This window comes from Dasypus novemcinctus, chromosome 9, assembly GCF_030445035.2.
Source record: "Dasypus novemcinctus isolate mDasNov1 chromosome 9, mDasNov1.1.hap2, whole genome shotgun sequence".
NCBI lineage: Eukaryota > Metazoa > Chordata > Mammalia > Cingulata > Dasypodidae > Dasypus > Dasypus novemcinctus.
The window spans coordinates 110,118,341-110,188,638 of NC_080681.1; the positions used below are offsets into that span (position 1 = coordinate 110,118,341).

General features: G+C 52.1%; 1 protein-coding gene and 2 pseudogenes across 1 annotated transcript; all 3 read left to right on the forward strand.

Moving 5' to 3' along the window:
• Positions 1-10,540: 10,540 nt before the first annotated feature.
• Positions 10,541-38,434, forward strand: RUNX3 (RUNX family transcription factor 3). The gene is made up of 6 exons (XM_071217630.1): positions 10,541-10,949; positions 12,820-12,976; positions 20,747-20,851; positions 31,080-31,238; positions 35,374-37,271; positions 37,306-38,434. The coding sequence occupies exons 1-5, from the start codon at positions 10,665-10,667 to the stop codon at positions 35,916-35,918; spliced, it is 1,251 nt and encodes a 416-aa protein (XP_071073731.1). The 5' UTR covers positions 10,541-10,664; the 3' UTR covers positions 35,919-37,271; positions 37,306-38,434.
• Positions 38,435-44,573: 6,139 nt separating this feature from the next.
• On the forward strand, positions 44,574-50,492 carry LOC101426752 (glycoprotein-N-acetylgalactosamine 3-beta-galactosyltransferase 1 pseudogene; annotated as a pseudogene).
• Positions 50,493-57,425: 6,933 nt separating this feature from the next.
• Positions 57,426-58,540, forward strand: LOC101427181 (DDB1- and CUL4-associated factor 13 pseudogene; annotated as a pseudogene).
• The last annotated feature ends 11,758 nt before the right edge of the window (positions 58,541-70,298 follow it).

The window sequence follows — 70,298 nt, forward strand, 5'->3', positions numbered from 1 at the left end:
GCATAACAGACCATTCTTCCCCCTCTAGGAGTGGGGTTCTACTTTTTATCTTCTGCTTTTCTTTAAAACTATTTTACTGTAAAACATACATGCAAAAGAGCATATAAAGTATAAGTATTATTTAAAGAGGAAGAATAAAATAGAAATCCATATCCCTGCCAGCTGGTTTTAAAAGTAAGGTACTCGTAATTCCATTAAAACAAGATAATAACTACAATTGTAACAAACGTACCACACTAATGTAAGACATTAATAATAAGGAAAATTATGTGTGGGGGGGGAGTTAATATGGGAACCCCTAATATTCTCAGCATAATTTTTCTGTAAATCTAAAACTTTTCTTTAAAACGTTTACTATCATTAAAAACAAATGCAGGCAGTGGACGTGGCTCAGGCAATTGAGCGCCCACCTCCGACATGGGAGGTCCTAGGTTCAGTGCCTCCTGGAAAAAGCAAAATCAAGCAATAGGCAGAAAAAGTGAAAAATCCAACTCAGGGGAGCCAATGTGGCTCAGTGGTTGAGCACCAGCTTCCCACATATGAGGTCCCAGGTTTAACCCCTGGCCCCTGGTATCCCCCCCCCAAAAAAAGTAAAGTACTAATAGGATCTCTGGGCTCCCAGTGTCCTCTCCCCATTCACATCCCTCTCTCTCTTCCACATACCACGTGAGGAGGCATGTGCCCGAATGTGCCTGGGAGGAGGTGACCCCGAGCTATGGCTTCCAGGCTTGGGCGCCAAGAGCACCTGACAGGCAGGAGTGGGGTGTAGGCCAGGCAAGCTAAGGCTGGGTGTCCCCAAAGACTAGAGCAGAAATGGGTGTGTAGGGAAGCAGGTGCTTCGGAAGCAGGTCCAGCTGCCTGCGGACAGCCTGTGTGACCTTGAGCAAGTCCCTGCCATGGACTTCTGTCTCCCCAGCTGTCGGATGGGGAAATGAGCAGAGCTGTCAGAGATCAACCTGGACAGGACGCTGAAGATAGCCAGGACTCCTGGATCAGGTGGTCCAATGCACTGGCTTCCCTACTGGGGAGTCTAAGGCCCAAAGAGGGAAGGGATTTGCCCAGGGTCCCCCAGAGAGGGATGAGGGAATGGCTCCGTGGGAGCTAACGACCATGTCCATGAATTTCAGGCCCAGCCCAGTCTTCGAGGCTCTGTTCAGACCCAACTTTCTAGATTTGAGGATTTGGACTCCTTTGAGTTTACCAAGGTCCATCACTGCAAAGGGCAACTGCTTCCCCAACTACTGAGTATGGCAGAGGAAAACAGAAGCATGAGAGTAGAGGAAGCCATAAGGGAGGACTTGCAGGTGTTGAGAATGGGCAGCTAAAGAGGCCAGTGCGCCCCTTACATCCCAGGCCAGGCTCAGGGCAGGGACCCACAGGGAGAGAGCTAAGAAATTAACGAGCGGCACAAACAACCCTAACATTGAGAACTTCTCCCCCCTGCTTCCACATGGAAACAAACCCAGGTGCACTGCTGTAGCCTGGTACAACGTGCTCCATTAGCTGTTGACTGTGTGTGGCCCTGAGCACCTTCACCTTGCAGGCCTGTTATCCCATCTGCTGTTTGGGAATAACAAAGCCCGACCTGAGGATCACCATCCCCACAGGACATGGTGAAGATGACATGTCACAGAACGGAGAGTGGTCAAGAGCCCTGACTTTGCAGTCAGAGGAAGCCAAGTTCAAATCTCAGCTCCCTCGCCAACTGGAAGCCTCTGAGCCTCAGTTCCCGCTTCTGCCCAATTCTCGAGGTTGTTTTGAAGTTCATCTCAGATAATGTAAGCAAAGTCAAGAAACACTAGTTCCCCTGTTTAGGGACCCAGGTGGGATGTGGCAACTGGCTGACGGTGTGACCTGTGGGCAGGGTCAGTTACAAAATTTGCGGGACCCAGTGGAAAATGAATATGCAGACCCTCGATTCAAAAATTATTAAGAATTCAAGGCAGTGACAGCAGAGCCCTAAACCAAGCGCAGGGAGCCTGGAGCCAAGCCAGGGTCACATGCCCAGGAAGACGGTCCTGCCTGGGGTATCTGCAGGGGCTCAGACCCAGTGCAGGCGGAAGAGGCTGAGGCCTGTCCACGGTGGCTCCCACCACTCTGCCACGGACTGCCACCCCTCCCCGGGCCGCAGCTGGGATCCTGACCGCCCCGGCCCTGCCACTCTCGGTGGCCATCGAAGGCGGCATAAAAGCCCAACTGTTCTCTACCTCGTTATGCCCCGTTTTTATCTCATGCCATGCATACAGCGCATAGCTGATTTCTTTCCGCAAAGGGCTGCACTTTTTTTCTCTTCCAAGGGAGACGCTGGAAAGCCATGTGGCTTTTATTGCTGGCAGGAATGTCTGAGGCGTTCCTTCGCCACCACATGAAATGAAGCTGTAATCTTCATCTGCGTAAGGCCAAAAGCCCCCGGTCTCCTCCGAGCCATCGGCCTCTGAGATTAATTAAGGCTTCACAAGCACTGACAGTCATTAGGACCTTTTTGGGGAGGTGGAAAAATCTCTAATGGGGCCGGCTGGGCCCGGGAGCTGCTGGGCGGGTGGCTGGGCGAGGGGGGCCTGCCGCGGTGGAGGGGACGGCGGCCTGGACGGGGATCAGCGAGAGGTGGCGGCGGGGAGGTCAAGTCCAGGCTCCGCCCTGAGTGACAACTCTCTGGGTCTCGAAAAGTGGGGGACTTGGCGCTGATCTCTCCCAGAGCCCTGCTGAGTCTGACGTTGTAAATGTGGAGCTCCTGCCCGCGCCTCTTCTGCCAACGTTCTGATTGGGTTCTGATTGTGACGGCAAGCATCTGATTCTGGCCCAAGAGAACGGAGTGTGGGGTCGGGGGTCAGGGCTCCTGTTCAGAGCCCCAGCTCCAAGGCTTCCTGGTCATTTGACCTTTGGCAAGTTACTTGACCTCCCTGCGCGTCAGTAGCCTCCCCTGTAAAAGGGGGGCGATGACTGTACTGCCCCATAAGAATACCGCTGTGAGGCATCCATGCGCAGGAAGCGTGGAACGGGGCCTGGCACGCCGTAAGAGCTCGGCCACCTTCAGGAAGGATGGCTGGAGCCCAGGATTCTGTTGTTCCAATCCTATTTCAAGAATTGGATTCTGACTGGATGCTATGATTGACACCTGATGATGGCTTTGAGACATTCATCTCGAGGCCTGTTGGAACCAGATATCCTGTCCTTCCTCCACTGTGGGGGATGGGACAGGCAAAAGCCACACCTTTCCCTCCTTATGCTGGGGCTTGGGAAAGGGCACAACCTTCCCAGGAGCCCCTTTGGGCCTCAAGCTACCCCAGTTCCTCTGCCTCCCTGCCCCCCAGAATGAGTCCTTGGATTGGATGGCCCTGCCCACAGGTAGCTCTGTACCCACCCACTGCTACGGATGGCAAGTAGGACAGGGGAGGTCGGGCAGGGGAAGCCCGGTTCTTGTCTGACCTCTGAGGTTCAGAGGTCCAAAGAGAGGAAGGTCTTTACTTAAGGTCGCATAGCTCCAAGGGACACAAAAAAACAGAGGGAGGAACCAGCATGTGTTAAGGAACCTACTGTGTGCTGTGTACTTCATGCTCCCTGCAACCCTCTAAAGCAGAGATTATTCATTTTCTCCAACGAAAGTGAGGAAACTACAGAGACGTAAATGATCTGCCCACAACCACACAGCTAGAAGACCGTGGCATGAGGATTTGAGCCCAGTTCTCCAGATCCCCAGGCAGGACTTCCAGACAGGAGGCCAGAGGTCAGGGCATGGCTTCCGGGGCCCACTGAGGCCCATTAAAGTCCTGGGGAGTGGGGCGGGCAGAAGGCACAGGCAGCTGGACCAGCATCCTCTTTGGCCAGCCCACAGCCAGGGGAGTTAAGGATCTGGCACTTTCTGAGAGGCTCCTGCCCCACAAGACAATCCAGACAAGGATAAGAAGGGATGCTGGAGAGAGCAAGGATGGAAGGGGCAAAGGATGCTGACTATTGACTCAATATCTGCTGTGCCCCAGGCATGTGCCAAGCGGTCCTGTTAGTCTCACAATCTAAAGAGTTAAGATGACTCTTCGCCATTTTACTGAGGCTAGAAGAGGTGAAGCCACTTACTTAGCAATAGTAAATGGCAGAGCCAGTTTCAAAATTCAGACCTGATTCTCACGGCCACTCCCCCTTCCCCCAGTCCCACCACCTCTTTTCTCTCCAGTCACGGCTATTTTGATAGAAAGTGGAGCAGGCAAGGCTCTCCTGCTCAGGAGGTTCAAACCAGTCTTCAAATGCCCCCAGTTGCTCCTGCTATCTGAGCACCTGTGGCTGGCGCCAGTGGAGAGCAGAAAGAAAGCAGATACAGGGCTTTCCAATTAGAAGGATCAAGATGAGGGGCTTGGGGAAGGGCAATGGACTTTAGGTGACCCAAGACCGCATTCCACCCTGGGTTTTCAAAACCTGGCTGCAAGAGTCAGATCACCCAGGCTGGTGGCCAGGGGAGGACTGAGACCAGGTCAGGACAGGCTGGGAGAAGGGCAGCTCCCAGCCACTCTGAGGCAGGTCTGTGGGTCAGAAAGGGTAGGGTCTAAGGCCTCACACAGTCCAGCCACCTCTGCCAGTCTCCCAGGTGAGGAAGCAGGCCCAGGGAGAAGAGGTCACCAGCAAATGGAACTGGTGACTGAGATGGAACTGGTGAGCGATATGGCACTGGAAACCAGGTCTGCTGACCCCCTCCCCAGCTACAAGCAAGAGCCTTTGGCCCCCAAATCCCATTACCTGCTGCAGAAGGAACATCCCCAGTGTTACCCTAGACGTGGGTACATTTATTTGGCGCTTTCTACATGCTATGGGTTTTTAGACCTGCCCCCAACATCTCCTGGGGCAGCTAATAGTATTGGTTTCATTGTACAGATGAGATAACTGAAGACACAGAGACACTGGGTGACTCGAGCAAAGGCTCAAAGAAGTCAGCAAGAGCACTGGGACCTGAACCCAGGCAATCTGCTGCCTTGAATCAGATACTCCTGCCCCCATCAAGGTGGCATCTTCTTTGATGCCAACCTTCACTGCAACCTCAGCAGCAAGGCAATAATAACGATAGCAGTAACAGTGAGGCCCAAGTGTTCAGGAGATGCCCGGCTTTGTGCCAACAGCTCTCCGTAGCTATCTCAATTCAGTCTATTCTTGGCTTTGGCACATCCCCTCTCTGAGCCTCAGTTTCCCCATCAGTAAAATGGAGAGAATGCAGTCTCCTGCAGAGGCAGCATAGGGGTAGTAATTGGGGTAAACCTCCTAGCACGCAGCAGGCATCCAAAAACTCAGGGCAGTTATTAGTCATAAACTGGAGCCTCCCTGGGCTCTGCGGGAATGATTTCCCTGGGGTGGTGGGAGCAGAAACCAGAACCCACTTCCCTGGCTCCTGATGGGCCTGGGTCCTCTCCTCTGGGCCAGCCCTGCTGGGACCACCTCCTCCCCGCCCCCCACCCCGAAGCTGAGCACCCTCTCTCGCCAACTTGAGGGAGCTAGGGGCACCACCCCAGGCAGCGAGGGGCTGCGTGGGGAGCAGGGGACCTAGAGCTCCCGCTCCCAGGCCACAGCGAAACCCTCCTGGGGCCCCGCCAGGAGCCCGCCCACCGTGGCAGAGCATCCCCATTGCAGAGAACAGACGCGGAAGCCCAGAGAGAGCCGAGGCCGACTAGCATTTCCCCTCCGGCGGTGGGCCCTGGGGGGCGCCATCTGACCAGGAGGCGGCGCCCGCAGGCCCGGATGCACTGGCCTGCCCTGGGCTGGGACTGCGGGTCCTGCTCCGTCCAGGACTGGCTTCTGCTCAGTGCCCTTGGGCCCCCACTCTGCCTCTGGGCCTGAAAGTTCCCATCTGTATTTTGGGGACTATAGCTGCCTCCTCCTAGGGAGGAGAGAGCACTGTGGGCCTCACAGAAGACCCCTCCTGAGGGACCCTGGCAGCCCCTTCATGTCTTCAGGGCCCAGTTTTGAAGGGCTCACAGTTGCTAATAACCTAATGACAGGCATTTGCAGCCTCTAGCTTGGCCACCACCCTAATACCTAAGGTTTATTGAGCGTTCTCTCTTCCCTTACTCAGTGCGAGGAGAGGGATGATGCCAATACCAAGTGGTGCCTCAGCAACCCCAAATTCTGAGTTAGCTCAGGCTTTTGGTCCTCACTAGGCAGGCAAACGCTGGGCAACTTTCTCTTTGGCTAAATGAACTTAAGATTGTTGAGACTCAAAAACGGTGCATGCGTTTCTAACGCCCGGGCACAGTGCAAACATGGCTCTCGCCTTTCTCCCCATCTTATCAGCCCAAGATTGAGGGGTCAGAGGGCTGCAGACCCTCAGGAAAGTCACAAAGCCAGTTGTCCCCAGCTGCCTCCCCCAAAGGAAAAGAATCTCTGTAATTTCGTGGGTGTGCATTGTCCTGCATATTCACGGGCCTTCCAGAGGCTGCCCAGGGAGGGATGGCCCTAAAGCTGGATTCTCTGGGGTGAGAGTCCCCAACCCTGCTGGTGGCAGCCACTTGACCTAGATATTCTGGTTTCTCATGGCATCTAAGATGAACTTTACACATACACATATAATCTCTGATGTCAGGGCATGGGCGAGCCCTAGTTTAGGAGCATTTTCTTTCTTTCTCTTTCACATCAAACAATTAATGGCATTTTAGATACAGTGAAACACAATGTCCCTCCCCTCCTAGAGGTGATTCTTAAGCCTCCTGATTGTCAAATGGAAGGATTAGAAATACCTCCATTCACAGAAAACTGAGGTTCTGTGAAGGGCAGGGACCCACCCAGCATCTCATCTTGATTTTAAGGACACTGGGCAGGAGGCAAGTTTCACCAAAGCATCCCCCTGGGGGTTGTTAGGGGTGGGGGTGGGTCTGGAGGCCAGACTGGGAAAAATGATCAGCTTCTAGAGGTAAGTCCTCCACGCTATTTGCTGGACTGGGGTCTCCAGTGGGACTTGGGATAAAGAGGACAGATGCTTCTTCTGGGGGGGAGGGGCTGACAGTGGCTGGTGAGACCCCCTTGCTACTTAGGAAAGTGGCTGCATGTTGGAGGGCCCAGTGGGTTTCCCCAGTGAGGATCTGAGAGCCTAATGGAGGGTGAGCCAGCGAGACTCACGCTCAGGCGGGCTGCGATGGTTGCCCGGAAACCTCTTGTGAAGTCACTTCGCCTGCAGGTCACAGTCCCTCCCTTCCCCGGGCAGCCCCCAAGGCTAGCAGGACAGCCAAGGACTAGGACTGGGTCCAGGCAAGATTTGAATTTGGAAATTGGACATTTCACAGATGGTAAGTGTGAGGCCCAGAGAGGGGAAGGGACTTGCCAAAGGCCCCCAGGAATGGGTGACAGGGCTTATTTTTTCATAACAGCAACAACTCACATGGCTGGAGCACGCTCTCTGTGTCAGGTCAACTGGTCAACCTCTCCAAAGGTTCTCCAAAGCAAACCCATCAATCTTTCCACATACTCAGGGCATCCCCGCCCCTCCCCAGGCGCAGGGGTCTATCCAGGAATCAGACCAGTCCTCGGAAGTTCTCTAGTCGGTGGGGGAAACGGCGCAGGGGAAGGAGTGGCCCCCAGAGCCCAGGCTCTGCAGGCCCCAGTCTGGGCCAAGGAGGGGGTGGGGAGCCCTGACCTCGGTTCTTCTCCCTGCGGGGGATAATTTGGGATGCTATTAGGTGGAGGCTATACAAGAGTTAGCTGGTTCTTTGCCCATCAGTCCTGTGGAAGATGGAGAGGAGACTTCTGATCATCCACGATGGGGAGGGGAGACAGTGGCCGCGTGTCCCAGGCAGGAACTGGACAGCTGCTGTCTGTTGAAATGGCAAAAAGACATAGCCTTATAGCTGTTCATCCGGAATGGGGAGGAAGCAGGTTGATCGCCGGGGGAAGTTGGGAAAGAGCCGGCCTGGTCCGTGCGCATCCAGAACGGGACAGGAAAGGATTGCGCCTTTCTGGCGGGGAGCATGTTCTGTTGGGACCTTGGGTCTGCCAGGGAAGGGGGCCTTTAGCCTGACGGCCGTCGTTTTATATACGACGTGGCCCTACAGAGGGTGAGGCATCGGAAGGACAGTCTGTCCGGAAAGGGCAGCTCACCGTAGGCGGCCGGCCGACTCCGGGAACGCAGCTGGCGCGCATTTGCGCGCAGGGCTCGGCCCGTGAACTCCCCGGCCGGCGGGACGCAGGCGCCAACTAGCGACAGCGCGCGGGACCGCTCCTGCCCCCGCGGCCCTGACGACCTCAGACTGGGGCCCCAAGCGCCAATATCTCGTGCCCCCTGGCTCCCCTCCCACGGGTAGTGAGCGCCCTCCCGAGGGCCGGAGCCGGGCCAGGTCTTGTGCCATGTGCCGGGGCCCACAGGAGTCCCGTCCTCAGGAAACCCGTTTGCAACCCCGCGATAGGCTGGGAGGGAGAAATCAGGAGGCTGGGGCAACCAAGGGCGCGGGTGCAAATCGAAACCACCCTTCGAAGAGAATTTACAAGCCCCTGAAGCAGCGGGTTGTGGCCCCACAGCTGCTCCAGAGCAGCACGCATCGCCCTTCCTCCTTGGTCCTGGGTCCTACCTGGCCACGACGCGATGGACCTTTACTCGGGGAACTCCCGGAGGTGGGGTGCGCCGAGGCTCGCGTTCCCTGCTTTTTCCTCGGGTCTCACTGCCAGGGCTCCCGAGAGCGCGGACCTGGGTCCTGGCGATCCGCAACACCGAGGCGGAGGCCCTTAAAAAGATCCAGCAAGGGACCCTTGCCGTCCTCATTTTCGAAATAGCCTGAAGAGCTGAAGTGAGGTCCGGTGAGGGGAAGGGACCAGCTCTCCCGGTGGTCAGCGTTGGGTCAGAGCCGGTCCGCCCGGGAGCGCACGCGGGGTTTGATTTCGTTTGGCAACGACGAAACACCGCACGCTGGACTTGGATCCGATGCCGCGCGGGATGTCGCGGCCGCCGTCGGGCCCCTTGCCTCTTCGTCCCTGAGGCTTGGAATTCGTCGTTTCGCACCTGTCAAGCGCCGGGGGCAACGAAATTCCAGGCCAGCGTCCACAGCGGCCGGGAGACCCGGCGCGCGTCGGTTCCCGCGAGTCGGAGGAGCGCATCGGGCGGACAGACCGGAGTGAATGACGTTGGTCTTCCCGGTTCTCCTCCCCTCCGTGGCGGATCCCTAGGCCGGCTCGCTTAGTCTAGGACGCGGGACAGAAGGGAGGTGTTTGCCGCGAAGCCCCGCATGGGTCAGGGCCGCGCGGACACCCCGGGTCGGAGAGCAGTTAGTGCTTCCGCGGAGCCGGCCGCGTCCCAGCGGCATGGCCCGAGCGCAACGGCCCGGGAGGACAACTCCCTGCTCTGGAGGCCGGGGCCCTGGGCTGTGCGGTCAGTCCCGCGGACTCCGCACAGTTGTCATCCTGCCGCGGACCCACGCTCTCTTCCATGATCCAGAACCCCGCCTCCACGCGCGAGGGGGACATATCAGGGGGGAACTCTTAAGTTTTGCAGGCCCCATCACGTTCATGTTTTTCAAAGTATCACAGGCCGCCACAACGAAGAAAGACGCAGCCAGGCCTGCGCGATCCTGAAACGTGTTTTGCAGGGAGAGAAAAAAGAATGGGGTTAGCCGCCCCCGAGTCGGATGCGCCCCCGCGGCGGCCTCCTTTCCCTCGGTCTCCCGTTGGCACCCGGGGCGCCGAGGCCCAGGCCCAAGCCGCGCAGGGCCGAGTGCTGCAGAGGCCGCGGGCGTGCGGCTCCGGGCCAGGCCTGGACGGGACGCGCGGCGTCTCGTGCGCGGCGGAGGCTCTTGGTTCAAAACAGTTCACGGGGCGGGGTGCGAGGAGCCTGTTTGGGGTGACTCCCCGCTCGGAGTCACCGGCCTTGGGGCCCCCGCGGCCCTCGACTGCGGATGGAGGCATGACAGGCCGCCGGCAGCGGGAACTCGGGAAGCTGGGGCCGCCGCCAGCAGGGAGGGGAGTGGAAGGGCGACCCCGGAGACGGCGGCAAGGAACCTTTTGTAGGGCCCGGACGTTCTAAGCAAATTTTTAACACCAGCCCGCGGCTCCCCAGAGCTCTCGAGGGGCCCTCGGCGGGTGCGCGGGGGCCTCCGACGCGGGCGCGCTCCGCGGGGGTGGGGCGGCCAGGGGCCCCGCCCCTCCCCGTTGGGTGGCTTTTGGCGGTCCCCGTTCCTCCCCCCGCAGACGCCGCCAAGGTGCCCGCGATGGGGGATCCGATTGGCTGCGCGACCCGTCGCTCGCGGCCGGCCCCGCCCCCGCGGGCCCCGGGGTAGTAACCCCGCGCGGGCTGCGGCGGCGCCGCCACTTGATTCTCGAGGATTTGCTCCGGGGCGGCGGAGTCTGTCTGCGGGGCGGCCGCGGGCGGGCAGCGGGGGCGGGAGGCGGCGGCGCAGCCCGTGCGGGCCCCGCCGCGGCTCAGGGCGGCCGCGAGAGCCGCGAGGGGCCACCGCACGCGGGGCGGCGCGCCCGCGATGCGGGACTAGCGGGCCAGGCCGCGCGCGGCCGTCGGGGCAGCGAGGCCGCGCGGTGGGAGGGCCCCCGCGAGGCGCCCCCGGGCGCCGCCCCCTGCGCCCTGAGGCCCGGACCCCGCCGCCGCCGCTTCTGCTTTCCCGCTTCTCGCGGGGAGGCGGCCGAGGAGGCGCCCGCGCCGGCCGCCCCCGGGCAAGCCGAGCCGCCGCCGCCCGCCCGGCGCCCTGACGGCCGCTGGTATGCGTATTCCTGTAGACCCGAGCACCAGCCGCCGCTTCACACCTCCCTCCACGGCCTTCCCCTGCGGCGGCGGCGGCGGCGGCAAGATGGGCGAGAACAGCGGCGCGCTCAGCGCGCAGGCGGCCGTGGGGCCCGGCGGGCGCGCCCGGCCCGAGGTGCGTTCGGTGGTGGACGTGCTGGCGGACCACGCGGGCGAGCTCGTGCGCACCGACAGCCCCAACTTCCTCTGCTCCGTGCTGCCCTCGCACTGGCGCTGCAACAAGACGCTGCCCGTCGCCTTCAAGGTGAGTGCGGGGCCCCGGGCGGGAGGACACCAGCCCTGGAGCGCCTGGCGTCCCAGCCGCAGGGCCAGGGCCCCGGGAGGGCAAGGGAGGAGACGTGCCCGCGATTCCGCGGCGAGACCCGAGCGTCCCGCACCCTGGGCAAAGGGCGCTTTCGGCCTCGATGCGGGCTCGGCGCGGGACACCAGCGTTCCCTCTGGGATGCGCCCGACACGGATGACTTTTGGGGGCTGGTCCCCTGCACCTGGGTTCGGGGAGCCCTGCGGAGAGACGTTGAGGAGGAAATGGGCAGGTGGGGCTTTGCTCCCTGCCCAGCCCCGACCCTTCGGACAACCCTGCGAACAGCGGGGAAGAGGATCCCCGGGACCGGGGCCACGAGACCAGAGATGGGGTGCAGAGAGCGCGTACGGCCGGCCCTCGGCTGCCGGCACCCTCTTCCTGGACCGCTTCAGAAACACTTCCTGCTCACGCTTCTCAACCTCTGGCTTCTGAAATTTTAACTCAGGGCGACCCTAGGCCGGGAATCGGGGGCAGTGCACCCTAAACGCCTGTGGCTGCCCCGTTCTACGTCCCGAATGGCAAACTGAGATTGGGGGCACCGGCACCCGCTCTCAGCCCCCAGCCCTACAGAGGATCTTTTCTCTCAATGCCAGGGAGTAGGCGGCTGTTTCATTTTCATTTTTTTAAGGGGGCAGCGAGATGAAACGAAAACGCCTTGGTTTTCCCCTAAACCTCTCACAGCTGCCGTGAGAATGGGGACAGGAAGGGACAGCGGCTGGGGGTGGCTGTGCCCGAGGTGGCTGGAAACAACGGCCCGCTGGCAGCAAAGCCATCCTCGCTCCTGCTAAGAAGGCTCCAAATTGGAAAAAGGGATGAGCGACTCTTTGAGGTCTTTCGGGTGACATCTTAAAATACCAGCGGGGAAAATCTCCCAGGGTGGAGAGAAGGCGGGGGAGGCCCGTGTGACTTTCATCGGCAGATCGGAGGTTTTACTGTCACTTGCAGCTTAAAAGGAATCTTTGAAATTAAAAGAAGACAGGATGTTGACAGGAAATCTGGCCTTTTTAATCAGACCCCAAACATTTTCTCCTTGAAATTTTTACCATCTGGATTCCTGGTCCCTGCACGCGGCAGCCACTTTTAAATGACTGTGACTCCTGCTTCAGAGTTTGATTCCTTTTTAAAAAGCAGCTGTCTCTCAAGCTTCTGGGCGGGGGTCGGGGGGTGGGCATCTCCACCCACACCTTCCAGTTCCCAGCAGGTGCAATCAAAAACCACTCCCCTCCCTTCACTTTAATTTTCTGGACACCCTTCTCAAACACCAACTTGTTTTGCCTTTTGCGTTTTGCCTGCATAACGAATTCAGGCCCAGCAGAGGCCTATAAACAGGGCCTGGGCCACATTTCAGGGCAAATTTCACACCCCAGACAGCTCTTGCGTTAATGGGGTGCAGGGAGCAGCCCTGTGATTGTTGTTGTTGATATTATTTTTACTTAGAGACTCAGTTGCTAGGAGCAAGCTGATTCCTCTTTTTTGCTCCAGCCAAAGGGAAGAGGGGAACTGCATCCCACGCTGCAGTGACTGAGCTAATTTGCAGCTCTAGCTTAGATTTAATTGCATTGAAAGGATGATTTCTTAGGACACGGCTAAGCCACTTGATCCAGGGGTTTGGTATGGAAGGTGGAGATTTGGTCGCCTTGTTTTTGTTAAACTTGGGGGCAGGTCTTTGTTGTTTTTAAGCCTCTTCTCCACCCGGCATTGGAGAAATCCGCATTGCGCCTGGGGCCTGAGGGCGCTGCCTGGGGCGCGCCCCTCCCCGCCTGCCCTTGCCTCCTGCTGCCTGTCTAAGCTGCCCCCTGCCCCGTGCCTTCAGGTGGTGGCGCTGGGGGATGTGCCAGACGGGACGGTGGTGACCGTGATGGCAGGCAACGACGAGAACTATTCGGCTGAGCTGCGCAACGCCTCGGCTGTCATGAAGAATCAGGTGGCCAGGTTCAACGACCTCCGTTTCGTGGGCCGCAGCGGGCGAGGTGAGTGGAAGGGAGATGGCCCGGGCCCCACACGGCCGTGGCAAAAGTGGGGGGAGGGAAACTGAGAGAGAGGTCTTGGGGTCCCAGCTGGAGCCTGAGAAACTGGTCTCCAGGACCAACTCTGTCTAAAACAAGAGTTTGTAACCCCTTAGGGTACTGCAGAACCCTGGGAGGGTGTGAGGAAAGTTACGGTCTTTTGCCAGAAAAAAACGGTTTTCACCCCATTCCTGGGGTTCCCTAACTCCCGCACTGCTGCTCTTTCCCAGTTCATCACCCCTGGTCTCATCAGAGATGCTGGGAGAAGACCATGGCCGGACGGGCCCGAACGGGGGCTCGTGGGTTTTCAGGCAGACGGGCTTAGAGGACCAGCCTTGGTGTCCGGGGCCAGGCACCCCGGCCGCTCTCCCCACTGGGTCAGGATCTCCCCCACACTTGGAGGCCACCTCAGCTCAGCTGTGGTCTCCCGAAGCCACAGTTTCCCCAGCCCTTTGAACCTACGGTAGTTGAGAACAGAAACGAAGGCCGCGCAGGATGCCGAGCGTTGGAAAGCACAGCTTATGGCTTCGGCCCCTGGCCCACCGAGACCGGTGGACACCCTGCCTCTCTGATCTCATTCCGAAGGCAAGACGGGACCCCCTGTGGCTGCCGCCAGGGAGGCCGCTGAGGCCTGAAACCCTTCGTTACTTAATTTCTGGCTAGAGAAGCTCTGGAAACCCCGTCCTGGCATAGTGGAAAACGGAGGGTCCGCTGGCCCTTTAAGACCGGCTCGCCGGCTCTGGGGCTGTGCGGCCCCAGTCCCCAGGGCCCTTCCCGAGCACCCAGCACCCGGCCTGCGCTTCCAGCTTCGTTAAGAAAATAAGCTGGTTCCCTTTGCTGCTGCCTCCTCGCCGCAGGCCGGAGCGGCTGAAGCAGAATTGTGCTTTTCATCACCAATAAGCCAGGCCTTCTCCGGGTTTTAGTTCCCTCGGAGCCGCCAGCCCCACTCGGAAACGGGCATCTGGGCACCATTTTTCCACTCTAACCAGTCAATGTATACATACAAATGTCAAACATATTTTGACTTTTCAGCATTAATTAAAACCAGGGCATTATTTGCATGTAATAACTGTTTACTTGTTAACTTTTTATGAAACTGAAATAGTTTACATTCTTTCAAACATTTCCTCTTCCTGTTGGCTCCCTTCCCCACGCGCAGATTTCTTTCAAACGTTGCCCTTAACTGGTTGCAGGTTGATGGATGGAAAATGTTTGCTTTTATGAATTAGGCTTTCATTGCTGCTCCTAATTAGTCTCCAAGCCCCTTTTGTCATCCCCAATCTCTCAAGCCCTTTGCAACTTAATCCCAGCCCCAGTCCTGAGAAGAGAGGCACTCCCTGGGCTGCGGCGGGCGCGGCTGGCGAGGGCAGGGCAGGGCTGGCCCCCGCCGCCCGGGTCAGCCGTCCCTTGCGAGGTGGACAGAGAGGTGGTCAGCGACCAGGCGCCCAGCATGGCACCAGCACTGGGCACTTGGTCCGTCCTCCCCTTGACTCCACCCCCGTCCCCAGGAGCTGCAATATGGAAAGAGAGACGACGGTTCTCTGAGTTCCCAAGAGCCGATGTGGATGCTGAAAGGGATTTCTTTGTGGCTTTCATGCCCACGGAACTGTGCCCATCCCCGAAGGCCTACAGGGAGGGAGATGGGCTTCCATCTCCAGAGTGTCCTTGGAACAGGCTCGGCTGAGGCTGGGATTGTGACTCGGGGCGTTGCAGGAGGCTGAGATCACAAGCCGTTCTTGTTGTTCTGCTTGCTGTTCTCTCACCGGCCGGTGGTCCTGAGAGGCAGGGAGAGGCCCGAGTGCCAGTCCCGACTGCTGCGGAACTCTGGCCAAGGCGTTGCGCGTCTGGGGGCTCATGGTCTTTTAAGGGCCAGGCTGTAGAACCAGCTGGCCTGCGTTTGAGTCCCGATTCTGCCAGCGATTTGCTGGATGATGTTGGGCAAATTACTTAGCCTCTCTGTGCCAAGTGTATCGGTTGGCACATAACGAGAGCTGGATATATGTTAGAGATTTTGTTACTTCAAATGCCTGGGGCTGGAGGAGGTCTTTGAGGTCCCTTTGAGCGGTGACAGTCACTGATTCTCTGATTACAGTGCGGTTTGGGCGGAGGTGGGGGAAACCCAGAAGGTATGAATTGTTCAGTGGGAGAGGTGGAGGTGGCTGGCAGTGAAGCAGAGGGTGCAGGGGTCCTGTGGCCTGCAACAGCTTATCTGCTGTACCCGTTTTACTGACTGGGAAATTCCCATCCCAGGGAACAAATCAGTGATTGATGCAGACAGCCTGGGTCACTTTAGGAGTGGGGACAGGCTGGGGTTGGGACCCAGAGCCCTTGCCTGGCTCTCTGAATTCTGCCAGGTACTCAGACCAGATAGGAGCTTCTGTTTCTTTCCTTGCCTTTTATCCTTTTACTCTGTTGTGATTTCTAGAAGACAGCTTTCCATGAAACACCATAGAGCTCTTGAGATAAGGCAGAAGGTGTAACCTACGAAAGGGAAGGAAAACCAGGCCACTGGCGTCCCTTGCCGTGACTGGGGCCAAGGTTGCCTGCCCAACCAGACTCAGTAAATCTTTTGTAATGTACCCTTTACTCTCCTACGATGAAATGTGTAGATAACACGACCCCCTACTCACACATCATTTCAAAATCTCTATCGTTCCATACCTATGATAGAGAGAAAGGGAAAGTAAGTTATAATAAAATATATATTTGGATACGTAAGCTGGGGGGACACCACTGCACTCGTGAGGTAAACAGATGGCACCTCTTGGCAGGAGCCCCCTGAACACAGCAGCAGACCCAAAGAGCAGGTTGTACATGACTCAACATCTGGACATGGCGTTGCCGACAATGGCACGGTTTTTGAAGTTGTGAACAACCCTTGGCAAAGTTCTGAACAAAATTAAAAAGCGAAAAGCAGTCTTCCCTCGATTTGCACGGCACTTGCCTTCCTGGAAAATTCAGTAGATATTAAAAGTCTGCAAAATAATTACCTTGCTTTACGTAAAACCAAGTTAGGCCCACGGCTCAGAGAAATTTGATGAGCCAAGCATTCACCCACAGAAGGGTGAGTTCTTCACTGCCCGGGAGGCGCTGGCTGTTTGCACCCCCACACACACACCGCCACACATCCCCAGGTGGCCCCTAGGAGGCGCTCGCTCAGAGCCGCTGGCCTGCGTGAAAATGGAAGGAGCCTGAGTTACTGAACTGTCATTAAGTGGTTTAACAAAGCAGTAGTCTGTGAGGAGAGTTGGGTGAGATGTGTGGGCACAGGCCTAGAGGAACCCTGTTAGGAGAAGAGAGAGGCGAAGACGCCATCTGAGGGTGAGAAGAGCCCCCACTCCCGTGCCTTCCGCTGCCCGTCCAGCTCTTAGGGGTGGGGCTTACCACCCAGGAACCCAGGCCCATGTGGAGAGGGACTGGCCCAAGGCCACTCTGCTGGACCCAGTTGTGCCTGCTGATGGGTCCACAGCCTTGGGTCCCACGGGAACGTCTGGGCTGCCCAAGAGCCTCAGGGAGGGGGGAGCACTACTTTACGCCTTCAGCTGTGGAAGGTTTTGATGTGCAATTCCTGGACTCCCGTGCGATTCCCAGCTCGCCTGGGATTTCTGCACAAAGTCGCCCACCTCCTTTGTCTTCTCCGCTGCCAGGCAGAGAGCAAGCTCACGAGGGAGATGGAGGGGCACGGGGTGTCCAGGGAGGCAGCTTTCCTGCACTCTTGGTTCACAGTGCTTGAGGCCTCGTAGGCGTGAGCTGCCGACACCCCATCCCCGCGGTCAGCAAGTGTCCAGTCCCGCCTCCTGCGGTACCTGCCCTCCCTCCCACTCCTGCGCCCAGGCCTCCCTCCTCTGAGAGGTACCTGGGAGGGGCCGTGTCCATGCCGGGACGCCAGGAGGAAGCGGTGACCTCAGGGTGGCATGTGGTTTGCCACCTGGTGGGGGTTTCCCACTCCCCGGGAGCAGGTCCATTGGTGTGGGTCTGGAGGGGCAGGTGAGGGTCTCCCACACATTATAAGCCTTCTGGGTGATGCCTGGATATGGTGGGCCCTGGTCAACTCCCTGCTCCTTATGAGCCTCAGTTTTCTTATCTGTCAAATGGTAACAATAAGCTCTGCCCTTATTTTGTGTAACAAACATTTATTGAGCACCTATTATGTGCCAGGTGCTGACTGAAGGACCAGACACATCAGTGACCAAAACAAAAATTCTGGTTCTCAGGGAGCTCCACTTTAGTAGAGGGAGACAGATGATAAAGTAAGTAGGTGGATCATTAGAAGTAAAAAGCATTGTGGGAAACTTCAAGCAAGTACAGGGAGCGGGAGGGTCTCTGATGCTTCAGATTGGGGTTCTCAGCCATTTTTATGCACTGTGAAACCCCTTTGGCAGCCTGGTGAAGCCCATGTGCCTTTTTCAGAATAATGCTTTTAAATGCATAAAAATATAGTTAGTAGGGGAGCGGATGTGGCTCGAGCAGTTGAGCACCCACCTCCCAGATGGCTGGTCCTGGGTTCAGTTAACCCAATGCATCCTAAAGAAAAAACAGGCAGTGAGAGAGAGAGAAAAAAAGCAGCGAGCGGAGGAAGAACGCAAACAACGGGCAAACAGACGAGCGAGCCATCTCAGGTTGGGAAATAAATAGTTAATAGTAAAATGCTAAGGGAAAAAAATCCCAAAGTTGTGATAAATGCACTGCTTTAATGTGCTGCTTTGCTAATGCATTAAGTAATAAGGCTTAGCAATGAGTCTAATGACGACCATGATTTTAAGGTTGTGACGACCATAAAAGATATTTAGAGAAATTTGCATCAACTGTAATGTGATATGTAAATGCCCGTGACGTCTGTTGGCGTCAAGGTCACAGGTACTGCTCCTAATACACTGGTTTGGCACCTACATTTATACTTGAGAGAAATACAAAATTTCAGTTCGAGGTTAGGGACAATGAGAATGTAATTTTTTAAATTGCGGTAACATTTGTAATAACAAAAACTTTCCCATCTTAACTGTTGAAAGCGTACACGTCAGTGGTATTAATTACCTTCTGTGTTGTGCTGCCGTCACCACCATCCACTGCTAAGACTTTGTCATGACCTCAAGCAGAACTCTGCACCTATGAAGCAATGCTAAAAATGTAATTTTTTTCCTGTTCCAACTCACAGCATGCTTGATTCTAAGAGGGGTCCGCGGATGCCAATTTAGAGATGCCTACTTTAGAGAAAGTGACGAGGGAGCATTTTGTAAACTGACGGGCGCTGCTGTGGGGGAGCGCTGCTGCTGCAGGGAACTGGGGCCCAGGGGTCCTCGGTGGTGGGAGTGCACCGCTTCCGCTGTGGACTGTCTGCCAAGCTCCCCTCCGTGCAGGGGTTCCGCAGCTCCACTTCCGACAGTCACCAGGGAGGGGACAGGAGGGTCAGAGCCCCAGGGACCCCTAGAGAGTGTCCCTCTGGTTGGAGCCCAGGTGGGGGGGTGAGGCAGGAGGGAAGTGCCAGCCTTAGGCCTGGGGCCTCGGCATGAGGGAGGGAAGGCTGCAAGGTGGGGAGGAGGTGGGCCCGCCTGCCTGGCGTTTCCCTAGACGCCTGTCCTTTCCGTGTCCAGAAAGCTCGGCAAGTGTCCCAGCGAGGGGCCGGGTCTGTGCTGACTCAGAACCCCCGGGGCAGGTGCTGTCCCTCCTCCTGTTTCCCAGGCAAGTGCCCCCCTCAGCGGCTTCTGAGCTTTAACCTGCCTCTGGCGTCTCTGAAACCCTCGGCCTGGGCCCCCGGCGGCCTGGCCCGTGTAATTTTGTTCTGCATCTTCCTGTGTGTGGGGCTAGAATTTTCATTCGCTCGCTCGACCAGCATCCTTGTGGTTCTCTTCCCAGGTGTGGAAGGAGACCGTAAGATAGCAGTGCCCTCCCTGAGCGCCCACCTCCCCACCTGTCAAGGGTGGGTGTTGGAACCTCTGCTCAGCTTCGAGAGGTGTTGGGAGGGCGGCAGACGCTTGAGGAGGAACAGCCTCCCCTGGCGCCCGCCCGGGCCAGCCCTGGCACACAGGCGCACGAGCCGTCGGCTGTTGCCCTCAGGCAGCTCTGGGGTCTGTAAGTGGGGTCCAGGGAGGTGTGGTCCAGGCAGCAGAGGGTGATCAGCGAGGCCCCCCCTTCCCCACAACCACCGTCAGGTCAGCGTAGAGGCCTTGGATTATGATAGAAAAATGGGGTGAGGGGGCACTTTTCCTTCAGCAAAGGTGCTGGCAATATGGGGTTGCCCTTTGAGGAAAAACCCTTAGTTTCTACCATACCCCAGTAACCCGCCTCCCCACCCCCCAAAAAATAAAAATAAAAACTCTAGAAAGTAGAGAGAAGCTGTTTGTCTGCTTTCTAGATGGGAAAACACGTCTAGACATAAAAAGAATAGAAGAAATTACAAACGAGAGGTAAAACTGAAAATGAAAACCAGCTCTGGGTCAGGAAATGAAATGCAAAGGCCAGTGAGCTAGGAAACTGCTTGCCACAGATACAACACGGAAAGCGTTATCAAGCTAGCCGAGCAACAGTTTTCCAAAAAAGACTCTAAAACATTCATAGGAAAGTGTAAGAGAGCATGAAGAAGTAATCTCTGTTGGAATAGGATGGCTACAAAACCTACAAAATCTCAGTCTCCCTAATAATAGAAGAAAGGCAGATGAAGGCAGGAGAGTTTATCTGCCAAGACGTGGTCCCACGTTGATGGTGACAACATATATTGGCATGGCCTCTCGGGAGAGCCACCTTACAAGAGGGGCAGTACCCCCTAAATATGCCCCAAACTCTGATGTGCTAAAATCACTCACCACTTCTTGGAATCTATTCTAAGAAAAGAAGCAGAGATGCAAAGATTTTCACAAACAGAAGGTCATTGTTCGTTTTATTTTAATGGTAAGAAATTATTATTTTAAAAGTTTTTTGCTCTCAGGAATTTTGAATGGAGACTTTGGAGCCAAATGGATATCTAAAAATAGAGCAGGGTTCTGGAAATAACAGTTGTGTCTACAAATTAAATGTCTGCAGCTCCCAAATCTTTCCTTTTCCAGCCACAGCTGCACACACCAATAAGAAACGAGCAACTACGTAAATACCCAAGAGTAAGGAAATGGGTAAATAAAAGATGAGGCTCCCGTGAGTTGAAATATTTTGCAGCCATTAAAAATGAAGTTTATGAAGTTTTTTTTTTAATGACATAGGAAAGTGCTTATGATGTGATGTTAAGTGAAAAAAAGCAGGGTACAGAAGTATCTTTTTAGTGCTGCATACAAAAGGACTAGAAGAGAAAATACCCAAATGCTAACAGTGTCTGTTTGTGGCTAGTGAGATTATGGGTGATTTTTTTCCATCTTTTTCTTATTTTCTGTGTTCTTGAAATTTTCTACAAGAATCACTAATTTCTTTCAGGAAAAAATGTATATGCATCCTAATCCTTCACCCCCAAATCATGAGGGTCTCTGGATAGAGGGAATGGCACAAACAAAGACCAAGAAGCAGGAAGGAGATAAGCCAGAGTTGCCAGGGCGTGGGGTGGACGGTAAAGTTGGTGCCAGGCCTTGGTGGGCCTTGAAGGCCAAGTCCAGTCTCTTGAACTTTATCTGGAGCCTCATCTTCTGCCCAGGTTCAGCGAGAGAAACCTTGTCTGTTGGTGAAGGGAGGGGACTTTGGGGGTGGGAGCAAGGTGGGAGGCCAGGGAGTTGGGACTAGTTCCAGATGCCAACCTCCTGCCTTTGTCCAACCCAGGGAAGAGTTTCACACTCACCATCACCGTGTTCACCAACCCCACCCAAGTGGCCACCTACCACCGCGCCATCAAGGTGACTGTGGATGGACCCCGGGAGCCCAGACGTAAGTGCCAGAGCCCCTGAGCCCCTGGATGGGGAGGGGCCCAGGTGGAGGAAGGGGCAGCGGTGGAGTCAGACAGACGATTCTGGGTCCCCAGAGCCCTGACGTGGGGGTGTGGTCCTCGGCTCTGCCCCTCACCCCAACACACACTCTGCCTGCCGGCCAAGCCCTCACCCTCTAGCTTAGCACCAGACTGTGGGACGCCAGGAGACTGGGGTGGGGTAGGGTCGCGCGGCAAGTTTGTCGGCGTCCCCCCCCACTCTGTGGGAAGACTGCCCCTTGGGGGGGGGTGCAGATAGGGGAGTGCAGATTTGCATCAGCTAAGGGAAGGAAGAAGATGGAAAAGGCTCCAGATGCTGTTTGTGGCGTGATGTGCGTGTGTGTGTGTTGGGGGGCAGTGGGCGGGCCGGGTTTGCTCTGCTCCACCCCAGCTTCCTCTGCCGTGGCAGGGGCTGGTCTGGCTGTGAGGCCACACCCCCTCCTTGGAGACTCTCCCTTTGCCTCTTAGCATGTGACTTGCTCAGGGTCGCCCTGGTGCTGAGCCGGAGCCTGCGCTGCTCCCCCTCGGGGTGAGCCTGCCCTGTCCTGCTGGGAGCCCTGCCTGTGTCCTGTGTGACTGTGGCCCTTTGCAGGTTGGCGGTCCCTTCCGCAGTTAATCATCTCCTGGGGTCCTGGTGGCGGCAGAGCCCAGGGGTCGCCCCCGTCGCAGTCGGGACATGGAGTGCCTGCCTGGGACCCCACTCTGTGCGGAGCGGTGGGAGGCGCCCTGGGGCTGGGTCTTCCCAGAGGCAGCCTTAGAGTGCGGGCGCGTGGGTCTGGGGCAGGCCAGCAGGCTCCCTGTGTCTCTTCGCAGTGCCCAGGAGGCTCGGAGCGGGCTGGCCCTCCCTTCTGGAATTAGGCAGATTCCAATTCCTGGCCCCATTCCAGAGCCTGGCCACTTGGGAGAGCACGGAGCTGGGCCCGGCGGCCCCGGAAGAGCCTCCCGCAGGCCTCAGGTCACCCCCTTCGGCTTGCCCTGGGCTTCTGCACGCCGTCGGGCCTGCCAGCTGGCAGAACTCCTGACCACAGTTCCTGCTGGTTCCTCCTGGTGGGCTCAGGCCTGGGTGGGTCCACGCCCCTGGCGCTGGGCTCATGGCCCTGGGGGTCAAGGTGATGACCGGGAAGCCCTTTGCGATCCCTTAGCACAGCGTGCTGCGGAGAGCAGATGCTGAGCAGCCTGCCTGGCTGTGCGGCCCTGGGCAAGTCATCGCCACACCTCGGTTTCCTTGTCTGCTAAGCAGCGTCCTTAGGAGCAGCTACCTTGTGGTGCTGTTGTGAGGGAAAATGCGTTAACCCGGGTAGAGCACTTACAGGGGGCTGAGAGGTGCTTGACCCCCTTAGCTGTCTTATTACTTGCTGTGTGACCTTGGGCTTCCAACTCAGACCTCTCTGGGCCTCAGATACCACCCACCCTGCAGGCCCGGTGGTCACTGCCGGAGTGTGCACAGCATCTGGCTGTCGTAGGGAAGGTCCACTCTGAGTCTTCGGCTCCGCGGTCTGTTGTCCCTGGTCCCTGGCTCCTCCCTGGACCCCCCACTGCCACCATTAGTCGCTGATGAACCTCGCTTGGTCAGCAGCAAGGTGGCCGCTGAGAAGCCCAGGCCGTGGTAGTGGAGGTGCGGGGGCCCAGCCTCCACGAAGGAGGCGACGGTCCTGCCCTAGGTCTGCGGGAGCAGAATCAGGACGAGCTGGGCTCAGTGTGAGGTGCCGCACTTAGGAGCCACACCAAAAGCAGGGAGCACCCTGTGCTGGGGCATGCAGGAAAGTCTCAGAGCTTCGTGGGGGGGGTCCCAGGGAGGCAGAGCCCCCATGTTCCGCTCCCCCTCCCCCCAGGCAGAGCTGCCCACCTCCCCCCCCCGGGGCTCCTGGAGGAGAGGGAGGCTCAGCCCTTCCCCCGGGGAGCTGAATTCCCCACTTCTCTTCTCCTGGAGCCCCCCAGGCCTGAGACATGGACTTCTTGGCGTGAGCTCATGGGGAAGGGGTGGCACGGGATGAGGCAGCTGGGCAGGAGGGAGACAGGCAGCAAGAGGAAGGGAGAGAGGCTGGGAGACAGGGGCCAGGCTTGCTGGGAGGTGGCGTCCCGGGCCTCGGCACAGCCCAGTCAGCACGCCAAAGTGACTTGTACAAACAAAACCTTAGGCAGACGCTCGTTTTTATAGCACAGCTTGGAGCAGGGAGTGACCCCCCATCCTTCAGCCTCTCCCGAGGACCCCTGCTTGCTTCCACCCCAGCCCACCCTGGCTCTAAAGCTGTGTCTCACCAGCACCCCAGGTTCCAGCTCCACCCTGGCCTCCAGCTTGTGACCTCGACAAGTCCTTTCCCCTTTCCAGGCCTCAGTTTCCCCACGTGTAAGAGGGAAGAGGCCAGCTCAATGTTTCTTGGTGGCCACATGTGCCCTGTGTGGCAGGCCCTGGGCAAAGTCCCCATGAACTGACCTGACCCTCACGCAGCTCGCGGAGGAGACAGTGCCAGGTACAGAGGCCAGAGAAGCAAAGCCACCTGCCCTGGGTGGGCTCCCGTGGACCCACCCAGGGACATGAGGGCCCCTTGAAAAGGCCTTCTGAGTCTGTGGGTGTGTCTGGAAAGTGGGGGTGATGTTAGTATCTACTTTGGGGTGTTGTTGTGAGGGTTAAAAGAGTTTGCAGCTTCCCAGCCCACAGGACGTGCCCAACACCCCTCCTGGATCCCAGCCGGCTTCTGGGGCTCCGGGATTTCCTCTCCAGCCTGCTCTCCTGCTTCGCGCATGGCCGACCCCGTGCGGGGCGGGCCGGGGTGGGCTTCTCCTGGGAGCCAGGCAGGGAGTCTGCAGATCCCTGAGGCCCGGCTGTGGGTTCTGTGGCCGGCTCGTTCCCCTCCGGTGCCCTGCAGAGCGTGCCCGACCTGCAGCCAGGTGGCCGGCGGGGTTTGAAGGCTAGGCCGGTGGCTTCCTGCCCGCGTGGCCTTGGTTTTTGAGGTTGTCAAAGCTGGTGTCCCTCGGAGTCACCGGGGGCCGGGAAGAAGCTGGTGGCTGAACTGGACCCGGGATTCAGGCAGGAGGAAACTCTGGCCTGGGGTCTGTGGACAGTTTGGGAACTGCTAGCCCCATCTTCCGGGCTTAGCAGGTTCTGGTTGGTGAAAGGGTAGAGCGGGGTCATTAGCTTTGCCTAAGGCAGGGGCGTGGAGTTCTGGCGTCAGTTTTTAGGTTTACCAGCTCCTTTGAGAACCTGAAAACTGTGGACCCTTTCCTCCCCAAAAATGTGCGTGGCATGATTTCAGTGAATATTTTCCTGGGCACCTACTGGGCACTGTTCTAGAAGCTGGGGGATCCCACAATGATCCCAACAGGCAAGTTATTACCTTCTCGAGTTTCCCGTTCTAGAGGCGGGGAGAGATGGTGAACAAGTTTTGTTCTTCCCATGGCCCACGAGTCCCCACCTGAGCTAAGCTCATTGCCCCCCTCCCCCCTCTCCTTCACTCTCCTTGCTCACTCCACACTGGCCATCCTGGCCTCCTGGCTTGCCTTCAGATTTGCCAGGCATTCTCCTGCCTCAGGACCTTTGTCCTTGCCGGTTCTTCTGTCTGGAACGCTCTTCCCCCGGGTGCCCACGTGGCTAACTCCTTCCCATCCCCAAAGTCTTGACTCTGATTTCTCAGGGACACCTTCCCTGGCCACCTTGTTCCCAATTGCACACACACCCCATCCCCAACCCTCCTCATCCTTCCCAGCTGTAATTCTACCCAAAATCCTTATCGCCTTCTAATACGCTGTATAGTTCGCTAATTTATTTCACTTATTATTCGTCTCCCCTCACTCTCATAGGTGCTTCACAAGGGCAGGGCTTTATTTTCTGTTTTGCAGACTGTTATTATAGGCCCTTGGGATACAGACAGGAGCGTTTAGGAGGTGCTCAATAAATATCTGTTGAATGAACAACATAAACATATAAATGTCTATATAATTTTAAGTAGTGAAGTTCTAGGACGAAATCCACAGCTAGGGGAAGGGTGGGAGAGTGTGGCTGTTTTGGACGGGGTCAGGGGAGGCCTTCTGAGGAGGTGACCCTTGAGCACAGGCCTGAGGGAAGTGAGCACACAGCCAGTGTGGCTGCTGGGGGCTCGAGAACTTGCAGCAGGCAGGAAAGTGGCCCTAAGCCTGCAGCAGGGCCTTTGAAAGTCCTAAACTTGGCACAGGTCCTTCCTCAGCTCCAGGCCTGGGGAGGGATAGCTGGGCCAAAGAGAGGCCACAGCTCCTGTCCCCTGGCTCCCAGAGGCCCTACGGTCCCCAGACACGTGCCCTGGGCTGGGAGCAGGCCTCAGGGAGCCAGGGGCTCAGCTCTGCAGCAGGGAAGGGGTTAACCTGAGACCTCCCGGGTTCCCCTAATCAACCCCAGGCTGCTGGAAGCCCCAGTGGTGGCCCTGGAAGGAGCCGCCAGCCTCCCTCCCCGCTGGCCCCCCGCCAGCCCGTTTCCCTGCCCAGCCACCGACCCATGCTTTCATCCGCTCACAGGGGGCCGATTCACAGCAGACCACCCCAAGCCCCACCGCTTCATAAAGCCTCCCCCAGCACCCGCCTGCGATTCCGCGGCGGTTGTTAAAAGTCGGGTGTAAATCTCCTGACAGGCCGCAGAATGGGCGCGGGCCTGGGCACCCCACCCCACGCGCTGGGCAGACAGTAGCTGCTGTGTCTGGGTTGTGGCCACGCCAGGGCTGGGCCAAGCCACCCAGCAGCTTCTGACGGGTGAAGGGCCAGGGAATGGGGGGCCACATTGTTCCCCGGCAGGCAGTGCTGTTCCCGTGGCCTTCGTGATGGGCTTCCCCCTGCTTCCTGCTCCCCATTCCACCTCCTGCGGGACACAGAGCTGGCCCCTTGCCAGCCAGACCTCGGCCAGGTGACCCCGCTCTCCTCCGCTGGAGGTCTGGGAAGCCAATACCACAGCCACCGAGCTCCGTGGCAGCCCAGGCTGAACCTCAGGCGTGCCACCCACAGCCATGTGGCCTTGACCATGTGCCTTCACTTGACCCTCTGGAAAGTTGGGGGCATCGTAGCAGCCTCTCAGTGTCGTGTCCCTTGGAGATGACATGCCTAGCCCATGGCTCAGTGCCTGGCACATCCTAGGGGCCTGATAAGCCATTGCCACTCTTATCACAGGGGCTTGTGTGAGGCCAGTATGGACCCTAGGACCCCCAAAAGCATCTGGCAGCTGTTGGGATGCCATGCTGGCCCAGCTGATGGTGATAAGGGATGCCCCAGGGATGGTGGGAAGAGAGCCCCCAACCTGGAATCCAGCCTTTGTCCTCCAGCTCCCCCACCGTGTGACCTTGGATGAGTCACCTTGATCCTTATCACACACCTGTGAGGTTGGTTGCCTCTGTATCGATATGACAAGGAGGAGTTGCTTGCCCCAGCAAGTAGATGGCCAAGTAGATTGGAATCAGAACTCTTTCCTTGAGGGCCACAGTCAGACAGGTTCTTTCATTCTAGGAAGCTGTCCTCTCTCTAGGGAGTTAATGTGTGAGTCCCATTTTATAGATGACACAGCCGAGGCCCACAGGGGCCAGTGACTTGCCCAAGATGGCCCAGCACAATAGTGGGTAAGAGCTGTCTGGGCCTGGGGCCCCAGGCACTAGGAGGGGCTGGCTGGGATCTGCCTTCCCCCAAATGAGGGTCGCAGCACTAATCAGGCCGTGTTGGGGAGCCGCTCTCTGTGGTTCCAGCCCAGCTGCTGTGTGCTAGCAGGCAGGTCAGCCGCCGGCAGTGGCTCACGGTGGGGCCTTCCTGGGCTCTGCGGGCGTCCCCATCCTCCCCCAGGGTGCTCTACTTTTTTTTTTTTTTTAAGATTTCTTTCTTTCTTTCTCTCCCCTTCCCCCCTCCCCCCGCCGCCCCAGTTGTCTGTTCTCTGTGTCTATTTGCTGCATGTTCTTCATCCGCTTCTGTTGTCGTCAGCAGCACGGGAATCATTGTCTCTTTTTGTTGCGTCATCTTGTGTCAGCTCTCCGTGCGTGCGGCGCCATTCCTGGGCAGGCTGCACTTTCTTTCGCGCTGGGCGGCTCTCCTTATGGGGCACACTCCTTGCGCGTGGGGCTCCCCTACGCGGGGGACACCCCTGTGTGGCACGGCACCCCTTGTGCGCATCAGCACTGCGCATGGGCCAGCTCCACACGGGTCAAGGAGGCCCGGGGCTTGAACCGCGGACCTCCCATGTGATAGACGGACGCCCTAACCACTGGGCCAAGTCCGCTTCCCAGGGTGCTCTACTTTTAACACTTTGTTGTCTGTCCTCCAGCTCCTCCTCACCCTCTGGAATTACTCAGTATGGTAAATCACTTTACATGCGTGGCAGCTGAGGCCCAGAGTGTGAGAGAGACTTCGTGGGTTAGAGTTGGGCTTGAGTTGAGAGTTCGATTCTCAGTGGGGTCCACTGAGACCCTTTGCTCTTCACCCAGTCCCATCCTCCTGTACCTGCAGAGAGCAGCCCTGGGCCTGCTCCTGGGCAGGGCACTAACTCCCCATTGTCTGGAGCCCCTGATTTTCAGAACCCAGGCTACTTTCCTGAGAGATGCGCTCCAGGGAAAGAAGGTCGTTAGGTGCCTTCTGGGTGACCTTGAGCATGTCACTGATCTTCCTACAGTTTTCTCACCTGTAAAGCAGGGACAGTACTAGACCTCCCTCCTGGGAATGTTGCCAGGTGAAACCAGGCAGTGCTGGGCAACTGCCGAGACACTGGGATGGAGGAAGCACTCCGTAAAGTCAGCTGCTGTCTTGCTCTTCCCACCCCTGCTAACTCCTGCTGTTGAGGGCAGGCTTAGCCTGCAGAGCTGCCGCGGGAGCTCAGTGGTGGGGGAAGAGGGGCTCTTGGTCTGGGTCCTGGAGGAAAGGAGCCAGAGGGGCCTTGGTGAGCAGGTTGTGCAGAGGGGAAACTGAGGCACAGAGAGCAGAAGGGCCAAGTCCCAGGTGACCAAGTGAGGTAGGCCAGAGCTCCCCCTGTGGGTAGCCGAATGAAAGAGGCATGTTCTGCAGGCCCAGCTCCCTTTCCTCTGGCACAGGAAGTTCGGTCCTGTTCCCACTGTGAAGGCCCCAGCCCTGTGGCTCTGAGCCTCACTGGTGCCCTGGCCACATGGAGCCACTTCAGCTTCCCTTTGCCCCTTCCTGGCAGGGTCCCCAGCATGCCATAGCAACAAGGAGGTTAATCCTGAAATGCTTTTGAAACTTCCCTCCTCCAGGAAACCTGCCCTACTTGACGGCAGAGCAGCACAACGGTGGAGAGCGTGTTTTTGGGGTCAGATGGCCAGATTCATACCCCAGGCTGGCCACTTAGCTCAGGCCTCCTCTTGAAGCCTCAGCAGCCCCATCTGTACAATGGGAGCAGAAAGAAGGCGTTAGAAGGAAGAACACCAGCCGTGGAGCCAGCAGAACTCTGCGGATGCTGACTCTGTGGTCCCAGGCGCAGGCTTACCATCCTGGTCTTGGTGTCCTCGTCCCCAGCTTGGGGGCGATAACCGTGCCTCACTCAGGCACGAGCAGGGGTAGACGTGGTGTCATGACAGTGGTGGCCCACGTGGAAGGCCTTGTTGGGCCTGTGAGGCGGCCGATGGGGATCCTGCAGCTTGGGGTGGGAGAGAAAGGCTGTGACCTGAGCAAGGCCCCCAGGCTGTGAGTGGCAGGTCCCGTCCTTGTCCCCAGGCTGGCTGTAGACTCCACCGGGCCACAGGAGTAACTGTAAACGCTCTTTGTACACGGTGTGACTCAGAAACGGGACTTTCTTCACCAGTGACGATAATAACAAGGCCTGAAGTTTTGCACCAGCTTTTCTGTAACCCCGTTGACTCACTCTGAGCTTGTGGTTGACTAAGAGACCCAGACCCTCTGTGCCCAAGCTGCTGCCAGATCAGCGTGAGGGCTCCACGTCCACCCGGCTGGCTTCCTGCCTGTTGAGATGGTTCTGAATTCATTTGTTCCCCCAGCTCATCCATAGCTCCAGGCCATTTGTGGTGGCCTCGGCAGCAAGGGCAGCAGCTTTCCTCAAAGCTCAGAGGGGCTGAGGACCGGGTGCTGTGGCACCTCCCTAGAGACCGCCCACTGGTGGACGTCCGTGAGCCAGGCCTCGGTGGCTGAGGTTCTGCAACCAACCAGAAAATGAAATCTCTAACGCAGAGGTGACAAATCAGCAGCCTCTGGGTAGGATGTGTCCTATAAAGTGGTTTTTCTTTCTTTTTTTTTTTTTTTTCCATGTACTTGAATTAATTGCCAACATACAAAATATGGGAGATTTCATGTAAAAGCAAATTTATAGCTTCTTCTGGTAAACTGGAAGCTCTGGCAATACTGGGCCCACCATCCATTCGGCCACCACTCGGCTGGACTGGGTGGCAACTGCCCCTTCTGCAAGGCATGCCCTCTCCAGTCTGCTCCAGTCCCCACCCAACCGACTTGCCCCACGTACGTGACGCCCTGTTTATGTGACTCACCGAGGCAACAGCAGAGGAAATTTGGAAACGACCCTAGTGTCTAGCCAGAGGACAATGACTGAAGGCACTGCTACCCCAGTGGGATGTGGCAAACAAGAGTGAGCATCAGCGATCACATAGCCGTGATCACACCTGCCCAGCCCTCACTGTGTGTTTTATGGCAACACTGTCAGTTCTACGAGGCTTGGTTACTCTCCCCATTTTACAGATGAGGAAATTGAGATGGATCCCCAACGAGTGCTATTGAATAGAAAAAGCAAATGATAGAATGAAACACACAGGCTCAGAGCATTTAAGAAAGCCCTACAGGAAACTTGCTTTGTGTTTCCCAGCACGTAAAACCATAAAAAGGCTGGAAGAAAGACTTCTAAGGTGGCCACAGTGGGGACTTCTGGGCAGAGGCTTGGGGTGGGCCAAAGGAGCGGTGAGCCTTAACTGAAACGTAAACCTAATAATTCAAAAGGCAGGAACGGGGTTCCCTGTGAGCATGCTTAAGAAGTGTCCCGTTGGCCTAGGCTGGCTACAGAGGGCAGGGGCATGAACACCTTGACCCTCCCAGCACCCTGCTAGGGTCCTGGGAAATGAGGCCGGGGTCCTTCCTGTGTGGGCCGTGGCAGGGCATGGTGTAGTAGGAGGTGCTGGCATCTCTCCAGGGGGGACGCCCCAAGCCAGGTGCCCTGGTTCCGTCCTCAGCTTCTGCTTGGAGATGAGCCCCTCACTCAGGTGCCTGGCCCAGGCTGAGGCCCAGAGCAGAGATGAGTGCTGGGAGTTGGAAGGTGGCTCAGGGCTCAGTTCCGGCTGCTGCTCTTGTTATCTCAGGGTGTGTGGCTGGGTTCTCTCCCTCCTCTAGGAGGCTGAGTCCCTTTCCCAGCCTGTGCCTTCGTTTCCCCTCTGAGTGGTGCGCTGTGCAGGCCTAGGTCACAGGCTGTGATTTGAACCCCATGTTAGAGCTTGGCTCTGACTCGCTGGCTTTGTGAGCTGGAGCCGCTCTGAGCCTCACCTGAGAGGTGAGGATGGTTATTCCTACTGGTGCAGGTGTGGTGAGGATGTGGCGAGCCCGGGGCGAGGTCCTGCGGCCTCGGGCGCCCCCACAACCGTTCTCTGTTCAGAAAGTCTTTTTTTTTGTTAGGTTTTTTTCCTCTCTCCCCTTCCCCGCCCCCCCCCCCCCCAGATGTCTGTTCTCGGGTCCATTCGCTGTGCTGGTTGTATTGTTGTCAGCGGCACGGGAACCTGTGTTTCTTTTGGTTGACCTGTGTTTCTTTTGGTTGCGTCATCTTGCTGTGTCAGCTCTCCGTGTGGGCGGCGCCATTCCTGGGCAGGCTGCACTTTCTTTCACGCTGGGCGGCTCTCCTTACGGGGTGCACTCCTTGCACGTGGGGCTCCCCTATGCGGGGGACACCCCTGTGTGGCAGGGCAATCCCTGCGCGCATCCCCACTGCTCATGGGCCAGCTCCACACGGGCCAAGGAGGCCCGGGGTTTGAACCGCGGACCTCCCATGTGGTAGACAGACGCCCTAACCACTGGGCCAAGTCCACTTGCCCAGAAAGTCGTCTGAGAACCTCGGGGAAGATATTGGTCGTGACCTGGGGCTTCCCTCTGCAGAGGCCAAAAGTTAGAACCCAGGAAGAACTTCCCAGCAGAGCAAGGCAGCCCCATCTCCCCTGAGACCCTGGGACCCGAGCAGGCCTGGAGCAGAGGGCCTGCAGGGGCCAACCCTGACGGGCCCACGCCCCTCCCTCTCCGCAGGGCACCGGCAGAAGCTGGAGGACCAGACCAAGGCGTTCCCCGACCGCTTCGGGGACCTGGAGCGGCTGCGCATGCGCGTCACGCCGAGCACGCCCAGCCCCCGCGGCTCGCTCAGCACCACGGGCCACTTCAGCAGCCAGACCCCGACACCCATCCAAGGTAGGACGCAGGCGGAGGCGCGGGGGCTTGCTGGGACTGAAGGCGCGTCCAGAGAACCTTCTAGAGGCGCAGGGGCCGTTTGCCCCTCCAGGTGTTTCCCGAGGACCTACACTGTGCCCATTCCTGGGCCAGGCCCTTCACTCGCTCAGCGAGCATTGGCACCTGCCTTGGGCCAGGCATGGGGCGTGGCCCAGGGGTCGGCTCCCTGCCCTGCTGAGGCTGTCCGTGCCCTGGGGGAAACAGACATTCATCCCATCGTGGCCCGTTAAATTTGGGGCCTGACTCGTCCAAGGTCAGCGTTCCTGGAGCCCAGCAGGCCCCTCCCTATGCCTCAGCTTCCCCATCTGAAAGTGGGGTGGGAGTGGCTGCCTCTGCCCAGGGCCGGGATGGCATTTAAACGAAGAACTCTGCTCAAAGCTTTCTGAACTTGAGGTGCCCTTCTGGGCTGCAGAGGCACCGAGCCTGCGTGGGCAAGGTCCCCCACCCAGCCCGGGGGCCCCGCCCCAGTGGGAAGGAGGAGGGGGTGAGACCCAAGTCTGGGTCTCTGCCCCATTGCCTCAATGGATACAGCAGGCAGCATCGAAGGGAGAGCTCGAGAAGGTCTTCCAGAATAAATAGATGCCTGGCACACAGTAGGTGCTCAGTACGCAGTAGGCTGATGAATAGCCCCTCTCTTCTGGGGTTCTCCATCAGTGGGCCAGAGGGTGCAGGGGGCTGTGCACGCTGGCTGTGGGGCCAGGCGGGGGCCGAGGGTGCTCAGTGCCCGCCCTGGACACACGCCGGCTGCTGTCATGCCCTGCGGGTGTCTGTTCTTCCTCCACCCACCAGGGCCCAGTTACAACCCATTTGGCAGATGAGGGAACTGAGGCCATCCTGGGGTCACAGAGCCTGTCAATGACCAGAACTAAAGTCTCCGCAGAGCCCACCCCCAGGAAGTTCCCGCGCTTTAGCAGGTGCAGGGCAGAGGGCAAGCGAGGCCCAGAGCAGGCGGAGCCTGGAGCGGGGGTGCACGCTGACCCCCTGCTCCTCTGCCCACCCCCGCCTCTCCACCTCCACGCCGAGCTGGGCCTGATGCAGTGGCAGGCGGAGGTGACACAGCCCCTCGGTGAGCCGGGGCCCCCCTCTGAAGACAGGGTCCCCCCCGTTCTGGCCTGGGCGAGCGGGGTGCTAGCCCTGCTGAGGCGCCCAGGCAGGGGGAGGCCCTGGACCCCCCTCGGAGCCCATGGGCTAGCGAGATTGAGGCCCTTCGCAGCCTCAGGAGGGGGTTCAGCCCCGGGAGGCGGGGAGCAGGGGGGGTCCCTGCCCTCTGAGCTCCTGCCCACCCCTGCCCGGAAGCTGCCTGTGCTCCTCCCCCACAAGCCGGCATCTGTCAAGGCCCAGGTCCCTACCAGACCGGACCTTGCCCTGCCACGGGGGCGGCCAGGGCCCGACTGGGGATTGAGGGGCAGCCAGGGAGACCCAGAGTCCAGCAGATGGGGGTGAGCAGCCTCTTCCTGTCTGCCAGCCCCCTGGGAGGAGAGCACCCCCACGCGCTGCCCTCTGAGCCGAGGGGCCTGAGGCAGCCTCGCGCCCTCCTGCCCGGAGCCCCGGCCTGGCCGAGCAGCAGGCAAAGCCCCGGGCCCCCGCCCACCCCTTCTGCTGCCTCCTGAGGCCGGGCCCCCAGCCGCTCCCCCCCCCCACAGCAAGGGCCTCAGGCCCCCAGGACTGTGCCCTTTGGGGTGAGAGAGAGGGCCCTTGACGTCAGGATCAGAGAAAGAGCATGACCTTTGCGGCCAGGGGGACCCGGCTGGGAGCTCTGACTTGGCCTGTGGGATCTACAGCGTGAAGTTGCTTCTCTCCGAGCCTCGGTATCCCCATCTGTAGCGTGGGAAGAAGGAGGTGCCTGCTGCAGGCAGAGATTGGCAGGACGAGACCTGGGAGGGGTCGCTCTCACCCGCCATCACCTCTTTGTGGGATGAGGCTTGACCTTCGGGCTCACGCTGGGGACCCCTCCGCTACTGCGCTGGTGGCTGCCAATGGCTTTGGCCACTGGCAAGCAGTGTCGGGGCCCCGGCCCCTCCGTACCCCAGCCCCTGGCCCCCCAACTGCAGCCGCCCACAATGGGGGCTTCTCACAGCTCAAAGGGCTCATTCAACCACCATGCAGCAGCTGGGGCAATTTGTAGAAGAAAATAAACATTTCCTTCCAGTGTTGGGATTGGCTGCTCGACAGTGGTCCAGCCAGCTCGGGTTTCCAGGGGCTGCTGGGCAGAGCAGGGCGGGCAGGAGCCTCGGGGACGCTGCTGGTGGGTCTGAGGGACAGCTGAGGGCAAGGCGCTTGCCCCACCACCCTCAAGGAGGCAGGAGGGGACAGTGGCAGGACTGGCAGGCCCAGCCTCGAGCCCTGCAGCCCATGTCTGCTTGGGGGTTGCACACAGTAGGCCCAGGTCCTGCCCTTGCAGGGCCTTGTTTTTCCTGGGCTGCAGCCCCCTGTCCATTCCAAGGTCCCAGTTGAATTTCCTTTGTCCTTAGAATGGGGTTCCCTTTGGGTGGGCAGCACCCACTCCCCTGCTTGGAGCTGAGGATACCCGGCTATGCTTGGGGTGGCAGGCACCAGAGGAGGCAGCAGAGGCATCTCTGACCCCCTAGGGCTCCCAGCACCACTGACGGGTCAGGGGGCCTGTTAGGAGGGTATCAGATGATCGGAAAGCCCCAGGCTCCCAGACGCTGCCCCCGCACCTTCCCACCCTGAGACAGGGAAGATTGCTCCTTTCTGATCCGCACCCAGGACCAGAGCCAGCTGCTGAGGGACACATGCCCCAGCTGAATCGGGAGGGCTGCAAAGCTCAGAGAAGGGACAGATCTCACCCAGGGTCACACAGCGTCTGAGAAGCAGGAGGCCTGAGAGTGTCCACAGCTCTCTATCCTCAGCCAAGCCAAAGACACGGCAGGCAGTGCCCACCCAGAGCTGGCACACACCAGCCCTGCTGGGCCAGAGGGTGGAGGTTGGTCCTGCCTGGGTCCTCCCCTGGCCCTTGCTCTTTAGTGGGTGGGACAGAGGGGATGGGCCAGACAGACTTCTCCTCGGGGCTCATCCCCCTCCACGCTGCCCAGGATCATGCCCTTGGCCAAGGTTAAGGCAAGTCCAGGGTCAGGGCCTTCCCTTGGCAGGGCCCCACTGTGCCTGGTGTGCAAAGCAAGAGGTGTCGATGCGGCAGAAGCAGCAGGCAGGCCTTCAGGGTCCTTCCTCTGTGCCAGCCCTATTCTAAGCTCTGCATATGTTACCTATTTTAATCCCTAGGAACTGTTATTGTCCCATTTTTCACATGAAAAACTGATGCACAGAGAAATTAAGTAACTTGCCTAAGGAAGTGCAGCTAGTAAATGTCAGAACCAGGATTTGAACCCAGTCTGGCTCCAGAGGCCACATAGTTAATATCAATTCTGTGCTGCCTCAGAGATGGGGAAAACCACCTATTCCGCACATGTTGGAGCTCAGGGACCCTGGGATTTTGTACCAGGTCCCATGTGCTGTATGACCTGGGGCAAGTGTCTCACCCTCTCTAGGCTTCAATTTTCCCGGCTTTTCACCAAGGGGATCAGACTCAATCCCGAAGCCCCTTTGAATGCTGAGGTTTGGTGGGGGAGGGTGCCTGTGATTTACGACGTAGGGAGCAGGACTCCCTTTGCCCTGGAACCCAGGGAGGCTCCTAGGGGAGCGGGAGCAAGACCTGAGCGGGCCTGTGGAGGTCTCTTGGACCAAGGCGGGACCCGGACCACCAAGCCCCCCTAGCCGCTGGGACGAGCAGGGCTGGCCTTTGGTCATTGGCTGCCGGGCAACTCCAGCTTGCAAGGTGGCCTCAGAGAGGCGGAGGCCCCAGTGATGAGTTCCGGTCCTGTCTGTGCACCATAGCAGGGATCCTGCAAAGGGGCTCGGGGCCCCCGGGACGGCCTCCGGCTGCACCTGTCCTCGGGGAGGCGCCCACAGCCAGGCTCCTGCCGGCCCGGCTCCCACCCACTCCCCAGGCGGCAGCCCCGGGGCAGCCCAGGGTGGTGGGAGCACACCCAGCTCTAGAAGCAGGGATCCTGCAAAGGGGCTCCGGGCCCCCGGGACGGCCTCCGGCTGTGCCTGACCTGCCTCCTCTCTGTCCCCCCAGGCACCCCGGACCTGAACCCCTTCTCAGACCCCCGCCAGTTTGACCGCTCCTTCCCGGCCCTGCCGACGCTCACGGAGAGCCGCTTCCCTGACCCGAGGATGCATTACCCGGGGGCCATGTCGGCCGCCTTCCCCTACAGCGCCACGCCCTCGGGCACGAGCCTCGGCGGCCTCAACGTGGCGGGCATGCCGGCCGCCAGCCGCTTCCACCACACCTACCTCCCCCCGCCCTACCCCGGGGCCCCGCAGAACCAGAGCGGGCCCTTCCAGGCCAACCCGTCCCCCTACCACCTCTACTACGGCGCCTCCTCGGGCTCCTACCAGTTCTCCATGGTGGCCGGCAGCAGCGGCGGGGGCGACCGCTCGCCCACGCGCATGCTGGCCTCCTGCACCAGCAGCGCCGCCTCGGTCGCCGCGGGCAACCTCATGAGCGCCAGCCTGGGCAGCCAGAGCGACGGCGTGGAGGCCGACGGCAGCCACAGCAACTCGCCCACGGCCCTCAGCACCCCGGGCCGCATGGACGAGGCCGTGTGGCGGCCCTACTGACCGCCCGGCCCCCCGCGGCCCTCTTCTGCGGCCTGGGGACCCCGACGACCTTCCCGAAAAGTGACTGGCCCTTTTCCAAGTCTCCGGACGGCGGTGGGCTTGGCGCTCCGGAGGACTCGCAGTCTGGGGGTCCACGGGTCCTGAGGGCCAGAGCCGGTGGGTGGCTCTGAGAGCAGCTGGTCCTGCCGTCTTTGTACAGAGGTAGGGACCCCCCACCAGGACGCTGCCCCCAGCCTAGATCCCAGTCATCTCATCCCGCGACCCTGGGGGCAACGTACCCTTCCGCCGCCCTCCCTGAAACGACCTCGCTGCCCCCAGCTGTGCCTCAGGTCTCCCGGAACGGGGGCCATCTCTGCTCCAGGGACAGGCGCCGTGGGCCCCAGGTCTCTGGGCAGAGCTCCCCGGGACCAGCCTCCCAGCCCCTTCCTTCCTCAGAGATTCTGTGCCCCGTGACCCAGGCCGCCTCTGCATTTATACAATCTGTCAGAACTGGAAAGCCCCGCCCCACCCCTGAGAGGGGTCCCCTCGTTGTACAGATGGGGCAGGACCCATCCGAGGACCCGGGAATTGGCTGGCGGAGACGGGAGGACGCACCCAAGCCAGTCCCACCAGCCCTGATTCCCGCGGTTCCTAGCAGCCAAGGAGCCCCCCGCCCCGCCCCAGCTGCCGGGGGCCCCAGGCCCGAGCGCAGAGTAACCCGTGGCAGCAGGTCCCTGACACCAGGGAAGGCCCAGAGACCACACTTTGACCAGCCCAAGGCGTTCATCTCCTCTTCTCCCAGTGGGGGCCCAGGGAAGCCCCTCCTCCCCGGGGCTGGCCGCCTGGTTTCCAGGACTGGAGGGGCAAGGACCAGATAGGTCCCAGCAGAAAGCCCTGGGGTGGGGGAGGCGGCGTTGGATCAGACGTCCGAGGCCCTGCCCCACCCAGGGCCAGCCAAGCTGTGCCCTGCACCCACCCCCAGCCTGGCAGGCCCCCAGCACATGACTGCCCTGGCTGACTGGTTAGTGCTCCAAAAGATACAGTCTTCCACCAAAACCAGTTTTTGAAGCTGATTTTAGAAAAAAGCTTCAGTCAAGCATTTCTCCCATACAGTCTTATAGGCTAAGGCCCACGAGAGTGGACACCACTACCCCCCTCTGCCACCCAGGGGGTGGGATCATTAGGCTCTCAGTCCCCCAGGAGGCCACACCCCCCAGCAGCAGCCCCCAGCCTCCGCAAGGGCTGGCCTAAGAGGGACCAAGGGGGCACAGGTAGGATGCCGGAGTCTCCCATCAGCGGCTCTTGCGCACGTGTCCGAGAGGCGTTGGTGGTGTTCTGGGGGGGGCATGAGAGTTGGAGAGCGGTGGGTGCAGGGTGGCACAACAGAGTTGGAGAGCGGTGGGTGCAGGGTGGCACAACAGCAGAGCTGCAAAGTACTGTCCCTTCCCTCTGCAGGAGGGAAAGCAGCCCGTGCCCGAGGGCTCCGGCTGCGAGGATTCACGTCTGAGTTCTTTAGGTCTAGGGGCTCAAGCGGAGAAGGACGAGAAAGCTGCTGTGGGCCAGCCAAGCATGTGGCTCTTCAGCATTGTTTCAGCCACATCCTCTGTGAAAGTGGAATCTCTCAGAAAATGCTCTTTAGTGGTGGTTGTCTCTGAGGGCACTTGGCCTGCTGTGCCACCCGCACCCTGTTACAACAGCCGGACACACACCCGATAGGCGATTCCTCTGGCAGGTTAGGAAGTACTGATCCTATTCAAGCCCCCCTTGTGCAGTTTCTCTTGTCTTGCCCTCACTGGAAAAGCAGTCTTCACTCTTCAAAAGCGCTGCTGCTAGGGTGTCCTGCTGCCCCCACAGCCCGGGGCCTCTCCACCCCTTCTCAGGAAGCAGCTGCAAATCCATTGCCCTTGTACCTCCGCTCCTCTTCTCTGTGGTTGTAGAATGGCCCCAGGCCAGCATGGGAGGCACCTTTGGGTTTCCAGTACCCGGCACTTTGTAGCTCCACCCCAGGTTTCTACCCTTTCCTGATACCCAAACTCTAGTGGGTATTTAGTGGAACAGAAAATTAACTGACTCTCCTTCCTCCCCCCTTCCCCCAAGGCTAAAAGTGATAGCAGCCATGCTGAGTCTGTTTTTAAGGCCCACAGCCTGGGCTGGTAAAAATGGTTCCTTACTTACAAGGCTGCTTTAAAGTTGCACCAGGCAACAACGATTTAGAAAGCACAAGGACGTGAGGGGGTTTTGATACAATATTACTGTAAGCCTGCTGGTGGCGGGTACACATCCTCTGTGACATATTGTCATGCCGAGGTGTTGATACCTGCTACCCTCATATCTTCCATAAAACCATCCCAGAGCTAGGAAGATTGGGTGGGAAGGGGAGGGGTGGAAACTGCTTTGCACTATAATTTGCTTGGTGTGTTTGTTTTTAATGCACAACTTGCTTGTACAGTAAAACTGTCTGTCTTCTGTATTATTTAACTGTAAAATGGAATTTTGACTGATTTGTTATAATAATATAACTGAGATGTGCCGAAGGACCCCAATGCCAGTCTTCTAGGGCTGGGGCGGGGTGTGTGGGATCCCCCACACTGCTGGGGAAGAATCGGGGCAGGCTAAATCAGCCCCTCAGGAGACACCCAGCACCTCGGCCACCCTGTATCCAGCTGCACCAGGAAAGGCCAGAGACCACCCTGGTCCAGGCGCAGCTGGAGGGTCTCCTCCTAGTGTGGCTGGAAACATCAAGGGCCAGCAAGCCCTGCCCCCGCACAGGTGTCCTATGATTTTGCACAGGTGGACTGAAGAAGCTGTGCACCTCCTCCAGCCTGTTCTCCAGGTTCAGATTTGGGGAGGGGGCAGAGGTAGACGGAGCACACAGCAGTCTTGGTGGGAACCGCCCCTCCCCGCCAGGACTTGCGCTTGCTGGGACAGTGGCGACTTAACTATCAGGACTCTGAAGCAAGCAGCACTTTCAGCTCCCCCATTTTGCAGATGAGGGGGCTGAGGCCCAAAAAGAGGGTGTCATCTGGCTCCGAATCTTCCATAGAGTTGTTCGTGGCTGCGCTGGGACCATAGCAGGATGGAGCTTTGAGTGGGGTGGGGCGGGGACCTGGCTTGGCCACTCCTGCCCCCCTCCCCCCGCCAGCAAGTGCCGGGGCCTGTGCAAAGGGGTTTTATTTTCGAGTGCACCCCTTGTTTGAAAACCTAATCCCAAGACAGCCCTGTTCAGTTGGGTTGGTCCGCCTGACACCCAGCATTCAGCAGGAAGTTCCCATTTCCCCAAGCTAAACCCTCGGTCCCACTCTGTCCCAGCCTCTGAGCAGGGGCCATCCATAGCTGCTTCAGAATTCTCCTGGGGTGGGCTCTGGGGGGCGTGCGCCTGGGTCAGGCCGGCACGCCGCTTGCCGTTTAATTTAGGTGCTTGTTAGGGATCACTTTGCAGAAACTGAGATTACAGGTGACAGTTCAAGCCCCTCCCCACCAGCCAGCCCCTCCACTCCAGCAGGCTCAGGCCGGCACACCCAGCTCCTGGAGGGGAAAGCCAGCGCCAGCTCCGGGGTTTGCGCGAGGCCACACGTGGAGGGGAGGGGGTCCTTGAGGGAGCGCTGTAGTAACCACCGCGCCCTGCAGGTGGCGGCAGGGGCGGGCGTTGCTGGGCAGCAGGTGGAGAGAGGACCCTCTCCCGAGAATGTGAGAAGGGGGCCCCCAGTTGCAGCCAGAATTCAGGTCAGACATTAGAACTGCCTGGCCTCGCCCTGCAGGGGCCTGCGACGTGCCTTGGGGGGGGGCGGGCAGGGCTCGTTTCCTGGGGCATGACCTGGGGTCCCTCTTCCGCTCTGAGCTCCCTCTTTCATTAAACACTTGCTGTGTGCCAGGTCCGTGCTAGAATCACGGGCGTTGTGATCCCCGAAGACCTACTTTGGGACAAGAATGAGAACGACCTGAAGAAGTGTCAGCTTCCCTAGTCCAGCGACCCTAGCCTCCTGGAGCCCCCTCCCCTGGGCTAAGCAGGAGCTCGGGCCGTGAAGCAGCCAGTCCAGGCTGTGGAGGCCACATTGGGCAGGGGCTGGGGGACTGGGAGTCCAATCCCAGCGTCGAGGCTCAGGCTGCAGCTTCACCAGCACAGGCCACCCCGCATCCCATGGCCAGTGGCTGGCTGGCGATGGGCTGAGAGGGGGCACAGGCCTTGGGGCTCAGGGGTGGCTTGGCACCTCCTGAGGGGAGAAGTGGCCCCAGACAAACCTGCCCTGCAGCTGCTGGGCTCCCGGCCATGGGATGGCTGTGGATTTTTCAGGCCAGAGGTAATGGCATGTACCCAAGAGGAGAACTTGGAGGGTCTGAGGAAACTGCACATGAGGGACCTAACTGCGGCAGAACAGGGCTGTATGCAAACCCAGAGCCCCTCACTCCTCAGCCGGGCCCCCTGCCTGTCCCAAATGGCTAGACTGCACCCTCCTCACCAAACAGCCATCCAGGCCCCCCAGCACAGCTGGCAGCACCTGGCAGCCCAGGGCCCAGCTCTCTGCCCCCAGTTTTGCCAAGCGAGTGGGGAACGCACCGCAGTGGGTCAGTTCATTTGGGGACCGTAAATGAAATGAGCTGTCAAACAGGACTGGAATTAGGGGAGCCGGGCTGAAAGAATGAACTGTTTCTGGCGGAAACCCAGAAGGCCCCTCAGTCCTCCCCAGGAGGGCTGGGGGGCTGGGAGGGCGTGAAGGGCCACAGCCCCCAACATCCGCACCCACACTTGTGTGGTCCAGCGGTTAGAGGGGCCTGGGGAGCCGGATTCCGAGCTTCCTATTTTTAGTTGTGCAGCTAAGAGCGTGCTGTTTGTTTTATATATTTATATTCACCCGTGGAGAGAGACGGCCCCAAGCCCTGCCTGGAGGAAACCCTCAGTTGAAGGGCAGTGAGGCAGCCCTAAGCCAGCAGCCCGAGAGCCGGCAGCCCTGGTGCCCGCCTTCTGGAAGCGCCCTCCCTCTGCCCAGGCCAGATGCCAGAAGCAGTTGTGGGCTCTTTGGTGTCCCAACGGGTGACGGGTGTTTGGGCCATACCAGCCCACTGATCTCCCGGGGCCTGGTGGCTGGAAGGCCATTGGCCGCCTTCATTCACTCATTCACCGATTATGCACCCAGAAGAACAAGTGCATAAGTCACAGCTGTGCCCTCAGGGAGCTCAAAGGGCAGACAGAAAGGAAGACAGGTTGTGCTCACCTGTAGGATACATTGGCGTGGTTCTGGGCAAACATGGGGGCCTTCTCAGAGGAAGTGGCCTCTCTCCCCCTCAGATAAGATGGCCAGATGAGGAGGAGTTCGCCAGGCCTAGAAATGGCGGGGGACCTTCTAGGCAGAGGGAACCACATGTGCCGAGGCCTGGAGGAGAGGCGCGGGAGCGCGCGGGAAAGCACAGAGCAGGGGGTGGTGCAAGGGCGGGGAGGGGTAGGGGAGGCCTGCAGGCCCAGGCCGTGGGGCTGAAGGCCCAGCGAGGTTTGGGCTTGGTCCTGCAGGCCCTGGCGAGCCAGGCCCAGGGGCGGCGGCACGTCCAGGTGGGCTGATTTGGAGGCGTCGCCTGGCAGCTCGGAGCCTGGGCTGGGGCTGGGGGGCACAGAAACCCGTTCCCAGGGGTCCAGGCGAAGCAGCCCTGTTCCAGGTGGTGGAGGAGCTAAGCACACTCTAGAACAGCTTCACCCCTGAAGTCACAGGAAGGAGGGACCCCAGGCCCCGACCTCAGGCTCGAGGGCCCTCGGCGTGGCTTTGCAGTCGCTGCGGAGAAGTCTTGGTGATACTCTCTGTCATTGCCACCTGAGCAGTGGACACCCTTGCCCTCGCCCTGACCCCTCCACCCCACAAGTTTTTAACGAAGCCTATTCCTGCCTCAATTTCCTCATGACAGTCCTCTGGGACCACACACAAGGCCACGTGCAGCTCTCAGAGCCAGAGCTCGGAGTCTGGTCCTGCCGCCCCTCTCTCCTCCGTGATCAGGTTAGCAGACTCGGGGGCCAAGAGTCCCAAGTTCTAGGCATCAAATTTTATTTTGTTAAATGGATTAAATTTTTATTAAAATCTAAAATAAAATGTGAAAGGAGTTTAGAATTATTAAAATATTTTAAGTATTAAAATTTTAAAATAAAAAAATTAATTACATTAAATAATACATAATCATGGGGGAGAAAACTAGATAAGACAGATAACAAAAAAGAACAGAAGAAAAATTATCCATAATCCCTCCTCCAGAGATAACCCCTGTTGATATTTTTGGGTTTTTCCATCCAGAAGTTCATTTTCTATTTTCTACCAATACAGAAATACTTTTTTAGCAATAAACGTTTTATAGCCAGATACACATATACAGAGAGTATGTCAAGTATTTATTTTAAAAGTAGAGATAAAAATAATCTAGAATGAAATCTCCGGAAGGGGGGGCTTACAGCGACTTTGTTTCCTTCTTTCTATTTTTCTCTGTTTTCCAAGTTTTCTAAAACGAGCACATTTATTAGGGATGTATTGCATTAAACTTCTAGACTTTGATCAATATCCAGGCAGAGGATTTTGAGACCATGGTCGGACTAGCATGGTGGGCTCTCTGCTGAGACAGCAGTCTTGCCCTGCCTCAGACGAGTTCTGTTCCTTTTTCCATGAAAACAACTCAGTCCTAAATCACCGACGCCTGAAATTAGAAAAATACGAGACCCATATTATCATAAAACCATTTTAACTCAGTGGGGCCCTCTTGGTGGCGAGAGGGGTGGCCGACCATGCCACTGCAGCCCCTTCCACGTGCAGCGCCTGGAAATGCTCCGAGAAAGGAGAGGTTTGGTTTTCATTAGCGGCGAATGTAAGAAGTTCTGTCACTCTGAATGGACCTTTGATTCTGGCTGGTGGTGGAATCTTTCCAAGGCCCAGTGAGTTTTGTTTTGTTTTGTTTTGTTTTGTTTTCATATAAAACGCGGCCAGGTCCTTCTAGCTTATATCTCCCCAAACTACACGGGAATTGGGCAACACCCCAACCTCTTGACTTCTAAAGTCAACAGCTGGGGCCGGCAGGAGAGGCACCTGAGACCATTCGCCTTTATTGACTCTGAGGTTTTATTAAAAACGTTATGTTTCCTTGAGGTCTGTGCCAGACCCAACAAGGAGATCGGCCGATGAGGGGCTGGCACGGCCCGGGAGGATTTTCACCACCTGGAAGACGGCCAGCCACCTTGACCTGCCTGCTCCTGCCCCAGTGACCTGCAGAAGGGGCCTCCACTTAGAGTCGCCCCAGAAAACCCTCTTTCTTCCCTCAGTCTCCTTTAACTGAAAGAGCATTGTCATGTTTTTTTATTCATTCAATACATATTGATAAAGCATCTACCACAGTTTGGGGTGCTAGGGATCCAGCTGTGAATAAGTCAGACAAAGTCCTTAGCCATGTAGAGTTTATGCTCTAGTGGGGAGAAAGGTCATAAACAAACAAATAATGTCATGATTTAGAGAGTAAAAAGTACTATAAAAGTATAATTGGATAATCTGATGGAGGAAGACTGGGAGCTGGAAGGCACTCCATGTGAGGAGTCAGAGAGGGTCTCCCTGAGGAGGTGACAAGGATGACAGTGGACTGTGGTCAACTAAGCCAGGGATAGCTCAATCTCAGCTACTGTGCCAGACATGGGATCAGCTTAGCCAGAGATAGCCCACTCTTAGCTACTGCACCAGACATGGGATCAGCTTAGCCAGGGATAGCTCAATCTCAGCTACTGCACCAGACATGGTATCAACTTAGCCAGAGATAACCCACTCTTAGCTACTATGCCAGACATGGTATCAACTTAGCCAGAGATAACCCACTCTTAGCTACTATGCCAGACATGGGATCAGCTTAGCCAGAGATAGCCCACTCTTAGCTACTATGCCAGACATGGGATCAGCTTAGCCAGAGATAGCCCACGCTTAGCTACTGCACCAGACATGGGATCAGCTTAGCCAGAGATAGCCCGCTCTTAGCTACTGCACCAGACATGAGATCAGCTTAGCCAGAGACAGCCTACTCTTAGCTACTGCGCCAGACATGGGATCAGATCAGCGCAGCCTCTGGAGTTTGGTATGCAGCTATTGGTTTGTTATTATAAATGCTTTCTTCATGACACCCACTGGCAGAGAGAAGCCAGAGAAGTCTGCCTTCCCATAGTAGGAAGAGCAGAACACCTTCACAGTCTCCATCGGGGGGATGTTAACTCCACATTCTCCCTCATAATCTTGTCCTCAGGGACTGTCCTAGGTCAGGTTCCCTAACTGCAGATCCAGAGATGGGGCTTTTTGTGGGATTAGCAGCCTACAATCTCATGATATCCTTAAAGTAGTGGGCAGGGTGCTGTCTGAGAAGTGTCAAGACGATCAGGAAAAGTGTCTGGATGCTGTTGGGCAGCCACCCAGGCCCTTCACTGGGGTGGTGTCCCCATCCCCTTGCTGCAGTGAACCTGGGGAGCAGGAAGTGGGAAGAACCCCAGATGCCTTCACAGGGTTGGCCAAGAACTTCCCTCTCAAAGAAAGGAGAAGTTGCTGCACTCAGTACCTTCTACCGTGTAGTAGGCAAAAAGAAAATGGACCCTAAAAGCCATGTCCTTGTCCTAATCCCTGGCCCTGTGGATGCACTATTTGGAAAGAGGGTCTCTGTGGAGAGAATTACGTTATGGATCTCGAGATGAGGAGCTCATCCTGGGTTATCCAGGTAGGCCCCAAAGCCAGTGACGAGCGTCCTTGTAAGAGACACACAGGCAAGGTGACCATGGAGGCAGAGCCTGGAGTGACGCAGCCACAAGCCAGGGAGTGCCTGGAGTCTCAGAAGCTGGAAGAGGCAAGGGACAGATTCTCTTTGAGCCTTTGGAGGGAGCATTGCCCTGCTGACACCTTGGTTTCAGACTCCCGCCTCCAGAGCTGATGACAATAAATGTCTGTTGTTTTAAGCCACTCCATTGCGGTACTTTGTTATGGCAACCAAGGAAACTAAGACTACCAAAACGGCACGGCATCTGATGGGCCTTTTTGGGTTTTGAAGCTTATGATACTTGGGAATGCTGCTCCAAGCTGTTTATTTGTTGATTCATAAAGCTATCAATTTAGAGACAAAGCAAAAGATGACTCAAGCAGATCCAAGCCGCAGTGCCAGCTGCCCTACTAGTTGAGCCACATGACCGTGAAGATTCCACGGTCCTGGATGAGGATGGTGGGAGGAGTCTTTGGCGAACACCAGTAGAGACCCCTAGGCACCTGCTGCAGGGAACGCCTCTCCTTCTGAGAAACAATGGCTGGCACACTACTAGAACCTAAAGTATCATGAGGCACCAACCCCCTGTGGTACCTGAGCTTCCCCTCAGGCACTGGATGTGGGCAGACCCTCCAAGTCGTAACAGTAGGTGGGCACAGAAGCAGCCCACTGGACAATGGTAGTGGTAGACTTGGAATCAGAAATGGGCAGGTCTAGCGGGCACAAGAGGCTCCATGAAGAGCTGGGCCAGATCCCAGACCGCCTGCCTCTCCTAAGCCTCGCAGGCGGTGCCTGCAATCGACTGTCCGAGGAGGAATGGACTCCCGCTGGTTCTTAGACGGGTTGGCGCACAGGACCATGAGCAGTGGTTTTGGTCTTGCCCTTCAGGAGGAGGAAGTGGTGGGCTGAGCTACGCACAGATGCTCACTCCCGGGCTGCGTGGTCAGCGCCTGAAGTGAACGAGGTGAGCTCTCAGGTCGCGTGGCTGGGGAAGGCCTGCCGAGGAAGGGTGCAGGAGCAGACCGTGCGGGAGCCTCCCCGTTCACTATCGCTGGCCTCCCAATGCTCACGGAGGGCCGCCCATTTGCAAAGCACTGTGGCCATGAGCCACCGAAACCCTCAGGGTTCTGGGACGGGGTCCCTGCGTGGCTCCCTGGGCTGGGTCCTGCACGTCAGGCCCCCCAGCAGTAGGCTCTGGGCGCCTGTCTCAGGTTGGACTGTCCAGAAGCTGACTTTGAGAAGAGGATTCATGCAGAAGTGATTTCTTAAGAGATGTGCCCCCCAGACAAGCCAAGGGCAGAGGCGGGAGGGCCAACTTGTCAGCTGGAGCCCGACCTTGGGGAGCCCTGGAGTGTAAATGATGCCTCAGGGTTTGTTCCTACCTGGAGGCCAGTGAGCTGGGCTTTGACAGTCCCGCACACACATGCGGTGGCAGGTCGTCAGCCAAGGAGGCCTCCGAAGGGAGTCACAGGGACAGACTGTTAGAGGGAAAGGCACGCAGGAGCCACGGAGGGGGCACAGAAACGGAGTGCCGGCTACAGCTTCCTTCCTAGGTAAGCCCTTGGCGTTGCTGGGGCCCGTCTGGGTGCCAGGTCAGGGAGGCAGCCCGTGGAGCCCTTCGGCCTTGGCAGGGCTGCTGACAGGCCCACGCTGTCGTCATGAGGCCCGACAGATTCAGAAAGATACTCACGTTCCAAAAACAAAATGAGAAAAAGACAAACCCACTCCCACCACCTTCCAGGCGGCAAAGAGCTACCAGCCCACGGAGAGGAAACAGGAACTGGGGGCAGGCTGGGGACAGGCGGACCTTTTGTGCAGGCGGGAAAACATCCCCGTGCTCCTGAAGTTGTTTTTAGAACTGCATCTAGCCAAATGGGAGAGGCGCAGGGCCTGGCCGAGCCCGGCAGGAAGAGGAGAGAGGGCCTGGGTCCCGGGGGAGTGCGGGGAGGGAGATGGGTGGAGGAAGCGCCACTCCGCTTTGCCCTGGAGAGACCCGCTGTCCAAAAAAGCTGGTGAGGGGAGAGCCTGGGAGGGGTGGGAGACCACCGGCCAGGTCTCCTCAGCTTGGACCCTTTAGCTGACACAGCCTCTCCCCCCGCAGGGAAAAGCAAACACTAAAAAGAGCATTTCCCAAACTTCACTCACGCAGGTACCTCCTCCCCCCTTTCCCCATTCCTAAGGATCAGGTACCCTAGAATTTTCTTAACATTTTTCTTTAAAATGTTGCCTCTTCCTTTCACTTAAATACATATAACTTAAAAGGGAATTTTTATCACTACCATAAATGAAAAGGCCAGATCAAAGTAGTTGTAAAAAATTAAATAATTTTTTTTTTATTTATTTCAACTTCAAAAAATAAAGTAACAGACAAAAAGCAACGTAATAGATTATGGAAGCATTACTTTTTTTAAAATCCTGTCCAAACGCATTTATCTTATTTAACCCTAAAAACAAACTCATTTGTTTTTCCAATGTTCCAAAACATGAATAAATGAGCACAGATGGGTTAAATGACAGGACCAAAGTCTCCTTGTTAATGAAGAAAATGAAAAATAAATGCTTGATCATGTTCACATCTCATAAAACTAAATCTCATATTCTTTTTTACTTTATAGTACATTCTTTGATATAGTACATTCTTTGCCTTTGCTACAAAAATATTACACTGTTACTGATAAATACAGCCTATAAGTTACATTAGTTGCCTTTTCCCCATGTATCACCAGATTTTTAACACCTTTTAATAGAGGAACATTCTTGTATTTGTATTATTAACCACAATCCTCATCTACCACTGAAATCACTATGTTATTCAGTCTCTAGATTATCCTCTGTCTTCCATCAACATTAACCCCCTTAGACTATCTTTCAGCTATAATCACATTTATAAATCAGCAGTGTTATTATACTCACTATAAGGTGTTACCATCAACTCTATCCATTTCCACATATTTACAATCAACCTTATTAAACATTTTACATGCAATCGGCATCAGCTCCCACTTCTCAACCCACATTCTGTCTCCTACTAACCCATTCTCTATAGGTGAACTCCGTAAGTTTACCTATCATATTTAGTTCGTATCAGTGAGACCAACAATATTTTTGTGTCTGGCTTATTTCACTGAACATAATGTCCTCAAGGTTCATCCATGTTGCAATATGCATCCCAAATTCATTTCTTCTTACAGCTGGATAGTATTCCACATTTATATACCACATTTTGTTTATCCATTCATCAGTTGATGGGCACTTAAGTTGTTTCCATCTTTTAGCAATTGTGAATAATGTCTCTATGAACATCGTGTGCAAATACCTGTTTTTGTGTGCTTGCTTTCATTTCTTCTGAATATATTTCTAGTAATGGGATTGCCGAATCAAACAGCAGTTCTGTATTTAGCTTCCTGAGGAACCCCCAAACTGCTTCCACAGAAGCTGCACCGTTTTACCCTCCTACCAACAGTGAAGGAGTGCTCCTATTTCTCCGCATCCTCTCCAGCACTTGTAGTTTTCTGTTTTTTTAATAGTGGCCATTCTGTAAGTCATGAAATGGTACCTCGTTGTAGTTTTTATCTGCATTTCCCTAATAGCTAGTGATGGTGAGTATCTTTTCATGTGCTTTTTGGCCATTTGTATTTCCTTTTTGGAAAAATGTCTATTCAAGTCTTTTACCTATTTTTTTAATTGGGTTGCTTTTTTTATCCTTTTTTTTTTTCAAGGAGGTACCAGTTGTGAAACCCAGAACCTCGTACGTGGGAAGCAGGCACTCAAACACAAGCTGCATCCGCGCCCCTGTCTTTTTATCCTTGAGTTGTGTGATTCCTTTATATAATATGGAAATTAACCCTTATCAGATAGGTGGTTTCCAAAAGTTTTCTCCCATTGAATAGGCTGCCTTTTCACCTTCTTAACAAAGTCATTAGAAGCACGAACGTGTTTAATTTTGAGGAGGTTCCATTTATCTATTTTTTTTCTTTCATTGCTATGCTTTGAGTATAAGGTTTAAGAAACAACCACATACCACAAGATCTTGAGGATGTTACCTGACAGTTTCTTCTGGGAGTTTTATGGTTCTAGCTTTTGTATTTAGGTCCTTGATCCATTTTGGTTGACTTTTTTATAAGGTATGAAATATGGGTCCTCTCTCTTTCTTTTAGGAGTGGATATCCAGTTCTCCCAGCACCATTCGTTGACTAGACTGTTCTGACCAGCTGAGTGGGTTTGACAGCCTTGTCAAAAATCACTTGGATATAGAGAGCAGACAATGAGGGGGAAGGGAAGATAAATAAATAAAATGAACCTTTTAAAAAATCACGTGACTGGGAGTGAATGTGGCTCAAGCAGCTGAGTGCCCACCTCCCACATAGGAGGTCCCAGGTTTGGTTCCTGGTGCCTCCTAAAGAAAAAACAAAGAGATAACAAGCTAAACACCCAGCCTACCTCAGCCACCACCGCTGCCCCAGAATGATCTGGGCGGCAGTGGGCAGCCCCGGCTAGCAGCCCTGAGTCACTTCTGTGGCCACCGAAGGAGGAACGGTCTCTGGCCTCATGTCGACCCCCTCCGGTCCCCTGGAGGGGCGAGAGGGAGCTGCTGCTGATGTCAGCTATTTAGTATTTTGTTGGAAGAACCAAGTGATACCCAGCCTAATATTCTTCATAATGATCCTCATGCTAGACATTCTGATGATAATGACAGAGACATCTAGAAGGACGATGAACGTCAATGCAGATGCCAACATAAAGATGAGAACACTGACATGGCTGAGAAACTCTATCAGAAGGTTCCAATTCTTTGCTGGGTTACAACAGGACCTCAAAATCTAGAGAAGAAGGCCAAACACATCAAAGCTACATGGGCCTGATGTTGTAATAAAGTTTTGTTTATGAGTTCAGAAGAAAATACAGACTTCCCTACTGTGGGATTAAAAACCAAAGAAGGCAGAGACCAACTATACTGGAAAACAATTAAAGCTTTTCAGTACGCTTCTGACCCTTATTTAGAAGATGCTGATTGGGTTATGAAAGCAGATGATGATACGTATGTCATACTAGACAATTTGAGATGGCTTCTTGCAAAATATGATCCTGAAAAACCCATTTACTTTGGGAGAAGATTGAAGCCCTATGTAAAGCAGGGCTGCATGAGTGGAAGAGCGGGACATGTATGGAGCAAGGAAGCCTTGAAGAGATTTGCCAATGCATTTAAAGTGACAAATGTACACACAGGCACTCCACTGAAGACGTAGGCCTGGGGAGATGCATGGAAATTATAAATGTAGAGGCGGGAGAGTCCAGAGATACCACTGGCAAGGAAACTTTTCATCCCTTTGTACCCGAACACCACTTAATCAAAAGTTACCTACCCAAAACCTTTTGGTACTGGAATTACAACTATTATCCTCCTGTAGAGGGTCCCAGATGCTTTGCTGATCTTGCAATTTCTTTTCATTATATTGGCCCTCTAACTATGATTTAGTTACAGTACCTCATGTATTATCTTCACCCATGTGGTTATCTATACAGATATTAACCTGCCTTACCTGAGACCATATTAAAGGAAATCGGTGAAAAATACAAACGATGATCCAAAAGTAAAATAAAAAAAAAACCTTTGAATGAAAAACATGAATGAAGAGAGGGAAAATGTCTGACAGTGCATGAAGAAGGACTCCTGCATTTCTGAACCATAACTCCGGAATCCCAGCGAGGAATTCTTTCTAAATGAACATTGCATATTAGAAATCTTTCATATGAATGACTATAACACGAAGCTTTAAATGAGCTATGAAGTCTGTTAAAATGGGTTTTTGCTACAGTATATATATATGAAGAATTCATTTTTAAAATGGTGACCAGGTAGAGGGACTAGAAAAGAGGTTTTCTTTTGCCTGTTCCTGACCACATGTGTTATTGTCCCTGAGAAACAAAAACAGTTAAATTTGCTAAAACTACACTGTACCATGTTAGTAACACATACAGTGCTAAAAAAAATTTACCTTAAAGAAAACTGAGTATAAACTACAATGTAAACTACTATCTATGTGGTGCAGCAGTGCTCCAAAATGCATTCACCAAATGCAATGAATGTGCCACGATGATGAAAGAGGTTGTTGATGTGAGAGCAGTGGGGGGTGGGGGTGGGGGCATATATGAGAACCTCTTACATTTTTTTAATGTAACATTTTTTGTGTTCTATGTATCTTCAAAAAAATACACTTAAGAATAAATAAATTTTTTTAAAAAAAGAAAATTTGAGAAGGACAAAACAAGAACAACAACACAGTAATGAGCAGACAATGAGCAAAAAACAGCAAGCAAACAGACAAGGGAGCCATCCCAGGGACGGAGGGGGAAGGGTGGAAGAAACTATTGGACAATAAAGCTTTAAAAAAAAAATCACTTGACCATGGATGTGAGGCTCTGTATCTGACCTCTCAAGTTGATTCCATTTGTCAATCTATCTTTATGCCAGTATCGTGCTGTTTTTATCCCTGTAGCTAAGTAATGTGATTTAAAATTGGAGACGTGAGAGTCCTACAGCTTTGTTCTTTTTAAAGATATTTTCAGCTATTTGGGGGCCCTTACCCTTCTGGATAAATTTGATAATTTGCTTTTCCAATTCTGCAAAAACTAGAAATATATTGTTGATATTTTTATTGGTATCACATTGAATCTGTAAATCAGTTTAGGTAGAATTGACATCTTAATGATATTTAGTCTTCCAATCCATGAACATGGAATATTCTTCCATTTATTTAGGTCATCTTTGGTTTCTTTTAGCAATGTTTTATAGTTTTCTAAATACAGGTCCTTTATGTCCTTAGTTAAGTTGATTCCTAAATATGTGATTATCTTAGTCGCTATTGTAAATGGAATTTTTTCTGACTTCCTCCTGAGTTTGCTCATTAGTAGTGTATAGAAATACTATTGATTTTTGCCTATTAATCTTGTATTCCACCACTTTGCTGAAGTTATCTATTAGTTGTAGCAGCTTTGCTGTGGATTTTTCAGGGTTTTCTAGGTATATGATTATATAATCAGCAAATAGTGGAAATTTTATTTCTTCCTTTCCTATTTGGGTGCCTTTTACTTTTGTTTCTTCCCTAATTTCTCTAGCTAGAACTTTTAGCAAAATATTAAATAACCATGGAGACAGTTGGGCATACTTGTCTTGTTCCCTATCTCAGTGGGAAAGCTTTCAGTCTTTCACCATTAAGCACAATGTTGACTGTGGCTTTTTCTTATATGCACTTTATCATATTGAGAAAGTTTCCTTCTATTCCTATCTTTTGGAGTGTTTTTATCAAGAAACGTTGTTGATTTTTGTCAAATGCCTTTTCTGCATCTATCAAGAGGATCATGTGATTTTCCTTCAATTTATTAATGTGGTTTACTACACTCATTGATTTTATTATGTTGAACCATCCTTGCATACCTGGGATAAAACCCATTTGATCATTATGTATAATTCTTTGAATGTGCTTTTGGATTCAGTTTGCAAGTATTTTGTTGAGGATTTTTACATCTATTTTCATTAGAGAAATTGGATAAACTCTTTTTCTGTAATATCTTTATTTGGCTTTGGTATTAGGGTGATGTTGGTTTCATGGAATGAGTTTGATAATATTCCCTCCTGTTCAACTTTTGGAAGATTTTGAACAAGATTGGTATTAGATTTTCTTTAAATGATTGGCAGAGTTCACCTGTGAAGCCATTTGGTCCTGAATTTTTCATTTTGGGGAGGTTCTTTACTTGTGATTGGTTTATTGAAGCGATCTACTTCTTCTAGGGTCAGTGTCGGTTGTTCGTGTGTTCGTAGAAATTTGTTCATTTAATCAACATTGTCTAGTTTGTTAGCATACGATTGTTCATAATACCCTCTTATGATCTCTTTAATTTCTATGTGGTCAGTAGTAATGCCCCCCTTTACGTTTCTGATATTAGTTATTTGCATCTTCTCTCCTTTTTTCTTTGTTAGTCTAGCTAAGTGTTTGTTAATTTTGTTGATCTTCTCAGAGAACCAACTTTCAGTGGTGTTGATTCTCTCTATTGTTTTTTTTATTCTCCATTTCATTGATTTCTACTCTAATATTTGTTATTTCTTTTCTTCTCTTCTGCTTGCCTTGGAATTAGTTTGCTCTTCTTTTTCCAGTTCCTCCAGATGTGTAGTTAAGTCTTTGCTTTTAGCTCTTTCTTCTTTTTTAATGTAGGCTTTGAGGGCTCTACATTTCTCTCTCAGCACTGCCTTTGCTGCATCCCATAAGATTTGATGTATTTTGTTCTTCTTTTCATTCATCTTGAGATATTTCTTCTTTGACCCCACTGATTATTTAAGAATGTTTTGTTTAATCTCCATATATTTGTGAATTTTCCCTTTTTCCTGCCTATTTTTGATTTCCAGCTTCATTCCATTATCATCAGAGATAGTGCTTGTATAATTTCAATCTTTTAAGATTTATTGAGATCTGGCTTATGATGCAACCTATGGTCTATCCTGGAGAAAGATCCATGTGCACTTGAGAAGATTGTATATTCTTCTGTTTTGTGGTGTAATACTCTATAAATGTCTGTTAAGTCTAGTTCATTTATCATATTATTCAAGATCTCTATTTCCTTATTTATCCTCTGTCTAGATGTTCTGTCCAATGCCGAGAGTGGTGTATTGACGTCTCCAAATATTATTGTAGAGATATCTATTTCCTCTTTCAGTTTACCAGTGTGTATATTTTGGGGCACCAGGTTAGGTGCATACATATTTATTATTGGTGAATTGTCCCTTTATTTTATTTTTTACTTTCCACAGTTTTAGTAATTATTTTCTTATTTTTTATTTTTTTAAAGAAACTTTAGAGTATATAAATGTTACATTGAAAATGTAAGGGATTCCCATATACCCCACCCCCTCCCCCTCCCACAATTTTACCATTAAGAACATCTTTCATTAGTGTGTTACATTTGTTACAATTGATGAACAAATATTGAAGCATTGCTACTAACCATGGTATATGGTTTACATTATGGTTTACAGTTTGCACCACACAATTTTATAGGTTTTGACAGAATGTATAATGGCTTGTATCTGTCATTACTATGTCATGCAAAACAATTCCAATATCCCAAAAATGCCTTGTGTTACACCTCTTCTTCCCTCTCCCTCTCCTCAGACCTTTGGTGACCACTGCCTTCATATCAATATTACAAGTTCTTCCATTACTAGAATAACCATAGGTGCATTCCCTCTTTAGTCCATAATTGCATTCCCTCTTTACATTTGTTCATTCCTCAATCTTGAGGATTTGGGGATGGTGATGCCCTCTCTGCTTCCAACTGAGTGGGGACTTAGATCCCATGTGGCAGATGGATGGAACTGTCTTGCTTGCAGTTGTAGATACTCTCTGTTTTTTGGGATGAGTGTTGTCCATCATCATTCTTTTGTTCGTTGTCCTGGGCGAGTCTGAAGAATTGGAGGGTAGGTGTTGGCTGCAACTCTCCTGAGATTCAAGGCTCAACCAGCATATAAACAGCCAGAAGATTTAAGTCTCTGGGACACATATTTAATGGGTAAGGTGCTAATTATAGCTTCAAATAAAAGTTGCCTAAGAAGCAGGTGTAGGAAAATTGTAAATGAGTCTAACTCAGATACATTGGGGGGATATTAATTGGCCTTTTTTAAATATATAGTGACCTTCTTCATCTCTTATACCAGTTAGGCATTTAAAATCTATTTTGTTCTATTTTAGTATCACTACTCCAGATCTTTTTTGATTACCGTTTGCATGGAATATCTTTTTCCAACCTTTCACTTTCAACTTGATTGTGTCCTTGTAGCTAAGGTGGATCTCTTGTAGATAGCATATGATGACTCATATTTTTTAATCCATTTTGTCAGTTTATCTTTTGATTGGGAGAGTCAGTGCATTAATGTTCAATATTATTACTGTAAAGACATTACTTCATTCATTTTACCCCTTGACTTTCTGTTGTCAGATCTTACTATTGTCTGTCTTTTAACCCTTTTGGTTACCCTTACTTAAAATCTTCATTTCCACACTCTTCTCCAACCCCTCGCCCTTGTCTTTTCCTCTCAGTCTGCAGCACACTGTTTAGTATCTCTTATCTAGTATCTCTTTAGTATCTTAGTATCTCTTATCTAGTATCTCTTTAGTATCTTAGTAAATTTGGTCTCTTGGTGACAAACGCTCTCGGTTTTTGTTTGTCTGTGAAGGCTTTAAACTCACTCTCATTTTTGAAGGACAGTTTTTGCCACATAAAGAATTCTCTTTCAGTACCTTTTTCTCTTTCAGTACCTTAAATATATCATACCACTGCCTTCTTGCCTCCATGGTTTCTGGTGAGAGATCGACACTTAGTCTTAATGAGGTTCCCTTTACGTGATATAAGGGATAAACAACTCTTAAAATAAAATGAGATAATCCCTGTGCCACCTAGAATCTCACGTGCTGCCAGTTTTCCAGATGCTGCACTGTGGGAAACATTTCTCTAGAAAGTGAACCCCATGAGCAAGGCCCTTTTCTCTTTCCACCAGTGTGGAATATCTGAAGGAATGAAGGAATCTCCTTAGGAGGGGGGGTCTCTCATTTGGAGGGGCATGTGAGAGCCCAGGTGTATTAGTTACTGTCATTGATAAACCCCCAAATGGCTCTGGTTAAACACAACAGGCTTTGTTAAAATTTTCTCTGTTCCATGAATCACTCAGGAGCCCAGGCTAACTGGGGCTCTGCCATCTTCACCCTCTGGCATCTCCGGCACCCTAGGCCATGCTGACCATCCACATCCAGCCTGCAGAGGGTCACAGGGGAGACGCTGATAGACCAGGGCCTGGAAGAGGCCCACCTTACTTCAGCTCACCTTCCACTGGGGAGAATCAGCCACGAGGCCCACCTAGATGGGAAAGGAGCTGTCCCCTTGCTGGGCAGTGGCTTTCTGGGAATGACCCCACCCACTGAAGGGGAAGCACACATCTTTGTGTTGGCCTGCTATCAGCTTTGCAACAAAGAGCTCTGGAAGCAGCTGAAATGGATACAACAAGTAGGGCACTTCTCTGGACTCAGCTCTGTGGTGTTCCAGCCAAGGGTCAAAAGTGACCTGATAGAGCAACATTGTGCCTGGGAATTTCCTCCTGTCAGCCTTCATGTTACTCAAATGTGGCCAGTCTCGAAGCCAAACTCAGCATGTAAATGCAATGCCTTCCCCCCAGCGTGGGACATGACACCCGGGGATGAGCCTCCCTGGCACCGAGGGACCACTATCAACTACCAACTGATGATGCAACTGGAAAATGACCTTATACGGAAGGTTCAATGCGGATCAGCAGAATATCCCTGTCTACATAAAATAACATGACTTTAAAATGCTGTTTGACCTAAAGTAAGGGGAAAATGGAAAGGAGAAATGAGTTTATATGGCTACGAGTTTCTAAAAAAGAGTCTGGAGGCTGGCAGAAGGATTGCCCTCATGCACAACTGAGCAGAGTCAGAGAGACAGATAAAGCAGATACAACCCCCAGATATTGGTTCCTTTGAGGGCTAAAGAGACCCATGGGAGTTATGGTCATGGCCGATGGGGTTAACTACCAGGTCAGATGGCCCCTCTTTGGAAATGGTGTTTATGTGTGATGAATCTGGACTCAGATGGGATCTTCCTTCATAAGACTTTCATGCTAATGTGCTGGAGGTGCAGTTAATGTTGGGATTTAAGATATATTTAGGGGATTTGAATCTCTGGACTGACAATGTGATAGCCAGGTCCTGAGCCTCAACAGACTCCAGCACCTACAATCTGATTTATTGGACTTACCACACTCAGCTAAGATGGAGTTGAAGAAGGACAACCACCACACCATGGAGCCTAGAGTGATTACAACTGAAAGTGGGAGGATTGCATCCAGCATCCATGTGGAATCTGAGCCTCCTCTTGACATAGAGGTGCAATGGACACAACCAATCCAATGTCCACATAGAAGAGGTGGCATTGGATTGGGAAAAGTGGACATGGTGGATGATGGGTATGGGGAAAGGCAGGAAGAGATGAGAGGTGGAGGCGTCTTTGGGACATGGAGCTGCCCTGGATGGTGCTTCAGAGGCAATCACCGGACATTGTAAATCCTCACAGGGCCCACTGGATGGAATGGAGGAGAGTGTGGGCCATGGTGTGGACCATTGACTATGAGGTGCAGAGGTGCCCAAAGATGTACTTACCAAATCCAATGGATGTGTCATGATGATGGGAACGAGTGTTGCTGGAGGGGGGAGAGGTGGGGTGGGGGGGTGGGGTTGAATGGGACCTCACATATATTTTTTTAATGTAATAATATTACAAAGTCAATAAAAAAAATAAAATTAAAAAAAAAAAAAAGTGACCTGAGCAGTGAGAAGGAGTTGCAAAGGTGAAGGTGAAGATTATGAGCCAGAACCCAGACAAATCCATCCATGAAACAAAGTTGAACGTACAGAGAGTTCCAAGAAACTATGATCCTTTTTTACATCCTTTTGAGGTCCCACAAGAATATGGAAGAAGTTTAAATGTTACCAAACTGGAATGAGCACCTGCAAACCATCATCACTCCCCTGGATGGTCACCAACATGGAGATAATTGCTTGGCAAAGCATCCTGAGAGCCTGGGTATGGTCCTTTCTGGGACATGTGATGGAGAGGTTAGAATTTGGAACTTAACTAAACAAAAATGTACCCATACAATACAAGCACAGGAAGGTTTGATATGAGGAATATGTACTCACTTTTGTGAAACTGCTTTTTTTACTTTTGGTGATGACGTAACTGTGAAGCAGAGAGTGGATGCAGCTCAAGTGGTTGAGTGCCTGCTTCCCATGTATGGAGTCCTAGGTTCAATTCCCAGTACTTCCTCAAAGCAAAATAAAAAACCAAACAAATCAAAAAACCACCACTCAGGGAAGCCAGTGTAGCTCATAAGAGGTCCCAGGTTCAACCCGCAGCCCCAATACCTAAAAGAAAAAACAACAACTGTGAAGCGCTGGAAAATAGATGGACTAGGCTATGTAGAAGGGGAAGAGCCACTGCATACAGTGTTAGGAAAGACAGTATATACCAGAATTGATCATCACTGTAAAGAAGATGTTTTTACCACATGTAGTCAGCAAGTGGACATTTGGGATAAACAAAGAACCAACCCTATATATCCAATGACCTGGAGATTTTACAGTATCAGTAGTGTTAAATTTAACCCAATTGAGATATTTCTCTTGGCAAGTTGCGCTTTCTGACAGAAACATAGTATTCTATAATATGAGGCAAGCTACTCTTCTGAAAAAGGTTATCTTAGATGAGAACAAATACAATCTGTTGGAACCCTGTGCAGGCTTTCATTTTTACTGCAGCAAATGCAGATTACAAGTTCTATACTTTTGATACGCAGGCACTTGAAACTCCTGAAATGATACATGTGAATCATGTGTCTGCAGTGCTTGATGAGGATTACTTTCCCACTGGGCAAGAGTTTGTGTCTGCTAAGTTTGATGAATCTACTTGAATCTTTCCTGTGGCCGAAGGTCCAAGCAGGGACGTTTATCACACAGTGTGAATGCAGCATGTTATCTGTGTGAAATGGAGTACGTTATGTATGCACCTGATGAAATGAACATTCATCTGAAAAGTTGGATGTGCTTACATCACGAGAAAAAGCAACCAAGGATTATAATCACAATTCGAAGGAGAAATTTCAGTCTCGTCTTCAGATAAAACGTCACCAACATTTACCAAAATCTATTTACAACCAGGTCCGGGAGCAGTGCATCATGAAAGAAGCTCATCAACAAAAGGAAGTGAATCATCGTAAACATAGCAAGCCTAGATCTGTGCCATTTGTGTCAGAGAAGAAGAAACACATAGTGGCAATTATGAAATAAGATTTGGTATTCCTAAAAATAATGTATAATTATTTGTTATATTTGGATGCATAAATTTTACAAATAAAAGTGCTGGCTCTAGTTTCATATCAGACATTTCCGTCATGTAAAACTTCATCCTTGCTCATTCTAGCTACCCTGGGAAACTATCCTTAAAGTTGGCCAGGTTGCTAGGACTATCCACCATTTTATACCTTGATCTGCTTTCTTATTTCATTGAAGAATAAAATACTTGCAAGCTAACTTAATTTTAGCTGGTAGGAATTGCAGTCATACTTTCTCTTTGACCTGTTTATTGTGTAGTAGAGTTTGAGTTTACATTGAAGACCAAACATCTTTTGGTATCTTTCATATTGGTTTGCATGATGATTGTCATGATTTTTTCTATAATTCCACATAGCATTTAGAAGAACTATGGCAGAACATTTCAACTGAATTCATTTTCTGTGCTTCATATAATATTTAAATTCTTGAGACTTTAAAGATGATTAGCCTGCATTCATATAACTTTTATTAATAGTAATTATAATTTGTGGTCAAGTTCTTTTTTCTTTTTCATCAGTATCAAAAAAAAAAATTTTTTTTTAAGTGACCTGGGTTGAGGAAGCCCCCTCAATTTCAAGGTCTGCCCCAAGAGGAGAGAGAGGACCTCCTAATAATCTCAATATATGGGGCCTTGGGAGGATTGGATCCCTCATCCTTTGGACATGTCAAGAAATGGGATTTAGTTTTTCAGTCTTGGACTAATAATCCTAGAGCTTCCTAGGCTACACGCATAGGGAGTAAATTCAGGATACTCCCAGGAGGCGAATGGTCTAGAAGACGCTCCCCTGGACATCCACAGCTGGCAGGCTGCCAGGGAATTTCACGGGTGGGCTGGATCCCACAGGGAAGAAGAGGACGTGGTCCAGCCCTGTATGAGTGCTGGAGAGAGCGGCTGCTGTTCTGGAGGCCCAAGAGAAGGACCAGCCCGAGGCTTAGCTGGAGCACCACTACATCCCCTTCTGCCTGCTTCTGCTCGCTGAGCACCAGCATCTTCTCCAAGAATGGGCCGGGGCCCTGGGAGGGAGCAGTCGGCAGGGCGGGGGTCTGGAGCTGTTTTGTCAGCATCCTAGAGCTTCTCCTCCTCCAAGTGGCTCCCTACTTTTCTGGCTGCTGTCCTGATTTGCTGGTAGGGAAGACATCAAAGGCTCAAGTGGGTCAGAAAGACCCGGGCTCTAATCTTAGCTGGGGACCTTAAACCAATGTCTGCACCCCTCTGAGCCTCAGGTTCCTCATCTGTAAAATGGGAACAATTGCTCTTACCTCAGAGGGCTGTGAGGCAGCTTAAACAGGATAATCCTTGTACATGTTAAGCCCAGTTTCCAGCTCGTGTCCAGTGCTCAGGACACAGAAGCAAGAGGAGGGAAGGAGCAGCCACCACAGCAATTAGTGTTAGTATAGAGTAGTAGAAACAGCTTTAGCTTGGAGAGAAGAGGCAGAGGGAGAAATTATCTTCAACAACCAAAAAGATGGACAGGGAAGCAGATGTGGCTCAAGTGATTGGGCTCCCATCTACCATATGGGAGGTCCAGGGTTCGATTCCTGGGGCCTCCTGGTGAAGGCAAGCTGGCCCACGCAGCGTGCTGGCTGGTGCAGAAGTGCTGGCCCACACAGGAGTGCTGACCTGCGCGGCAAGCTGGCCCAAGCAGAGAACTGGTGCAGCAAGATGATGCAACAAAAAGACACACAGAGGAGGCACAATAAGAGACATGCAGGGAAACGGACTTTGGCCCAGTGGTTAGGGTGTCCGTCTACCACATGGGAGGCCCGCAGTTCAAGCCCCGGGCCTCCTTGACCCGTGTGGAGCTGGCCCATGCGCAGTGCTGATGCCCGCAAGGAGTGCCATGCCACACAGGGGTGTCCCCCGCGTAGGGGAGCCCCACGCGCAATGAGTGCGCCCCGTAAGGAGAGCCGCCCAGCGCGAAGGAGGGAGCAGCCTGCCGAGGAATGGCGCCGCCCACACTTCCTGTGCCGCTGACAACAACAGAAGCGGACAAAGAAACAAGACACAGCAAAAAGACACAGAAAACAGACAACCGGGGGAGGGGAGGGGAATTAAATAAATAAAAATAAATCTTTAAAAAAAAAAAAAAAAAGAGACATGCAGACCAGGGAGCTGAGGGGGTGCAGGAGACTGAGCACCTCTCTCCCACTCCAGGAGGTCCCAGGATTGGTTCCTGGTACCACCTAAAGAGAAGACAAGCAGACACAAAGAACGCACAGCAAATGGACACAGAGGGGGATAAAAAAATAAATACATCTTCAAAAAAAAAAAAGATGGACAAAATGGGAGGATGTTGGGTATATGAGAAACCCCTATATTCTGTATGTGGCTTTTCCATAACCTAAAGCTTCTTTGAAGATAAAATGAAAAAAAGAAGACACTGGGGGAATAAATGGAAGACAATGTCACTGTACATACAAGACAACAGATCTTAAAGTGAAGAAAAACATAATGCCAAAATTTATTTTATTCTATTTTTTATTTCAAAAATTTTTTAATTTTTGTATTCTATTTGTTTTTTTTTTTCAATTTACAAACTGGATTATATTTTATTTTTTTTTAATATTTATTTATTATTATTTTTTTTAATTACATTAAAAAAATATATGAGGTCCCATTCAACCCCACCGCCCCCGCCCCCCACTCCCCCCACAGCAACACTCTCTCCCATCATCGTGATACATCCATCGCACCTGGTAAGTTCATCTCTGAGCATCACTGCACCCCATAGTCAATGGTCCACATCATAGCCCAGACTCTCTCACGTTCCATCCAGTGGGCCCTGGGGGGATCTACAGTGTCCCGTAATTGTCCGTGAAGCACTATCCAGGACAACTCCACGTCCCGAAAACGCCTCCACATCTCATCTCTTCCTCCCGTTCCCCACACCCAGCAGCCCCCATGGCTACCGTTCCCACACCCATTCCACATTTTCTCTGTGGACATTGGATTGGTTGTGTCCATTGCACACCTATGTCAAATGAGGGCTTAGATTGCACATGGGTACTGGATGCACTCTTCCCGCTTCTAGTTGTAGACACTCTAGGCTCCATGTTGTGGTGGTTGACCTTCTTCAACTCCATGTTAGCTGAGTGGAGTAAGTCCAATAAGTCAAAGTGTAGGAGCTGAAGTCTGTTGAGGCTCTGGGCCTGGGTGTCATATTATCAGTCCAGAGATTCAAATCCCCTACATATATCTTAAACCCAGCACCAACTACAATTCCAATAAAGTAGCATGCAAGTCTTGTGAAAAGAGATCCCCTCTGAGTCCATTTCCATCATGCAGAAACACCAGCTCCAAAGAAGGGCCATCTGTCATGGCAGTGAACCCCTTCTGCCATGACCATAGAACCCGTGGGTCTCTTTATCCCTCAAAAGAACCAATACCTGGGGTTGTATCTACCTTATCTGTCTCTTAGACTCTGTTCAGTTGTACATAGGGGTATTCCTTCTGACAACCTCCAGACTCTTTTTTAGAGACTCACAGCCTTATAATCTCATTTCTCCTTTCCATTTCCCCCTTACATTAGGTCAAACCGCTTCCCGAAGTCATGTTATTATATGTAGACAGGTATATTCTGCTGTTCCGCATTGAATCTTTGATTCAAGGTCATTTTCTAGTTGCTTCTTCAGCTGGTATGTGGTAGTGATCCCTCGGTGCCAGGGAGGCTCATCCCCGGGTGTCGTGTCCCACGCTGGGGGGAATGCATCACATCTACATGCTGAGTTTGGCTGTGAGAGTGGCCACATTTGAGTAACATGAAGGCTGTCAGGAGGAAACCCCCAGGCACAATGCTACTCTAGGCCTTGTTCTTATTCAGGTGCATAGGCTCAAAAGTGTAGCCATTAGTATCAAGAGTCCACTGTTGGGCCCTCCTTCCTTCCTGGTTCTTGCCGTTGCACCTGGAGGATTGCCGCTGCTCTCCCAGGGCCCACAACAGTGACCCCCCGGCCAGGAGGGCCAGTACCCCTCCAGCTGTTGTTTTTAATTGTTTCCACTATGAGTATATATAGACATTACCATATACCCTGGGCATATGCCCTGTATAACTCCCTGTCAACCATATATATCCTGTCAATAACATCCCATATCAGTATTCCTCTGCTGCCATTGTTGAACCACTCTGTGATCCAAAACTTCCCGTAAAGTGAATCCCAACATAATGCCAGCTTCAGAAGAGTCTTAGATCACCAAAATTCATATATACAATATACAGTATTTCCCCAGATCCACCATAAAACCTTTTCCCTTCCACAGCAATAATCTTTTAACTTATTCATATCATATTTCCTGAAACTGATGTACAGATTCCGAAACTATAGTTTTCAAACAAGGTAACATTTGTGCTTACTATGTGGTCCATACTTTAGGTTGTACAGTTTTCTAAATTTTTTAGTTATCCTATGTTTTGTCTTATGGTTTTCATTATTAGTCTGTTGTCCCCTATATGTTTTTGGTGTAATATTAGCTGTTTTATATTCATCCTCGTGTACTCTCACATAACTCCTCTTTTGCCCCCTTATTTACCTTTGTTCCATCCATTGCACGTCCATTTTCCCCTCCCCTTAGGGCCCACAACGCCTGCCAATCTAATGCCCTGGGAGCCGTCCTTTCTCACGAGAGATACAGTTCTCTCTATTCGACGGCATTAGTCTTCCCCAGGATATGGGTCCACCCCACCCAATGGTAGAACCCACCTTGGCAAAATGAGCCTTCAGCTATTCCCTCCGGAGTCCGTCCCGCATCAGACCATACCCCCTGAGCGTCCTAACCAGGTAACCCTCCTACTTATACTTTGATACGTTTTACTCAACATTTAGTTCTCAATGAACTTCTGGCACTCTCCCATGTTTGTATGTTGCCCCTCCCTCCCACCTATTTCTTGGACCATATTATCCCTCTTCCCATCCCCAGCCCCCCTCAAACCCAGAAAACCCCACCCGAAGGTAACCCCTTGCCCCCATTTTGTCCCTTCTTTGTGCTCATACTTACCCCCAGCTCATCACAGATTCCACCCCTACAGACATTAACTCACAGCCTTCCTCCACCCCCCGATTTCCAGTAAGCCACTTTTCCAGACTCTAGCTCTCTGAGGCAGTTAACTTATTTCATATCATTGAGGTCATATAGTATTTGTCCTTCAATGCCTGGGTTGCTTCACTCAACATAAGATTCTCAATGTTCATCCATGTTATCACGTGCGATTGTAGTGTATTGGTTCTTACAGCTGAGTAGTATTCCATTGTGTGTATATACCACATTTTATTGATCCACTCATCTGTTGATGGACTTTTGGATTGATTCCAACTTTTGGCGATGGTGAACAATGCTGTTATGAACATTGGTGTACATATATCGGTTTGTGTCCTTGTTTTCAGATCTGATGGGTATATACCCAGCAGTGGTATTGCTGGGTCATATGGCAAATCTATGGATAATTTTTTGAGAAACTGCCAAACTGTCCTCCAGAATGGTTGGATCCTTCTGCATTCCCACTAGCAATGGATGAGTGTTCCCCTTTCTTCACATCCTCTCCAGCATTTGTATTCTACTGTTTTTTTCATGGCTGCCAATCTTATGGGAGTAAGATGGTATCTCATTGTAGTTTTGATTTGCATTTCCCTGATAGCTAGGGATTTGGAGCATTTTTTCATGTGCTTTTTAGCCATTTGTATTTCTTCTTTGGAGAAGTGTCTGTTTAAATCTTTTTCCCATTTTTTAAATGGGTTGTTTATCTTTTTGTTTTCGAGATCTATGAGTTCTTTATATATGCAAGTTATAAGTCTCTTATCAGATATATGGTTGCCAAATATTTTCTCCCATTGTGTGGGTTCCCTTTTTACTTTCTTGACAAACTCCTTTGAGGTGCAGAAGGCTTTAATTTTGAGGTAGTCCCATTTATCTATTTGTTCTTTTGCTGCTCGTGCTTTTGGTGTGATATTCATGAAGCCATTTCCTATTACAAGGTCCTGTAGATGTTTCCCTACACTGCTTTCTAAGGTCTTTATGGTCTTGGCTCTTATATTTAGGTCTTTGATCCATCTTGAGTTGATCTTTGTATAAGGTGTGAGATGGTAATCCTCTTTCATTCTTCTACATATGGCTATCCAGTTCTCCAGGCACCATTTGTTGAATAGGCCATTCTCTCCCAGTTGTGAGGGTTTGGTGGCTTTATCGAATATTATATGGCTATATACATGAGGTTCTATATCTGAACTTTCAATTCGATTCCATTGGTCTGTGTGTCTCTCCTTATGCCAGTACCATGCTGTTTTCACTACTGTAGCTTTGTAGTATGTTTTGAAGTCAGGAAGTGTGATTCCTCCTATTTCGTTTTTCTTTTTCAATATGTCTTTGGCTATTCGGGGCCTCTTTTTATTCCAAATAAATTTCATAGTTAGTTTTTCTAGTTCCTTAAAGAAGGCTGTGTTGATTTTTATTGGGATTGCATTGAATGTGTAGATCAGTTTTGGTAGGATAGACATCTTAATAATATTCAGTCTTCCTATCCATGAACAGGGAATATTCTTCCATTTATTTAGGTCTTCTTTGATTTCCTTGAACAATCTTGTATAGTTCTCGATGTATAAGTATTTTACCTCTTTAGTTAAATTTATTCCTAAGTATTTGATTTTTTTATTTACTATTGTGAATGGTATTTGTTTTTGTCAAATGCCTTTTCTGCATCTATAGATATAATCATGTGGTTTTTTTCTCTCAATCTGTTTATATGGTGTATTACATTGATTGATTTTCTTATGTTGAACCATCCTTGCATACCTGGAATAAATCCCACTTGGTCATGGTGTATAATTCGTTTAATGTGTTGTTGAATACGATTAGCAAGTATTTTGTTAAGTATTTTTGTGTCTAGGTTCATTAGAGAAATTGGTCTGTAATTTTCCTTTCTTGTGGTGTCTTTGTTTGGCTTTGGTACTAGGGTAATGTTGGCATCATAGAAGGAATTAGGCAGTGTTCCTTCTGTTTCGATTTTTTGGAATAGTTTCAACAGGATTGGTGTTAGTTCTTTCCGGAATGTTTTGTAGAATTCACCTGTGAAGCCGTCTGGCCCTGGGCTCTTCTTAGTTGGGAGATTTTTAATGACTGATTCTATCTCTTTGCTTGTGATTGGTTTGTTAAGATCATCAATTTCTTCTTTTGTCAGTATGGGCTGCTTATGTATTTCTAGGAATTTGTCCATTTCCTCTAAATTGTCATTTTTGTTGGAATATAGTTTTTCAAAGTATCCTCTTATGATAGTCTTTATTTCTGTGGGGTCAGTGGTGATATCACCTTTCTCATTTCTTATTTTGTGTATTTGCATCTTTTCTCTTTTTTTCTTTGTTAGTCTTGCTAAAGGTTTGTCAATTTTGTTGATCTTCTCAAAAAACCAGCTCTTGGTCTTGTTTATTTTTTCAAGTGCTTTCTTATTTTCTATTTCATTTAGTTCTGCTCTTATCTTTGTTATTTCCTTCCTTCTTCTTCCTGTTGGGTTACTTTGTTGTTGTTTTTCTAATTCCTTCAAATGTGCAGTTAATTCTTCAATTTCTGCTCTTTCTTCTTTTTTGATATATGAATTTATGGCTATAAATTTCCCTCTCAGTACCGATTTTGCTGCATCCCATAAATTTTGGTATGTTGTGTTATCATTATCACTTGTTTCAAGGTAGTCATTGATTTCTTTTGAGATTTCCTCTTTGACCCACTGTTTTTCTAAGAGTGTGCTGTTTAATTTCCAAATTGTCGTGTGAAGTCTGGGTCTCTGTCCCTTGCAAATTTCCAACTAGACTCCACTGTGGTCAGAGATATTGTTTTGTATGATTTCGATCTTTCTGAATTCATTAAGCCTTTCTTTGTGGCCTAGCATATGGTCAATCTTGGAGAATGTTCCATGTGCGCTTGAGAAAAATGTATATCCTGCTGTGTTTGGGTGTAATGATCTATATATGTCTATTAGATCCAGCTCTTCTAATATACTGTTCAAATGTTTTGTTTCTTTAGTGATTCTCTTTTGAGATGTTCTGTCCAGAGTTGATAGTGGTGTATTAAAATCCCTCACTATAATTGTAGATGCATCTATTCTTTCACTTAGTTTTTCCAGCGTTTGCCTCACATATTTAGAGGCGCCCTTGTTAGGAGCATAAATATTTATGATTGTTCGATCTTCTTGACAAATTGTCCCTTTCACTAAAATATAGTATCCTTCTTTGTCTCTCACAATTGTTTCGCATTTAAAGTCTATTTTGTCTGATATTAATATAGCTACTCCTGCCTTTTTTTGGTTGTTGTTTGCTTGTATGATTGTTTTCCAGCCATTCACTTTCAACCTCCATGAGTCTCTGGGTCTAAGATGTGTCTCTTGTAGGCAGCATATAGATGGGTCGTATTTCCTTATCCAGTGTCCCAGTCTGAATCTTTTGATAGGTGAGTTTAATCCGTTGACATTCAGTGTTATTACGTTTAGAGAGTTATTTATGGTAGCCATATTTTGGTTGGATTTGTGTTTGTTATATTTTGTTTGTATTATTTTATTTTCCCCTTCTATTTTTGTCTTTCTTGTTGCTTTTACACTCTCCTCCATCTCTGACTGTCCTGTTTTTTCCTTTCTTCCTGCAGAATTCCCTTAAGAATTTCTTGAAGGGGAGGTTTCTTGTTGATATACTCTTTCAGTTTCTGTTTATCTGTGAATATTTTGAACTCTCCATCATTTTTGAATGCTAGTTTAGCTGGATAGAGTATTCTTGGTTGGAGATTTTTTTCCTTTAGTACCTTGACTATATCATACCACTGCCTTCTTGCCTCCATCATTTCAGATGAGAAATCAGCACTTAATCTTATGGAGTTTCCCTTGTATGTGATGGTTTTCTTTTCTCTTGCTGCTTTTAGAATTTTTTCTTTGTCTTGAGCATTGGATAATTTGACAAGTATATGTCTTGGGGTGGGCCTGTTGGGGTTTATGACCAGTGGAGTGTGCTGTGCTTCTTGGATATGTACATCTGTCTCTTTCAGTAGATTTGGGAAGTTTTCATTCATTATTTCCTGCAACACTCCTTCTGACCCCTTTCCCTTCTCTTCTCCTTCTGGAATGCCTATAATACGTATGTTTGAGTGTTTTGCGTTATCATTCAGGTCCCTAAGTCCTATCTGGATTTTTTCTACCTTTTTATTGACCACTTCTACTATCTGTTTGATTTCCAATGCACTGTCTTCCACATCACTAATTCTCTGCTCTGCCTCTTCTAGTCTGCTGATATTTGCTGCAAGTGTATTTTTGATTTCTTGAATTGTGGTGTTCATTTCCATCATATCTGTTATTTTTTTGCGCATGTCTGCAATTTCCCCTCCAAGTGTTGTCTTCACGCTGTTAACCTCTTTCATTACTTCATCAAATTTGTCAGTGATAAATGTTCTGAGATCTTTCATTGCTTGTGCGAAGTCCTGCCCCCCTTCCTGATTTTCAGTTTGTTGAATGGATTCAGCCATGTTTTCCTGATTACTGGTTTGGTTTGTAGATTTTTGTTGCTGTCTTGTCAACATTTTTTCTTGACGGGTTTAATCAGTTCCTTAGCTTCTTTGTCTAATCTTGGAGATTAATTAGCTGTTGTTTTTGCGTAAGTGTTATATCTTCTCTTTGTCACTTTGTTCTTCTTATTCCAATTTCTTATTGCTAGTTAAGCTCACTTTAAAGGAAAGTATTAGTGCTGGGGAAAGTCAATTGTGTAAGGAAGGAGAAAGTGTGAAGTAGTATTGGTGATATATGTTTACAAAGCAACAATATGAGTTCTGGGAGGATGGCGGTTAGATCATGTAAATTGTGTAGAGTTATAGTAGTAGGAAAGTACCTATAATGAGGTAGACGACTGAATATGGGAGGAATGTGGTACGTACTAAGAGGCTATTGTTTTCGTGAGAGAGGGAAAGAGAAAAGAAAGGTAATAGTTTCAGGGACGAATACCAGATGGAAAACTAAACAAAGGTATTAGAAATTAAGAGTTAGACACTTTGTGGATCAAAGAAAGGGAGATGGAATATAGGAGAGATAGCAGATGGTGGAGGATATCAAGTTGTAGGGGAAAGGGGATAGTGTAGATAGGCTAAATCTATTCACAGAGAAATGAGGCAGTGGAGGGTGAGGAAACCCAGCAAATGTGAGGTATTTCCTGTAGGACCTATTGTATTGTTAAGGTAAAATAGTATAAGAAGAATATTGGGGATAAGAAAGAGAGGATTGAAAAAAAAAAAAAAGAACAACAACAACAACAACAACAACAAAAAATTAAAAAATAAAAAATAAAAAAAAAAAACAAAAAAAAAAAACCAAAGAACAGAAACCCCGCCGCCAGGCTCGGCTGGGCTCAGCTGGGCTCCGGTCCCCCGCCCGCCGCCCGCCGCGGCTCGGCTGGGCTCGGCTGGGCTCGGCTTTCCCGCCCGCCGCCCGGCGTGGCGTGGCTGGGCTCGGCCGAGCTCAGCCGGGCTCCGCCCCTCCGCCCGCCGCGGCTCAGCCGGGCTCGGCCGGACTCGGCCACCCTGGCCGCCGCCCGCCGGGGCTCCGCACGGTGCTAGCTGCCTCGGCTCCACCTACCCAAGGAGGGAATCCTCCACACGTAGCTGGGATCTCCGTGTATATTTCACAGATGGATCCTCTCTGTTACCTTCCCTCCAAATCGATGTCCAGACACCTCCGGACCAGGAAAAATCCCAAAACAGCCGGTCCCAAAGAGTCTCCGACGCCTCCCAGCCGATTCCCCCCAGGAGCTAGTAACTGGGAAGTTCACTCAGCTGCCATCTTGCCTCCCCCTCCTGAAAAGTCCCAATTTATATCTTATAGACCAGTCCTTTCCGTTACCTTCCCACCAAATCGATGTCCAGACACTTCCTGCCCTGAAAAAATCCTGAAAAAGCCTGGTCCCGGAGAACCTCCAGCGGTGCCCAGCTGCCTCTTCCCAGGATAGACGGCAAGGCAAGCTCACTCAGCCACCATCTTGCTGGAAGTCCCTCTGTTTTTTTTTTAACTATCATTATTATTTCATTTTCTCATTAATTTTACTTGGTATTTTGTTGGCTTCATTTTTTAAGAAGTTTTGGATCACAAAAGTGTTACAACTGTGGCAGAGGAAGATAATTAGAACAGGGTATCAGTGATGGGGGATATGTGGCAGGAAGTTCAGCCAGGGTATACTTATAAGGCATATGAATGAGTTCAGGTGTTCATGGGACATTGTCACGGTGGGTGGAGATCCATACAATAACTGAAAGAATATAGAATTCCTATCTTAGGGAGTTCTGCCACATTCTCTAATGGGACAGCAAGAATCCCTTGAGTACAGGGGCAACGACTAGTGAAGGAGGATGAACCATTGATGGGTCCTTGATATTGATGACTGTACTTATGAACCTTCTCTTTTGAAATTGAAACCTAGCCTAGTATTATAGATTGCCTAAGAGTTACCTCCTGAGAGCCTCCTTGTTGCTCAAATGTGGCCTCTCTCTAAGCCAAACTCAGCATGTAAGTGTATTGCCTTCCTCCTTACCCCCTGGCATGGGACGTGACTCCTAGGGACAAGCCTCCCTGGCACTGAGGGATTACTACCAAACACCAACTAGCAATGCAACTGGAAGAAAACCTTGATCAAAAGGGGGAAAAGGTAAGGACAAATGAGTTTATATGCTAAGAAACTTCAAAGTGAGTCAGGAGGTCATTCCAGAGACTAC

Coding starts and splice junctions, on each gene's coding strand:
- RUNX3 (XM_071217630.1), top strand. CDS start 10,665: ATGCGTATTCCTGTAGACCCGAGCACCAGCCGCCGCTTCACACCTCCC. Junction 12,977..20,746: donor CGTGGGCCGCAGCGGGCGAG/GTGAGTGGAAGG, acceptor TGTCCAACCCAG/GGAAGAGTTTCACACTCACC. Junction 20,852..31,079: donor TGGACCCCGGGAGCCCAGAC/GTAAGTGCCAGA, acceptor CCCTCTCCGCAG/GGCACCGGCAGAAGCTGGAG.